Raw genomic sequence first — 72089 nt, 5'->3', positions numbered from 1 at the left:
TATCATCATAGATGTGGTGGGTTCCTACTTCTATGACAAAAAATCATGACAGAAAATGGGCTTTTCATCCTGGGCGGGCCGGAGACGCAGCTGCATGACATTCTTTGGGCCGTCCATGACGGAAAAAACCGTGGTAGAAGCGAGGGCGAGGAAAATTTCGGCGAGTTCCCAGTTATGGTGGGTGGTAAGGGGCCGAGCGATGCGCGTTTCTCTCGTACATGTACGCGCGTGTGTGCGAGGCGTTGGCTCTAACTGAACCCGAGTGAGGCGTTGGGCTCTAACAAAACCCGAGCGATTGCACTGCAGGCTACGCGTTATTGAACCCGACCGATCGATCGATGGCTGTTAACTGAACCCGATTGAGTTATTCCTTCACTACTACTGCTAACTGAAGTTGATCGATGCTGCCTCTGGATGAACATTGAGCGTTGCGGGGGGGGGGGGATGAACAGTGAGCGGTGGGAGTGGATGAACAGGACCCCGTGGTGTTGCCTCTAGATGAACAGGACCTCGATCTATCGAGCCGGTTGTGGCTGGATGAACAGGACCCCGTGGAGGGCTGGATGAACAGGACGACCCCGTGGAGGCTGGATGAACAGTAGAGGGTGGAGGGGTGGATGAACAGTAGACCGTGGAGGAGTGGTTGAACAGGAGCCCGCGGAGAGGGGTGGTTGAACAGGAGCCCGTGGAGTAGCGCGCGGTGGAGGCTGGATGAACAGGAGCTCGTGGATGAATAGTCGTAGGTGGAGGCTGGAGGATGTCGACGGTGCATGAACAGTAGCCCGTGGAGGCTGGAGGAGGTCGACGGTGGAGATGAATAGTATCCCGTGGAGTCCCATTTTGTGGTACGCCACACCCTTCCCGATGAACATGACCCCCGTTTCGACCGTAGCACTCCAACACAAGTCTGTTTCCTTTGTTTTGCGGTACGCCACACCCCTCTCGATCAATAGGACCCTGTTTCGACCGTAGGAGGTCCAACACAAGTCCGTTTCATCTGTTTTGCGGTACGCCAGACCCCTCCCGATGAATAGGATCCCGTTTCGAACGTGGCCGGTCAAACACAAGGTCGTTTCCTCCATTATGCGGTACACCAGGCCTCGTTTCCATCGCCTGTTCCATCCAAGCCCTCCCGATAAACACGACGACACATTCCGTGCCGACCCAGCTGGTTCGCTCCCCATGAACACGATGATGACGCTGTTTCTCCTTTCCGACCCATCCATGTACACGAGCCCTGGCCGTACGTATGCACGAGTAGGCGTTCGAGACCCCGCCCGTATGTACGTACGAGGCCCTATTTACTTTCTTGCACCCTGGCCGTTGTATGTAGTAAGTGTACATGCTACGTGCACGCCTCTACTACGACACATGCAACATCGACCAGTATGTACGTACACGTTCGCGACAAGAATGACAACACTACGTATGCTTCAACCAGGTGGGTCCCGACTGTCAGGCACTTCCTTGTGTGCGAACATGTAGATGGTGGGTCCCAGCAGTCAGGGGGACGAATCGTTTTTTTGCCCGGACGCACTTCCTTGCGGGCGAAGATGTAGCTGGTCGGTCCCAGTAGTCAGGGGGGCGAATCCTTTTTTTTGGACGCACTTCCTTGCATGCGAAGATTTAGCTGGCGGGTCCCAGCAGTCAGGGGTAAATGTTTTTTTCACGAAATAAGGTGGCCCATCTGGTGGGTCCCTGCTGTCAGGTGGAGGAATAATTATTTTGCATGTAATAAGGAGGCACTTCCTTGCGGCCGCCGTGGACCCAGCTGTCAGCCTCTCCACGTATAGTACTCTTCCGATGGAAGTCGTTCCTTGACCACGTTGACCACGCCGCACTGAGAGCACCAGGGCGGTGGACGACGGCGAGACCTAGGAAGGGGACGACACGGAGCCAGGGAAGACGCGGCAGTGGATGCCCACGCGTAGAGGAGTATGAGGATTCACTCGTTTGGTTGCGGTGTGAGGCTGCCGTTGCCGCAGAATAACATGGGTTGTGGGTGAGTAGAGGGATGGCCTGGCCAGCGGTGGGAGTAGTAGGAGGCAGTGAGGCCTCCACGGCATCACAGCCGGCCACGGGAGGCAGGAGCACGCAGCACGACCGGCGATGGTTTGGGCGGCTCGAGCAAGAAGACCAGAGGTTGTAGAAGCACTACGGCCGTTGGATGGACATCGTACGGCCACTGGAGCTAGAATTGTTCATATTGACTAAGTTGACAAAGCCCTCCATCCCTGTTAACTTAGTAGGCCCACAAGTCAGCCTCCCACCAAGGTGGGTCCCAGCTAGTAGGGGGAGTATTCATTTTTTTCTGCGTAATAAGGAGGCACTTCAGGTGGGTCCAAGCTGACAACGGGGGGGGGGGACATTTTGTTTCGCGAAATACGGTGGCCCGTCAGGTGGGTCTCAACAGTCAGGGGGAACATTTTTTTCGCGAATTACGGTGGCCCGTCAGGTGGGTCCCAACAGTCAGGGGGGAAACATTTTTTTCGCAAAATACGGTGGCCCGTCCAGTGGGTCCCTGCTGTCAAGTGGAGGAATCATTATTTTCTGCGTCATAAGGAGGCACTTCCTTGCTGCGGCCATGGACCCAACTGTCAGCCTCTCCATGTACAGTACACTTCCGATGGAAGTCGTTACTTGACCACGTTGACCACGCCGCGTTCCGTTGCATGCATGCGTCCATGGGCGTGGTGCGTCCCCACTGTCAGCCTCTCACGTACAGCCATCTTCCGATGACTCTCAATTGTTGGCCACGTTGACCACACCGTGTCGAGCGCACCAAGGCCAGTGGACAACGGCGAGGCCCCAGACTGGAATGACCTGGAGATGGGGAAGACGGGGTGGTGGAGTCGCAGATGGAGAGGAGTGGGAAACTTGACTGGTTCGGGTGCGCGGCAGCACAACCGGGGTGCCGCCCATGGGAGACAGGAGCAAGAATAGAGGTTGAAGAAGCAGCACGGCTATTGGATTAACATCCGACGGTCCTGCTACTAGAATCATTTGTTGATTAAGTTGACAAAGCCCTGTGTACACGTCCGCTTAGTAGGCCCACAAGTCAGCCACCAAATCTGATGGGTCCCATCTCTCAACGGGAGGAATAATGTTTTTCACATAACAAGGAGGCACTTCCTTCCGTGCAAAGATACAGCCGGTGGGTCCCAGCTGTTAGGTGGAGGAAACATTTTTTTCAGCTTAATAAGGAGGAACTTTCCTTGCGTGCGACCATGGACCTCGTGGGTCCCAGCCGTTAGGCTCTCCGCATACAGTCCTCTTCCGATGACTCTTGTTTGTTGACCACGCTGCACCGAGCGCAGCGAGGCGGTGGATGACGGCGAGGCCCTGGACGGGAATGACTTGGAGATGGGAAGACGCGGCAGTGGAGTCATTGATTGAGAGGAGGAGAAGGGTTATAACTGGTTCTGGTGCAGCGTCGGGCTGCAGTCTGTGGAGAATAACAGGAGGTGTGGAGGGGTGGAGGGATAGCCTGGCCGGCGGTGGGGTAGCGCTTTGCGGCGATGCATGCTAAGCAGAGCCGCTAGCCGCCGGAGGCCAGACCAGGCGGTCTCGGTGATGCTGGAGGAAGAAGACGAGAGATTGAAGGTGCATACCGGCCGTTGGATATAAATCCAATGGTTGTGGATGTCATAATCATTTTTTGACCAAGTTGATAACGCCCTGCGTAGGCTTCAACCTATTGGCCCACATGTCAGCCTGCAAAAATGTGGCATATATTTAACCCATGTTTTCTAGAATGTACATTCCATTTGCTGGGCTGGGTGGACAAATAATTTCGCGTCAATCAGGCCCATTTATATTTTCTAAGAAATCCCAGCCCATTTGCACTTCCTTGAAATACATGAATTAGCTAGGCTCGTTATATATATAATGTTATGTTAGAAGGAGCAATTAATATCAAAAAATAAACCGGAGAGGCACATTATATATATATATATAATTAACAAATTAGCGAGTTATTGCTCAAAATAAAAATGAGTGCGTTCTTATTAAATTGGTCCTTAAAATCTTCGCAAGCTTTTGTACGCAATCACTAGGATTTTCCTTGCCTGTGAGTAAAAAACAACCAGGATTTTCCTTGCCAACTTTTGTTAAACATTTACTTTTATAAGTTAATAACATGTGGGATGTTTTTATAATGTATATATAAGTCTCTATAAAATATACGGTAATGGTAATAATATAAATATATATAATGTGGTTAGAAGGGAAAACATAAATTGGACACAACATTATTATTCTTATATATAGATAAATAGAACAGAGACCTGCATTTTATTAAAAAAATACATTAGGTTGCCGGTCTTTAAGAAAAAGCCCATAGGCCGGTATGGACCTCAAAAAATAAGTTGAAACCACTGTGTCCGTATGTTGTGGGCTATGCATGTTAAAATATCAAACCTAGGCCTAGCTGATACTTGTTCACCCTCTGGAAAAAAATGATACCAGATCCCCGAGCGAACTGGATTAAAGAGGGGGCTGACGGCACGACTGAAGAAGCACATTAGGAGCGATTTTTTTCTTTAGTGGATGGCTCTCAATAGCGTTTTTACTTGCCTCTGCACCATACACCTTGTATTTTTAGCCTCCCAGTCCATCATGGTGGACCAGCAACCCATTTGCTGGGCGGGCCAACCTACAGAAAACAACCCTCAATTTTTCATCAAGCCCCAAAAACAACGCAGTACTATGTTTGTTTTGAGGCCGAAAACATTACAGTAGGGGTTGAATGGGGGAGAGGGGAAGACAGAGTAATAAAAAGATTAAGAAGAGCTGATGCGCTGTTGCTACCCTAACAAAGCAGGTGCATATCTTCTCGGGAAGAAGGTGTGCCGTTGACACCCACACGTCACATACCCCACAGTAGGCATACTAACAAGTTCACACACAAGTACAACAGAAAAGGTAAACATTTGTATCAAACTCAAGTTCATAGGACACGTTCATATTCATAGCCAACATTCACTATCAATAACTCAAAAGATTCATATATACACAAGTTCAGCATATTTATGCATCCAAATGATTGATAGACCACACAACAATATTCTTACATAATTCACAAAAAGATTCAGATATACACATGTTCAGTATGTTTATGCGTCCAAATGACTGAGATCATAGCCAATATGATCCATGGACGAACTTTAATTACCTAGGGTACAGACTGGTAAATGGTGTTCAGTCATAGGTACTTCTTGCAAAAATTAATTCACGAGTAAAATTTTGAGTACATAAGAGGCGGCATAGACAATCTGAACTTTGCTTGTACATTTATCCTCAAATAATGGCCTCGTGCCGAGGGAGGTTTGAGCAACTTGGCCAATACTTTCATCAAACTAGTTTACTAGCTCATCTTGGTCCTGTAGCTCGCCAAAATTCTACATTGCAGACGAGAAAGGAGGCGGTTGAGAAAATGAACCACCCAAATTTTTTGTGCAGTTCAACTGAAATGGAGCATCCCTGGCGTGCAGACTGATTAAGTGCCAGATGAATATACGCGTCAACCAACTTGTCTGGAATCTTTAGACTCCATGCCATACGGCTTGCTACCATATCTTCCGATAACCAAAAGGCACAAGTTGGGACCAAAGACTGGACTGTGTTCTTCTGGGCTATGCGCCAAGCAATATTTTTGACGTTCACTCTCCTAATACTTGGAGTTTGACAACTGGTTGACGCCGGTTGATACTCGAATGAATATAGGCACTTCTTGTCATCATAGATGCTTGTTTGAGTGAACTTTGGAGTACATAGCAGCATCATAAGTATCTGTCCATCTGATCATTTTGTGCAGTTCTACTGAAATCACCCCATGCAATGATTTGCCTGCGAGTTCAGGCTCCAAGTTACTCCTTCATAAAATCGGCAAATAGTAGCACAATACCAAATTACCAATACATGACAAGCACAATAATCAGGATAAAGACCAGTACCAACCTGTGTGGTAGCATATCAATTACTATTTCCTTTAACTGGAAGCCGAGATAAGTGAAGTGACTGACAGCAAAGGAAGAAAGCAGGCCGAGATTAGCGACTGACAGGAAAGGACGAAAGCTGTCGAGGCAATGAAGCACCCAAAGTTTTGTGCAGTTCCATCAAAATCGAGCATCCCTGTTGGCACATATATTGAGAGAGTGGGATTACTGTAATAGTGGGACTAGTTGATGAAACATACACTAACAAATAGAAGCACCCTCATTATCTTAATGGGTAAAGTTAGCAACATAGTAGTCTTGCTTAAAGAGAGGTATTAGTTTATTTAATCAGTGCCAGTTAGCTCAACACTCAAAGCATTGCCATTTATCATAGCTTGCAAAACTTTAACGTGCAAAGATAAAGGAGTTTCTCATGACAGTAGCACGATACAAATAGAGATGACAACGAACTAATATGGATGAAGGCCTTTGGCCCGTACCAACCTGAGAAAAAAAGCTTATTCTTGTAGTCCCATAAGAGATGATAAAGCGCTCACTGGAATCACTCAATAGTATATATTTTTGTGCACTTCAAATGTATGGTTGAAATCACTCTTGTTTACCAGTGCTGAGATTATATCAAAAGATTATCAAGAACTTCCAGCAGAGTTAAAGCACTCACTGGGATACAGTTCATTGTATTTTATTGTGTAGTTCCACTAAAATGTATGATTGGCACAACATGATCCCTGTTTGCACAAGTAGGAACAAGGTGAAACCTTCATTAGCTTAGTGAGAAAGGATAGGAAGACATTAGCATATTAGTCTAACAGTAGCATCAAATTCATGATAGACAATACACAAAAGATTTCCTCATTGAACCAATGGCAATAAATTGACATGCAAAACAATAGCACTATTATGTCATGACACTAATAATATTCCCTCCCTGCTCCACCATATGATTCACCTCCATATACAAACGTACACACGTACATGATTCAGCATAGGGTCCTTGTCGGTGTCAAAACCGACAGATCTCGGGTAGGGGGTCCCGAACTGTGCGCCTAGGCGGATGGTAACAGGAGATAAGGGACACAATGTTTTACCCAGGTTCGGGCCCTCTTGATGGAGGTAAAACCCTATGTCCTGCTTGATTGATATTGATGATGTGGGTATTACAAGAGTAGATCTACCACGAGATCAAGGAGGCTAAACCCTAGAAGCTAGCCTATGGTATGATTGTTGTTCGTCCTACGGACTAAAGCCATCCAGTTTATATAGACACCGAAGAGGGCTAGGGTTACACAGACTTGGTTACAATGGTAGGAGATCTACATATCCGTATTGCCAAGCTTGCCTTCCACGCCAAGCAAAGTCCCATCCGGACACAGGACGAAGTCTTCAATCTTGTATCTTCATAGTCCTGGAGTCCGGCCGATGATGATAGTTCGGCTATCCGGACACCCCCTAGTCCAGGACTCCCTCAGTAGCCCCTGAACCAGGCTTCAATGACGACGAGTCTAGCGCGCATATTGTCTTCGGCATTGCAAGGCGGGTTCCTCCTCCGAATAATTTATAGAAGATTGTGAACACCAGGATAGTGTCCGGCTCTGCAAAATAAATTCCACATACCATCGTAGAGAGAATAATATTTACACAAGTTCAATCTGCTGACGTATTTTGTGGCGTGACGTCACACCACAACCAAGCCTTTACTCGAATCGTTTTTATTATACCACCTCCGCGCGTCTAGCGAAGCGGTTTCCTTGGCACGTCTTGTCGAAGCAGAGATCATGTTCCCCTTATCCCGGGATTCTCATCAATATGGACGTGGGTAACCCAACCGTGCCATTGATTGCGGCGCTTGGGAGATAAGCAAGTTTCATCAGGCTGGTGGGGACGCATGGTTTCGTCCGCCCATACAAGGGGATAAAGATCTACCCTTTTACCTACGCCTTCTTCCTCCTTTGCCTATCCATCTCCGCGAACTCGAGCTCCAGCGCCCAAGTCCGCACATCTCACCTCAACCTTCTCCAACTATGCCCGGAGCGGGAGGCAAGTGGATGGCCTCCTCCGTTACGGAGGGGCACATCCAGAAGCTGCGCAGCGCCGGATACCTGTCCAGCGACATTGCGCACCGGCTCCCCGACGAGGGGGAGCTCATCCCCACCCCCAGGCCCCATGAGAGGGTAGTATTTCTTTCCCATTTCCTCCGCGGACTGGGCTTACCACTCCATCCCTTTGTCTGGGGGCTCATTTTCTACTACGGCCTGGATTTCCATGATCTGGCCCCGAATTCCATCCTCAACATCTCGGCGTTTATCATCGTGTGTGAGGCCTTTCTCTGCATTAAGCCCCACTTCGGCTTGTGGCTCAAGACCTTCAGTGTCAAGCTGAAGGTTGTGAAGGGCAGCCAAGCAGAGTGCGGAGGCGCCATGGTGGGCAAGATGCCCAACGTTACTTGGCTTGAGGGCACCTTCGTGGAAACCATTAAGGGGTGGCAATCGGGGTGGTTCTACATCACCGAGCCGCATGACCCTGAATGGGCAGCGGCCCCCGAATTCAGATCTGGCATCCCCATACGGCTCACCTCCTAGAAGGAGAGTGGCCGGATATGGGGCGATTCGGAATAGCTGACCGGACTTCAAGCCTGCATCCAAAAGCTAGTGAAAAGGAAGCTCAAGCTAGTCAAAGTAGTCCAGGTCATGCTCATCCGCCGGATTCTCCCGTGCCAACAACGGGACTTCAATATGTGCGAGTTCGATCTAGCGCATCACCAGACTTTGAGCGGGCTCTTCGACACTACATACAAAGAGGCCTGGAGGGTGCTGTTTAAGGGCGCCAAGGCTCCCGCATCCGCCACCGAAGATCGCGGATTCAGCTCGCAGCGTCCGGCTAGCGAGGTAAGCGATTTTGTCCTTTACGGGACGCTTGTTTTCCATAGTTTGACTCTATGCGGGATCTAAACTCCCTCTCCTTTGACAGAACTAGATGAAGAAGGCCGAGCAGACTATTTGTCCAGCCCCTTTGCCAGAAGACCCAGCGGATGCCCGCTTAATGGGGCTGCTGGCTCCGGCACCCCATGTCGTGCCGGAGAAAAAGGCCAAGAAGAAGGCCACGGGCACTTGAAAGAGTTCCTGTTTTCAGGTGTCATCGGATGATGACACCGAGGCGGACTCCTCCCACGAAGGCGAGGAGGAGAAGAAAGAGGCCTCTCCCCCAGCAGGGGGAGGGAAAAAAAGGAAGGCCTCCCCAACGAGGGAGGCCGAAGGGTCCAAGAAGGGAAGGACTCTTCCCCCGGACTGCTCTGCCCACGCCAGCGACGACGACGAGGATTGGCCTCCAAGGGCCAAGCCCTGGTGAGATCGTAAGTATCCGGACTTCTGAATAACTTCATGATTTTTATTTTCGCCACATGGAGTCTTTCTAATGCCGCATACTACCCTGCAGTCCGCCCAAGGAGGATCTTCCCGCTTCGTCGAGCGGGTCCTTGGGTGCGTCGGATATGGATTCCCTTCCGACCGCCTCCTCCCCTCGTGATGCGGATGATGCCGAGGTGGGATCCCGGGAAGGGACCCGCCAGGAGGAGGAGGCCCAGGAGGTGCCGCAGGGCAACCTCCCGGACTTTGCACCGGACTCCGCACCGGAACCTGTAGTGGCTCCGGAGTCCAGCGGGCGGCCCCTTCGTAAGAAGGGCAAGACCATGACGCCGGTGGCCTCCGTCCAACCGGAGGCGCTGGATAGCTTGCTGGAGGCGCTCAACGGTGCTTCCATTGAAGAGGAACACCGCACCGTCATGGGTGCGGTGATTCAGAAGGTTCAGGTCGCCAAGAGCGGGCTGACCGAAGCCTGCAGCAGCCTTCTAACAGGCTTTGAGGTAAGAATTGTGATATGTGTAAAATAGTACTGCATAGACATTAGCCCCTGATGCTCGGTTCGGTGTTTGGAAAGAAAAACCAGACTAAGGATCTAAAAAGATATACGTAGGAGTCATAAAAATTATGTCAATATGGGATTGCAGGCTTTGCTGCTGACCTCTGCCGCACTGACTGCGGAGGTCAATACTTTGAAGCAAAGCCTCGAGCGGTCCGAGAACGAACTTGGCTGCGGCAAGAAGCAGCTCGAGGACAAGGAAGGTGAGTAACACCTTATTAAAATTGTACCTTACAGAAAAGGATTTGGTTGCAAGAAAAATGACAAGGATAACGTGGGTATTGCAGGGGCCACAAACGAGGTGGCGACCCTGAAGGAGGCGGTGTCCGTGGCCAAACGTATTGCGGCGGCGGGTGGATGCGTGTCCATGGGTTGAAGTCATCAAGCACTCCGCCTGCATTGAAGGTGCCCGTCGGGCCCTTGCCCGCGCTAAGGTGCACTGGGGCAAGGTGTATGCTCAGAAGTTTGTGATGGACGCGCCACCGCTAGGCAAGGAGTATCGCATGCCCGAGATGTATTATAAGAGTGTCCTGAAGGGTGCCCGCATTATTGCGGGTGAGTGCTCCAAAGATGTAATATTTGAGTAGACTCGCATTTTGTTATCCTGTGCGCTGAAAACTTTGTTCATATGCGCTAAGCAACGCTTGTTAATTTAAAATATTACCTTCTGTGCGGCTGTTTATCAAATCTGAGAGATGGCAAGTCGTCGGCTTCAGCCCCCATGCCACGAGTGCTGGGGTGTTCGGGATAAATTTGAGCACTCTTGTTCCCATTTTTGGGTCCATCTAGGGAGGCGCTCAACACAACGAACAAGGCAACCGGACTTATAATGCTTGAACACTCTCACTTAGCCATAGAATTCTATAATTTTAAATTTCGGCGAAGCCCCTAGTGTTCGGAAGGCCGAATTTGGGGCGCTATCCACGCCTGGGACAGACAAAGCCGGCTCCTCGCTCCAAGCGACATAAGTCTTTAGGGACTCACAAAAAACCTCTCGAACTGCGACCGGCTCTCGCCTCATCATGACGGTCAGTTTTAGCTTTCTCCACTGAGGCTCTCGCCTAGATCAACTGGGGCGCAATCGCAGTGGTTCTCCCAGTGCTACCTTAGCCGATACAACGGAACATAAGGTACCAAAACATGGGAGCCGGGCAAACCCAACTATTGACCCAAGACATGATTCGGAGCCGATGGATATAATGCTATAAGTTTGGGGTGCCGCACTGGTGAAAGTGTTCGGACTTGTCACACCATGATGCGGGAAACATAAGCCCCTGGTGTATTTAGTTGTACCAAAGTGTACGGATGCAACATGTCATAAATGAACATATGTATAAGAAAGAAATGCAACTGTAAGCAAAAAGGGCTGCATTGTTTATTCAAGAGATACTGCTGTGAATGCAGAACGATACAAATAGTGCGATAAGCAAGGGATGGGACTATTAAACATGTCCCCCTCCAGGGGTAGGCTGCGGAATGGTGTATAAAACAGATTTAATGCTCGTAATGGAGACCACCTGGATATTCGTCGTAGCCTTTCTCCTTCCCTGGCTGTTGCATCGTGAGTTCGATAAGTCTGCTGCCGGACAGGGCCTCTGATGAACGGAGTCCTGTAAAAATAAGAAAAAAAAGAAAGAAAAAAAGAACGACACACTTGAGAGCCCCTGGTGTGGTTAAGCCACATTTTGGGCCTATCATGGTCGTGCCCCTCCCCCAATGCCCATGGTATCTCCTGAGCGTAATGATGTACGCGAAGGACCTGTCTTGAAATTTTGCAGGGGATGGGGTTGGGGCCGCACTGCTACACGTGCTCGGAATGTGCCAGGTGGTCTTGTTGTAGGTTACTCCGGGCGCGTTTAGCCGTGTCCGGTCGCTTAACGGCCGGACTCGAGAATTGCCTTAAGAGGCTGCACTGTACTTCTGGCGTGAGAGCCGCTGTATGTTCCTCCGTTCCGAGAGAGCGTTCTGTGTTTCCGTTGACCATGATGAATCCTCGAGGGCCTCGCATATTGAGCTTGAGGTATGCGTCCTGCGGCACCGCATTGAACTTCGCAAACGCGGTACGTCCGAGCAGAGAATGATAGCCGCTACGGAATGGAACTATGTCGAAGATTAACTCCTCGCTTCAGAAGTTATCCGGGGATCCGAAGACCACTTCCAGTGTAACTGAGCCTGTACAATTGGCCTCTACACCTGGTATGACGCCTTTAAAGGTCGTCTTTGTGGGTTTAATCCTTGAGGGGTCTATGCCCATTTTGCGCACTGTATCCTGATAAAGCAGGTTCAGGCTGCTGCCGCTGTCCATCAGGACTCTGGTGAGGTGAAATCCATCGATGATTGGGTCTAGCACCAATGTGGTGAATCCGCCATGGCGGATGCTGGTGGGGTGGTCCCTTCGATCAAAGGTGATGGGGCAAGAGGACCATGGGTTGAACTTCGGGGCGACTGGCTCCATCGCGTATACATCCCTAAGTGCACGCTTCCGCTCCCTCTTGGGTATGTGGGTTGCGTATATCATGTTCACCGCCCGCACTTGTGGGGGGGAAACCCTTCTGTCCTCTATTGTTCGGCGGTCGGGTCTCTTCCTCGTCATCGCTATGCATCCCCTTGTCGTTGTTTTCAGCAATTAACTTGCCTGCCTGCTTGAATACCCAATAGTCCCTGTTGGTGTGGTTAGCTGGCTTGTCGGGGGTGCCGTGTATCTGGCATGAGCGATCGAGTATTTGGTCCAAATTGGACGGACCCGGAGTAGTTCTTTTGAATGGCTTTTTCCGCTGACCAGATTTAGAGCCTGTGAATCCGACATTGACTGCCATATCCTCGTTATTGTCGCTGTTAATGCGGCGTTTGTTCTTGTTGCGACGCGACCTGCCATTGTGGTCCTTGATATCCGGACTGCCAGAATTTTTGCTGAGGTTGTTGCTGCGGGCTAGCCAGCTGTCTTCTCCCGTGCAGAAGCGGGTCATGAGTGATGTGAGGGCTGCCATGGATTTCGGCTTTTCCTGCCCTAGGTGCCGGGCAAGCCACTCGTCACGGATGTTATGTTTCAAGGCCGCGAGGGCCTCTGCATCCGGACAGTCGACGATTTGATTTTTCTTAGTTAAGAACCGTGTCCAGAATTGTCTGGCCGATTCGTCTGGCTGCTGAATTATGTGGCTTAGGTCGTCAGCATCTGGTGGTCGCACATACGTGCCCTGGAAGTTATCAAGGAATGCGGCTTCCAGGTCCTCCCAGCTCCTAATTGATTCTGCTGGTAAGCTGTTAAGCCAATGCCGAGCTGGTCCTTTAAGCTTGAGTGGGAGGTATTGGATGGCGTGGAGATCATCACCGCGGGCCATGTGGATATGAAGGAGATAGTCTTCGATCCAAACCGCGGGGTCCGTTGTGCCATCATAATATTCAATATTCACGGGTTTAAACCCTTCGGGGATTTGATGATCCATTACTTCATCTGTGAAGCATAGTGGGTGTGCGGCACCTCTGTATTGGGCTATATCACGACGAAGCTCAAAAGTGCTTTGTCTACTGTGTTCGGCCCGGCCGGACTTGTTGTGTCCGGCGCGACGGTTGTCGTCACGTATCATGGGGCGCCCTCGCGATCCATAGATCGATCTTGATTGTCTTGCCTTATCCTCCAATATGTCTCGCAAGTCCGGAGCGTTCCCCTGTGGTCTTGTGCTTTCCGAGCGACGCCGGGGTACAGTTCTAATGGAGGGCCTAGAGGCCTCTCTGTCGTGGCCACGGGGTGGCCGGTCAGCCGTATCGTGCTCTGGTGATGCGGGTTTATATGCCTCCTCCTCTAATCGGGGTAGCAGCTTGCGTTTGGGGTAGCTTTTGGAGGGGCGTTCGAGCTCATGCTCTTCGGCCGCAAGGACTTCAGTCCATCTGTCGGCTAGCAGATCTTGATCAGCTCTAAGCTGCTGCTGCTTTTTCTTGAGGCTGTTGACCGTGGCCATAAGCCTGCGTTTAAAACGCTCTTGTTCGGCGGGATCCTCAGGCACGACAAATTCGTCGTCGCCGAGGCTTTCCTCGTCTCCGGAGGGAGGCATGTAATTATCATCCTCTACCTCTTCGTCTGCCACTCTCTCGTGAGGGCTGGCGTCTCCGTCCTCCTGTGCTGAATCTTGCTGCAGGGGGTTGTCTTCGGCACTGTCTGGGGTGTTATTATCTCCGGTGCCGGAATCTCCATTCTTGCTTTGGCGGGATTTAGAGCAGCGCCGCTGACGCCGGCGTTTGGGCTGTTTCTTGGAGGGGTCATCCTCCTCTGTTCCTCCGCCATTCCCATCCTTTGGGATATCCACCATGTATATGTCATATGATGAGGTGGCTTTCCAGTGCCCTGTAGGCGCTGGTTCTTGGTTGTCTCCGGCATCGTCGTCCATACCGTCGATGTCTTCGGAGTCTAAGTCTAGCATGTCGGTTAGATCGTCGACAGTGGCTACTAAGTGGGTGGTGGGTGGGCTTTGAATTTCTTCGTCGTCCACATCCCAACCGTCCTGACCGCAGTCCGGCCAGGGCTCTCCTGATAACGAGAGATACTTTAGCAAACTCAAGATGTCGCTGTAAAGTGAGTGTTGAAAGATGTCTGTAGCAGTGAAGTCCATGATCGGTGCCCAATTGGATTCCATTGGAGGGGGCGCGAGAGGTTCGGAGTCCGGCACCTCGGAGTCACGAGCTTCATGAGGGACAAGGTCAGTGTTCGGCTCTATCGCCGTAGAGGTTGCAGCCCCCGAGGCGGTGTCTAGCCACCCGTCCTCGATCTGCGCAGCCGGCTCCAAATTGAAGATCGAAGCGGACTCATGTGCGGCCTCCAGGGTACTGTCCGGCTGCAGAGCTAAATCATGCCCGTCGTGATAGTGCGGCGCGCTCGGCTGTGGCTCGAATCCATCGAAGATCAAGTCCCCGCGGATGTTAGCCGTGAAGTTCAAACTTCCAAATCTGACCTGACGGCCAGGGGCGTAGCTTTCGATCTGCTCCAGATGGCCAAGCGAATTGGCCCACAGTGCAAAGCCGCCGAATACGAAGATCTGTCCGGGGAGAAAGGTCTCACCCTGGACTGCGTCGTTGTTGATGATCGAAGAATCCATCGAACCTATCGGTGACGACACAGAGGAACTCTCAATGAAAACACCAATGTAAGTGTCAAAACCGGCGGATCTCGGGTAGGGGGTCCCGAACTGTCCGTCTAGGCGGATGGTAACAGGAGATAAGGGACACAATGTTTTACCCAGGTTTGGGCCCTCTTGATGGAGGTAAAACCCTATGTCCTGCTTGTTGATATTGATGATGTGGGTATTACAAGAGTAGATCTACCACGAGATCAAGGAGGCTAAACCCTAGAAGCTAGCCTATGGTATGATTGTTGTTCGTCCTACGGACTAAAGCCATCCGGTTTATGTAGACACCGGAGAGGGCTAGGGTTACACAGAGTCGGTTACAATGGTAGGAGATCTACATATCCGTATTGCCAAGCTTGCCTTCCACACCAAGGAAAGTCCCATCCGGACACGGGACGAAGTCTTCAATCTTGTATCTTCATAGTCTTGGAGTCCGGCCGATGATGATAGTTCGGCTATCCGGACACCCCCTAGTCCAGGACTCCCTCGGTCCTACTAAAGATTTGTTTAACTCTGACAGGAAAATTAGGCAGCAATAAATTAGTGGTACTTAAGTACTCCTAATTAATTAAGTGAGACAGCAGAAGTGGAAGGGCTCCTTGGAGGATCGTCTCACATGTAAGTTAGTCATTGCCGGAGCCCTTGAATGGCCTCGACTGAGGCCTCTGGCTTCAGCAAGATCACCTTGGCACATTTTATTCTTCTTCTTCTTCCTCTTCATGCTCTGTTTCTCTTTCTCCTCACCAGTTGGTGAAACCAAGTACATGATTGGCCTTCTATTTTAGAATTGGTTTTGTCAGTGAGGGATTACAAGTGTACTAGTAAAAAATAGCATTATTTTCTCATGGCAATCGGAAAATAGAGATGAACACATGCATTAAATATCATTCTTACCTAAAGGAAGGTTATGGCGCCAATATGGATGATGAGGATTGGAACACAGATCTCCCTTTGTGCAGTTCCACCGAAATGAACCAACTGTTCCATTCTGACATTCCAGTTAAACATCACAAAAGTCACTTCTTTTAAGAAGAGTTTTGTGCAGTGCACCAAAAGGTCACAACAACAACCAGGTGAATTGGATATCCCTGTTTGCACAAAAAGCTACAAAGGAAACAGTCAGAGTCTCAAACAATTACAGGCAAAAACATTTGGCTAAACTTGTCATGGCTTATAACAGTGGCATGGCTTCATTTTTACCAGGGATATTAGATTAAGAACAACTAAATATTTGGTATAAGGGCATGGGACAGTGGGTGCACCAGCAGTCGAGCACTATGTACGTAAACAAGGGCATAAAGTGGTGACTCATAGTTTGTTGCCCCGAGAAACAAACATCCAAGAAACATATCTGGGTTGGTCCCATTTTTGTTCACTCTAGCCACCTACTCCTATGTGCGGATAGCAAATCTAGTCCTGGTCATACCACTGTGTATAGTGTTACCCCTATATTTCCCTTTTCAACCAAGAGTCCGGTTGGATGGCCAGTCTGTACTACTTTCACCCCCTTTCCTTCTCGTTTGTACCAAGTACGATGTACATACTAAATTCCCCCACCCCCACTTTATTTCTTGTTTGAACCAAGTACTCCCTCCGTCCGGAATTACTTGTCATCAAAATGGATGTGTCTAGAACTAAAATACATCTAGATACATCCATTTCAATGACAAGTATTTCCGGACGGAGGGAGTACAAGATTCGACTCCATGAAGTAGCTTTACCTCGAACAATAGAAGAAAAAAATAGGTGATGTTGGACCATCCGATCAAGAGGGGCTGAGAGGTAGAAAATGATGCACATGCAGCAACGTAGCAAGCTGGGGAAGTAGAGATACGTCGGTTTCGATCGAAGATATACCAGAAGCTCGTCGGGATGTGGATAGGTGGCCGGAGGGAGGCCGGATCTGCCCACAGGCAATGACGAAGGATCCGAGGACCTCCCGCGCCTGCGCTCGGCCAGATATAACAGTGCGGCCGGCAGTGGGTCTCCTCCATCGCTATCTACGACGGCCTAAATGTTGCCCCTCCTCCCCTTCACCGGCGGAGGGGGATATGTCCGGATCTGTAACCAACGGTGAGGATAGAAAGACAGTGTTTTCTAAAGGGAGAAAGACAGTGTTACTACCCCTATCTTGTTTAGATCTGGAGAGGATGAGAGTGTGTGAATAGAGCAACTGTAGAAAGCAAGCATGAAGGCTCCGGCCTATATATACGTAGTGGGGGTAGTTTTCCTTTTTCACTCCATCAAGACAATAGTTTAAAATTGTGTACTACGTGCCAGGTCGCGGTTTTTTTAGTTGTTGATTGTTTTTTGAGATAGCTACCCGCTTGTTCCAAGTGGTGTTACAGTGTGCCAGGTTGCACTTTGTATCGTTCAAGTCTGGTACAAGTCCCTCCATTAAATGAACAACCATCCCCTCATAAAAATTGTGAACAAGCCCACGGCTAAAATTAGCAGAAATGCGGGTTGCCCCAACATGCATTATTATTTATATTTTCTACTCCCTCCGTTCCTAAATATAAGTCTTTTTTGTTAGCCACACCTAAGACAAGAATTTTTTTATTAGCAGTGAACCCACATGTCATAGACACAAAAGGAGTGGCAAGATTCCCTTAGGCAAGCCAAAGTGTGTCTAATAATTTGAGCAACTCAAGTTAGGCAAGTGTGGTAAGTGTGGGAAAAATAATGTGGCAACATAAGAGAAACATAGTTACAATCCAAACAGCCCCATATTTTTTGTGACATGCATGAAAATTTGGTTAGTTAAATTTGTAGTGAAAATTTGGCAAGGTGCATCAAATCAACACATGCAAGTATCAAAAGGAAAGTCATGTCATGCATGCATGCGTTGTACTCCCTCTGTTTCCAAACATAAGTCTTTTTAGAGATTGCAAGAAGTGACTACATACGAAGCAAAATATGTCTACATACATACGTATGTTGTAGTCCATTTGAAATGTGTAAAAAGACTTATATCGAGTGTGGTGCTTTGATGTGTCGTGTCAACTCGTACAAGACCGAGAAGTTTGATTACTACAACGCCCTATCCCTCGCGGACTGAGCTCCGGTGCCTTAACTGCACCTGCCTTTGGCTGCATGATAGGTGGGCCAACCACTTGTTGGGCCCACCTGTCATAGACGCAAAGGCGGGAGCAGTATGTCAATGAAGCTGCGTCCCTCCCTCGCGCATGAGCGTGGTGGCTGCCAGGACTAGTAGAAGCTTTCGCTACATGCTATCCCTCCCGCACGAGGTGGACGGACATGCAACAGTGGATTCGATACTGTAGAAGTAGGAGTAACATCATTGTTCGTCTTCTCGAAGAGGCGAAGAGCCAAGCGCAACCCGAACGTGGCAGTTGCGAATGCTCATGTTGCAGTCTTTATGTAGGAGTGGGGCGTGGTGTGGTGCCTTGGAGCATGCATATAGCCAGGCTCTTGCATGAGACAAAATTGCTATTTGAGCCCACTATTGTAGTACTAGTACTAGTACTTGCTAGTACAAACCGGAAAGGAGTATTTGCCTTTCTAGAGATTTCAACAAGTGACTAGACTACACCGCGTGCAGTACTCCCTCCCTTGCGGTTTATAGGGCTCAAATCTCAAATCTCATCAACCAAGGCATTTTGCGATTGGAGGAATGTATCTCGTACTTTACAAAACTACCCTAATTAAACTCATGCATTAATTATGTAGTTCTCTCGTTTTCCTCTCCGCCTTGGTCGCGATGCACAATATTGAGTACTCCTATATGACTAGCCGCTCTATCTACATGCGGGACATCAAGCATCCGAGCCCGCATGCCATCCACCAAATCACAGCGAGGTGCTACAGTCGAGACTCACTGGTCACCCCGGTGTGGCCGTCATGACCCGTCATATCACAAAACCAACACCTTTACCAACAGTGGTAAAGTGACCTCGAGGTTGGACTGGACGAAGCAACAATCATTTCACTAGAATGCTTGTTGAAGCCCTTTCTTGAAGAAAACCTCACTCCAGGCTACTCACTTCTGCCATTCTTCTTCTGTACCGACGAAGGAAAGGTGGGCGAATCAGTGATGCTGCTATATTTTCATTCCAAGAATCTTCTTTTTGCGAAGCACCGACCGATTCTCACAGCCTATTCTTTTCCCGTTTTCATTCAAATTGTGGTTTCCTTTCGATTGCTTTTTGTTTGTCAGTTCATTGATGGATCCTGGAGCACTAGGCAAAGAGTTGCCGACGGACAACCCACTCAAGAGAGCTATCTCCAGGAAGCGAGCACCGACCAATGAGTTGACCATGTTGGCGGGCCAACCCATGGAGACGAAGAACTCTAGGAAACGAACACTGGCCAAATAGTTGATGACGTTGGCGGACGAACTCCTCAAAGAAAGTTGGAAGAACAGCAAGGGCCCCACCGTGCCTACCCCAGAAAATCTGATGGCCACCTTTGTGAGGCTCAAGGCCGAGTTTGAGGAGATAGTCGCCATTGAGAAGCAGTATTCCCCTGGCAAGGTGATGGCCCCCATCGAGGACGAGGAGATGGCCCCGGAGGGATGGGATCCCTCGGTGAGCTGCACAAGGTAAAAAATAATGGCTTATTACCATAGTTGTGGTTTTTGATTATTTCCAATGTGCTTGCTAATATGTTAGGGTTGTGCAGGTGCCGGTGGACGTCCTTGATGATTCCGATGTCGCGGCCCATCCTGTGGACAACGCCCTAGAGATCGTTTTCGATGTCTCCATCCGTCCTATTGGCATCGCCTCAGAGATCGATTCCGATGCCACTGTCCATCCTGTGGACATCCCCCCAGAGATCGATTCCAATGTCGTGGTCAGTCCTATGGACATCGCCCTAGAGATCGATTCCCATGCCGCTGTCCGTGCTGTGGTCATTGCCCGAGAGATCGATGATAAGAAATAGTTGGTCGCGCTAATCCTTTAGGATAGTTTGCATTGCCCTGTGTTTAATTACCATAATGATGTGTGTTATCAAACAATCTTAGGGCTAGTGCACTGTCTCGTGTGGGCGGTACTTGCTACTTTTGTTTGATAGTGAATCATGCGAACCCTCTCCAAGTTATGGAAACAGATGTATCCTCACCAGCTTTTGATGTAATATATGACATGCTGAGATGTAAGTTTGAACTGTTTATCATATCAACAGGGCTTGTTTGATGATTCTTGGTGTTAGTAGGCTAGCTACTGTGCAAGCTATAGTACTTGCAAAACACTCACCAAAGAGAAACGTTAGGGCTGATGACCTCATGGTACGCTTATACTTGTAGGCTTAGGGGACACGGATACATTCAGGCCTCATTTCTATACCCCTATATAGTGTGTGAATAACTTTGAAAGTTGGTCGTTGGATGAAGCCAATCCGACGGTACAAATATGGAAAATCCAAGCACTACTGGTCGTTGGATATGATCTACATTCCACCAGATTTTGCCACATGTAGAATCTAGAAGACTCCACATGTAGAAGCATAATGCACAAACCACCAGAATCTCATGCGTGCAATGCATGTGTACCATACTAGTGGTTCATAGGGTAGGAAAATCGTAGCAAAAGTATAGAGACGTAGAACACAAAATCATAGAAGTATAGAGATGTACTCCCTCCGTTCCAAAATAGATGACCTATATGCGGGCTAGTTTGGCCTAGTGGGTTTCAGTGATATGACGTGGTACAGTGCTGTCCAGTCTTCGCGTTGGTAGCAGTATTGCGGGTACAGTAAGTTTTCTTGAAGAAGCGGAATTCAACGAAGTCATGTTGGTTCCTTCATCCGACCAACTTATAGTGGGAAAGGTGGGCCTGCGATACGACCGGGGTAGACCAGGATAATTTTGTGCATGGCAGGTGGACCAGGATGGTCGACGTCCCACATGTCAGCGAATGAAAGTATTCTTTCCGATATAGAGGACGAGCAACGAGTATTCATTTTTTATTTTTGATCAAAGCTATTGTCTCCACTGTTACTCCTTGACTTTGTCAATGCCTCTGTCTCCTCCACATAAGCTGGTACTACTTGTTATGCATACGAGTCGAAAGTGTGCCGCCTTTTCCTTTAGAACTTGCAAAGCGTAACATTTTCGCGCGATCGATCGATAGAAATCCAGAACAAAATGACGAGGGCGATGATTTCCCGCTTGTTAGGCGGCTAGTTTGAGTGATATGACGTGCTACAGTCCCGTCCACTTGCCCCATTTTTATGTAAGCAAGAGTTTACACTCATACATGCGAGGAGTGCGAAACACTACAGATCTAATTTTGATCGAGGGATAACTATTCCCTGCCAAATAATGGAGCATTGTTAGTGATTATAGCATGATAGTTAGGGTATCTCCAGCGCTGGCCCACAAATTTACACCGGCATCTGTCCGAGGACACTGATGGATGCCATCTGATGCTGCCCGCATACCTTTTGACAACTATATGAACTACCCGGACGAAATTCATGCAAACAAAGCAAATTTCAAATTAATTGGATGAAATTCATTACATTTGGAAAACATTTCCTACAAACCGGGCGAAATTCATTACATATTTCGCACAAACCATACTAAAACCAACTGTAAAGCTAATCTAAACGATCATCGACACCCGACCACCATGTTCGGCCATAAACCCGAGAAAGCCGGCCATTGCCTTTGCCTCATCCTCTTGCTCCGGAGCACAAGGTTCTGAAGATTTCCGCCTCCATGTCGCCGTCAAGTGGCTAATAGGCCGCTGATGTTTACCCCACCAAGCTTGGCGTCGACTAAGTGGAGTAGCGGTGGCCTTCCTGGGACCAGAGCAGCGGCGACGTACTGTGTACTACTCTTCCTCGCTGCCGGCTGCGCCCGCGCACGCGCATCGGCTTCATGGTCGTGGCGGCGGAGGGCGGCCGAGGGGTTCCGGCAACCTCCTTTGTCTGCTCCTGTGATAGTACGTCGAAGAAAGCTTTGGAGCGTGCCTGGAGCGGAGCCACCGATGTCCCTTGTGTGCTCCTGTGACAGTATGTCCAAGAGAGCTTCGGAGCGCCAGGAGGCCATGGTTGGAGTGGTGCCGATAGAAGTACGGGACCAGAGGAGAATTTGTGTGGGTCTTTGGCTATGGCTGGGAGCTGGGGCTCAAGTTAATATAGCGGGCGAATGGCAATGAGCCGCGGCAGACGGATGGACGGCTGGCGCCGGAGTAGGTTCATCACGTGAATGCGGACGCTGCTTCAGTGACTTAACTGCAGGTGCGTTGGGTTACTGACATGTGGGCCCAATGAGCATCTGGCCCGCATGTCAGTGACACACCAACTGCACCTGCAGTTAAGTCCGGTGAATGCGGCATTGATGTTCTGGACAGACAGTGACCATTTCAGGCAGGAAGCGCGCGCTAGCGATGGAAGGGGTTTCGGTAGGCCAGGGCGGTCAGATGCTGGCGTGGTGGTAAAGTGTGAACTCATGGATGACGAGGCTTTGAAGCATATGCGGCACGTATTGACAACTAGGCGTCCATGCAACTGTTCTTGTTGCCAGCTAGCCTTCGACGACCACCATTAGACACCACACAACCATGCATAACTTGCGAATAATGGACGAATCGATCAGACACACACTCGGGTGCAGTGACACTAAGATCGGTCGCACACGATAGTACATACTCCATACCATAGTACCCTCTCTAGCTAGGATGTTTTATAGATTGCCGTTATGATGGATGATATACATGAGCAAGGCGCTCCGAGTATGACCATTGGTGTTGAGCCAGGTGAATACATGATCGACATTCGTGTAGGCCTCCATGAAACGTCTAAACATTAATGTCAGGCACCGCCGGGGCGTGCAGGTGATAGGCTCTCTGTTTGCGTTGCGCGATGATCATGACTTTGATTGATAGGGCGACGTGCATGCATTAGCATGCTTTGACAGTGTGAGCGTGAGTGTCTGACACAAAGTATTTCATTTTCATTTGGCTGACGAGTGTGCGTTGCAGCGACGAGTCTGTGGTTTGATTCCCCACATACGCATAATTTTGGTTTTTATTTCTTTCTCCAATGACAAGTAGGCCCGCGTAGATAGATAAAGAACCCGAGCTGATGAGCGCATGCGGACTATTTGACTGGTCAACCAGACAAATACGGAGCTATACGCTGAGCTAGTGACCGTATAATCACCATATCTCGTATACAATGATCAAAGTGCTATCACGACAAGTTCGATGACCGCCAATGCATTTTACTTGGTAATAAATGACCAGGATTGAAGGGGAATCCACATTTCCTTCGTCTTTTGTCCTTGAGCTGTTGACAAACCAATGCACTATACGGTTGTCCGGTCACTCCACCCCAAAGCTCTCACCAAGCGTCGTTCATGCCACCGCACCGCACACCAAGAAAAAAAATTGCTTTCACTTACGAATTTGACTATATGCTTTGAGCAACTTGCATGTCCTATACTACTCCTGTTTGGATACTCTAACTTAGCTAGAGGTTAGACTAACTCATGACTAACTCTGAACTAACTATAGCCAAAGAGGTGTTTGGGTGACAGGGTTAATTAACAATAAATGCACTTGATGGAGAGAGAAAAGTGATTTTTCAGTGGTCCCAATGAGAACTATCTCCAGTTAGCACCTCTTGGGTGGGATAGTTTTTTTCGTGGGTTCGGTGCAACTTGCTCCAATTTAAACCCTCATGCTTGGATACTTTAGGGCTATTTGAACCCCAACTAGCTCGAACTAACTCTAAGACTAGCGACAATGGTGAGTAACATACACTAGTAACATACACATATCTCTAGACTATGTTACTACCTTCATAGTGGGTAGTAATATAAGTAGGGTTACATGCAAAGCTTCATTTATTAGGTTATAGACTCATATTGCATTGGGACATGTGATGTTACAGTAATTAGCTAAGTAACTATAACTACCTCTCAACTCATTAACTCATTGGCACATAAGCAAATTTGCTGAGTTGGACTCGATGTTATTGCTGAAGTTACTCCCATTGTGGCTAGTCTAACCCATGGATCCAAACAGGGCCTATGGCCAGCCTCGACGCGGAGCAGTCGCGTGCACCGGCAAGTGGCACTCTCTCGATCGCCGCGCCGCTTCAAAGTCGGCGCCGGTGATGCACGCAGCGACAATAAATGCACCAAGAGGTCGCCTCCGCTCTAGTCGGGCATTAATGCAGCACTGACGCTCCAGGGCGACACTGACCGTTTTACGCGGGAAGCGCGCGCTGGCAAGGGAGTATATGTTTTGAACCGTTTCAGGTGTAGTACTGGTAGTTTGCAAAACTACTCAATTATTGCACTCAGTTTCCTAAGAAATTGTGGTAAAAAAACGTTACTCCACAGCCCGCTTCCCTTATCCTTCCTCTTCCACCACCCGCGCACGTCCACGGGAAGCGACCGGTCAACCCTTATATAGGAGTGCAAGCAAAAAAAGATGCATGCATGACCACTAAAATTTCTAGATTAAAGCGCCGCTCCGGCAGGAGTATGGCGTATGTTGTTACCAGTTACCTTCGGCCGGGCCAAGGCTACCGGGCGACGGCGACCAGAGAAGAGGCGGCGGGAGGGGAATGAATGCAGCTAATGTTTGGGTTCGCCGTCCGGCTTAAATAAATGCGCAGCATCACGTGTACCCGCGGGTGCACAAATTGTAGCATACGTGTCTGCTTAAGTGGGCGTCCCGTAACTGGTGTGTGTGTGTGTGTGTGTGAGAGAGAGAGAGAGAGAGATTCTGAGAGACAGAGTGCGTGTGTGCGACTCTACTCTTTGGACATGTACTCAACCTTTTGCATCGGGATATAAGTATAATGGTATTTACTTTAGCTAGTGATTTACGCGGCCATGTTAACATGGTTGTGTAAAAAAATGTCACTTCCTGCTCGTGATTTGCGCTATATAATTACAAGCAAGATGCTTGCATTGCATAGAACATGATATGTCTCCAACGTATCTATAATTTTTGATTGTTCCATGCTATTATATTACCCATTTTGGATGTCTATGGGCTTTACTTTACACTTTTATATCATTTTTGGGACTAACCTACTTACCGGAGGCCCATCCCAAATTGCTGTTTTTTTGCCTATTTAAGTGTTCCGAAGAAAAGGAATATCAAATGGAGTCCAAACAGAATGAAACCTTCGGGAGCGGTCTTTTTGGAACAAACGTGATCCAGAGGACTTGGAGGGGAAGTCAATAAACAAGCGAGGTGACCACGAAGGTGCCCAGCGCGCCCCCTACAGGTGGGCACGCTCCCCACCCTCATGGGCCCCTCGATCGTCCACCAACGTACTTATTCCTCCTACATATACCCATGTACCCCGAAAACATCAGAAGCAACAACAAAAAACTATTTCCACTGTTGTAACCTTCTTGGAGCCTTCGTTGGTGCTCCACCGGAGGGGGAACCAATCATGGAGGGCCTCTACATCATCTCCAAGGCCTCTCCGATGAGTTGTGAGTACTTTACCACAGACCTTCGGGTCCATAGTTATTATCTAGATGGCTTCTTCTCTCTGTTTGAATCTATATACAAAGTTCTCCTTGATCTTCTTAGAGATCTATTCGATGTACTCTTTTTGCGGTGTGTTTGTCGAGATCCGATGAATTGTGGGTTTATGATCAAGTTTATCTATGAGAAATATTTGAATCTCCTTTGAATTCTTTTATGTGTGACTAAGTTATCTTTGCAAGTCTCTTCAAATTATCAGTTTGGTTTGGCCTACTAGATTGATCTTTCTTGCAATGGGAGAAGTGCTTAGTGTCGGTGTCAAAACCGGCGGATCTCGGGTAGGGGGTCCCGAACTGTGCGTCTAGGCGGATGGTAACAGGAGACAAGGGACACGATGTTTTTACCCAGGTTCGGGCCCTCTTGACTAATATTGATGGTATGGGTAGTACAAGAGTTGATCTACCACGAGATCAGAGAGGCTAAACCCTAGAAGCTAGCCTATGGTATGATTGTTGTTCGTCCTACGGACTAAAACTCTCTGGTTTATATAGACACCGGAGAGGGCTAGGGTTACACAGAGTCAGTTACAATGGGAGGAGATCTTCATATCATATTGCCAAGCTTGCCTTCCACGCCAAGGAAAGTCCCATCCGGACACGAGACGAAGTCTTCAATCTTGTATCTTCATAGTCCGGGAGTTCGGCCAAAGGTCATAGTCCGGCCATCCGGACACCCCCTAATCCAGGACTCCCTCAGTAGCCCCTGAACCAGGCTTCAATGACGACGAGTCCGGCGTGCAAGTTGTCTTCGGCATTGCAAGGCAGGTTCCTCCTCCGAATACTTCATAGAAGATGTTGAACACAAGGATAGTGTCCGGTTCTGCAAAAATAAGTTCCACATACCGCCGTAGAGAGAATAATTTCTGCACAAATCTAATCTGCTGATGTATTCCGCAGCGTGACATCACGCCACGGTCAAGCCTTTATTCGAATCGTTTTACTGTTCCACCTCAGTGTGTTTAGCGAGGCGGTTTCCTTGGCACGTCTTGTCAAAGCAGAGATCGTGTCCCCTTATTCCGGGATTCTCATCAATACGGGCGTGGGTAACCCAACCGCACCATTAACCATGGCGCTTGGGGGATAAGCGAGTTTTATTAGGCCGGTGGGGGCTCGTAGTTTTGGCCGCCCATATAAGGGGATAAGATTCTACCCTTTCGATTTACGCCTTCTTCCTTCTTTTCCTATCCGTCCCTGCGCACTCGAGCTCCAACGCCCAAGCCCACACTTCCCACCTCAACCTTCTCCAATCATGTCCGGAGCGGGAGGTAGATGGATGGCCTCCTCCGTCACGGAGGGGCAAATCAAAAAACTAAGGAAGGCCGGATACTTGTCTGATGACATCGCGCACCGGCTTCCAGATGTGGGGCAGCTCATACCCACCCCCAGGCCTCATGAGATGGTTGTTTTTATTCCCCATTTCCTCCACGGACTGGGTTTTCCTCTTCACCCGTTCGTCCGGGGGCTCATGTTCTACTATGGCCTGGACTTCCACGATCTGGCCCCGAACTTCATCCTCAACATCTCGACATTCATTGTCGTGTGCGAGGTCTTCCTCCGTATCCAGCCTCATTTTGGCCTATGGCTGAAGATCTTCAGCGGCAAGCCGAAGGTCATAGGCGGCCGCCAAGCGGAATGCGGAGGCGCCATGGTGGGCAAGATAGCCAACGTAACATGGCTCGAAGGCGCCTTCGTAGAGACCATCAAAGGGTGGCAATCGGGGTGGTTCTATATCACCGAGCCGCGTGATCCCGAGTGGGCAGCGGTCCCCGAATTCCGATCCGGCATCCCCACATGGCTCACATCTTGGAAAGAGATGGGCCTGTTGTGGGGTAATTCGGCAGAAGTAATCGGACTTCAAACCTGCATCAAGGACCTGATCGGCAGGAAGGTTAAACTTGTCACCGTGGTCCAGGTCATGCTCTTTCGCCGGATTCTCCCGTGTCAACGACGGGCTTTCAACTTATGGGAGTTCGACCCAGCCCAGCACCAGACTCTGTCCCGGCTCTTCGACGCAAAGCACGAGGATGCTTGGAAGGTGCTATTCAAGAGCTCCGAGGTCTCCCCTCCCGTCACCGAGGATCACGGATTCTGCGCCAAGCGCCAAGCCAGCGCGGTGAGCTTAATTTTCCCATTACGGGGTACCTTGTTTTTCATAGATTGACTCCATGCGGGATCTAAACTCCCTTACCTTTGACAGGACTGGCTGGAGAAGTCCGAGTGGGTTAGCTGTCCGGCTCCCTTACCAGAAGACCCAGCGGACGCCCGATTGACGGGGCTGCTGGTTCTGGCACCTCACGTGGTGCCAGAGAAGAAGGCCAAGAAGAAGGCCACGGGGACTCGAAAGAGCTCCCGGCGCTTGGTGGTGTCAGATTCATCGCCCGACAACCCCGAAGCGCCCTCCGCCTCTGAAGATGAGGAGGAGGAAGAAGAAGAAACCTCTCCCCCTCCAACGGGGGGAGGAAAGAAAAGGAAGGCCGCCCCAACTGCGGAGGCTGGAGGGTCCAAGAAGGGGAAGACCCTTCTGCCGGACTACGCCTCCGATGCTGAAGACGGCGGGGAGGAATGGCCATCCAGGGTCAAGCCCCTAGCAAAATCGTAAGTGTCCGGTTACCTGAACGACTTATGGTGCTCCTCTATTATTTGGTAGTTTCTGACGCCGAATTTAATTATGCAGTCCGCCCAGAGCTCAGCTTGGCGATTCGTCGAGCGGCTCCCTGAATTCGTTGGATGTGAACAGTGCTTCACTTCCGACGGCCTCCTCCCCTCTCCCCGTGGACGGCGCTGAGGTGGAGTCCCAAAAGGGACCGAACCAGGAGGAGGTGGTCCTGGAGGCGCCTCAAGGAGACCTCCCAGACTCCAGGACCAAAGGGGATAAAGCCCTAGAGGGATCTAAGTCCGGCCCTGGGACGGACACTGCCCCAGAACCATCAATGGTTCCAGAGTTCGACATGCGGCTCCTTCATAAGAAGGGAAAGCCTATGATGCCGGCGACCTCCGTCCATCCAGAGGCGCCGGACAATTTGCTAGAGGTGCTTAATGGCGCCTCCATCGACGAGGAACACCGCACTGTTATGAGTGCGGTGATTCAGAAGGTTCAGTCCGCCAAGAGCAGGCTGACAGAATCCTGTACAAGTCTGTTAACAGGCTTTGAGGTATGTGTTCAAAAACATATAAAAATGTTACCGCATAGACAGTACCCCAGATGCTCAGTTCGGCGTTCGGAAAGAAAAGCCGAGCTGAGGATCTAAAAAGATATACGCATGAGTCTAATAAAAATATGTCAATACGGGAATGCAGGTTGCGCTGCTGACCTCTGCCGCACTGACTGCGGAGGTCAATGCATTGACGGAAAGCCTCGAGCGGTCCGAGAGCGAGCTCGGCTGTGCCAAGAAGCAGCTCGAGGAAAAAGAGGGTACGTAGTACCGCATGTAAATTTATATAGAAATACTTGGTTACAAATAATGACAGGACCAACGTAAATGTTGCAGGGGCCACGGCCGAGGTGGCGACCCTGAAGGAGGCGGTCTCCAAGGCCGAAAATAGTGCAGCCTTGGAGCGCACCAAGCGAGAGAAGCAGGAGGCGCGGGTGGCGGAGGTGCAGCAAGAGCTCCAGGCTCTCGTGGAAAAACATGAGAGTTTGGAGCGTGACTCAAAGACTTGAGAGTCTGAGCTCGCCTTGGCTCTTGAGAGTGCCAAAACCGCTAAGGCCGAAGCCCAGAAGGCCCTCCAGGAGATCGAGGCGATGAAGAAGATAGCAGCGGGTAAGGCATTCTTTATGCAAAGCAAGAATATAAAAGTAAATTATCTGTTACTTACCCGGATCCGGAGCTCTCCAGGAGCGTTTGCCGATCTGCCTTGTAGTGTGTCTGATGCTGCGGCGTTCTACCGAGCCGAGGAGGGGAGCTCGATGGAAAAGGTGTTCCTGAGGCCGAACATCCGGTGCCCCTGAGCGACCAGCTGAAGCAGCTGGTCGAGCTCCACAAGGTGGCCGAACAGGCCATGAAGGGCCTTATAGTTTGGCTGTGGGCTGGAGAGGCCATGCCTGGGAGCTACTTCGGTCTGGTGCGGCGGCTGGTGGACGCGTGTCCGTGGATTGAAGTCATCAAGCACTCCGTCTGTATTGAAGGTGCCCGTCGGGGCCTTGCCCATGCTAAAGTGCACTGGGCAAGCTGGACGCGGAGAAGCTTTTGATGGACGCGCCGCCGCCGGGCAAGGAGTATCGCACGCCCGAGATGTATTATAAGGGCATCCTGAAGGGTGCCCGCCTTATAGCGGATGAGTGCTCCAAAGATGTAATTTTTGAGTAGACTCGCATTTGTTATCCTGTACGCTAAAAACTTTGTTCATGTGCGTTAAGCAATGCTTGTTAATTTAAAATATTACCTTTTGTGCGGCCGTTTATCAAATCTGAGAGATGCAAGTCGTCGGCTTCTACCCCCATGCCACGAGTGCTGGGGTGTTCGGGATAAACCTGAGCGCTCTTGTTCCCATTCTTGCGTCCATCTAGGGAGGCGTTCAGCACAACGAACCAGGCCATCAGACTTATAATGCTTTATCACTCTCACTTAGCCATAGAATTCTATAATTTTAAATTTCGGTGAAGCCCCTACTATTCAGAAGACCGAGTTCGGGGCGCTATCCACGCCTTGGCCAGATAAATCCGGCTCCTCGCTCTAAGCGGCATAAGTCTTTAAGGACTCGAAAAACCTCGCGAACAGCGACCAGTCTCTCACACTATCATGACGGTCAGTTTTACCTTTCTCTAATGAGTTGTTAACCCAGCTCAACTGGGGCACAATCGCAGTAGTTCTCCCAGCGCTACCTTAGCCAACATTTCGGAACGTAAGGTACCAAAACATGGGAGCCGGGCAAACCCAACTATTGACCCAAGACATGATTCGTTCAGAGCCGATGCATATAGTGCTATAAGTTCCAGGTGCCGCACTCGTGAGAGTGTTCGGTCTTCTCACTCCATGTTATGGGGTGCTTAAACCCCTGGTGTATTGGTCGTACCAAAGTGTACGGTTGCATAATGTCATGACTGAACATATATATATATATAAAGGAATACAATAATAGATAAGAGCTATGTATTGTTTATTAAAAAAGGGCTGCTATGAAAGCAGAACGATACAAATAGTGCGATAAGCAAGAGATGGGATTATTTGACATGTCCCCCTCCAGGGGCAAGCTGCGGGTATTTAAGTAAAAACAGGTATTTAACTCGTTATAGAGGCCACCTGGACATTCGACGCGGCTTGTTCTCGCCCTGGCTGTTGCATCGTGTGTTCGGCGAGTGTATTGCTGGACAGGCCTTCCGAGTAGTTGGGTCCTGAAAGTATAAAAAAGAAAAAAGAAAACGGCGGAATAGGTAGCCCCTAAGTGCGGTTGAGCCCCATTCTGGGCGTGCCATAGTTGTGCCCCTCCCCTTATGCCCATGGTATTTGCAAAGCGTAATTATGTACGCGTGGTACTGATAGCACCAACTGGCGAGGGCTGGGGTTGGGGCCGCACTGCTATGCTTGCTCGGATCGTGCCAGCCAGCTCTGTTGTAGGTTGCTTCGAGCGTGCTTGACGTTGTCCGGACGTTTAACACCCGGATTGGAGAGTTTCCTTGAGAGGCTGCTCTGTACTTCCGCCGCCAGGGCCGCTGTGTGCTCCTCCATTCGGAGAGAGCGCTCGGTGTTTCCATTTACCGTGATGACTCCACGAGGGCCTGGCATCTTGAGCTTGAGATATGCATAGTGCGGCACCGCATTGAATTTTGCAAATGCGGTTCGTCCGAGCAGGGTGTGATAGCCACTACGGAATGGGACTATGTCGAGTGTAACCGAGCCTGTACAGCTGGCTTTTACACCTGGTATGACGCCTTTAAAGGTTGTCTTTGTGGGTTTAATCCTTGAGGGATCTATACCCATTTTTCGCACTGTATCCTGATAAAGCAGGTTCAGGCTGCTGCCGCCGTCCATGAGGACTCTAGTGAGGTGAAATCCGTCAATGATTGGGTCTAGGACCAATGCGGGATGCTAGTGGTGTGGTCCTTTCGATCGAGGGTGATCGGGCAGGAGGACCATGGGTTGAACTTTGGGGCGACTGGCTCCAACGCATAGACGTCTTTTGAGAGCATGCTTTCGCTCCCTTTTGGGGATGTGGGTTGCGTATATCATGTTCACCGTCCACACTTGTGGGGGGAATCCCTTCTCTCCTCTGTTGTTCGGAGGCCGGGGCTCCTCCTCGTCATCGCTACGCAACCCCTTGTCTCTGGTTTTGGCACTTAGCTTGCCTGCCTGCTTGAAACCCAACAATCCCTGTTGGTGTGGTTGGCTGGTTGTTCGGGTGTGCTGTGTATCTGGCACGAGCGATCGAGTATCCGGTCTAGGCTGGATGGGCCCGGAGGGTTTCTTTTGAATGGCTTCTTCTGCTGACCGGGTTTAGAGCCTCTGAATCCGGCATTGACTGCCGTATCCTCAGCATTGTCACCGTTAATGCGGCGCTTGTGCTTGTTGCGGCGTGACCTGCCATTGTTGTCCTTGGTATCCGAATTGCCAGGGCTCTTGGTTATGTTATTGCTACGAGCTAGCCAGCTATCTTCGCTCGCGCAAAAGCGGGTCATGAGTGTCGTGGGGGCTGCCATAGATTTTGGCTTTTCCTGTCCTAGGTGCCGGGCAAGCCATTCGTCTCGGATGTTGTTCCTGAAGGCTGCAAGGGCCTCGACGTCCGTACAATCGACTATTTGATTTTTCTTGGTTAGGAACCGTGTCCAGAATTGCCTGGCTGATTCCTCTGGCTGCTGGATTATGTGGCTTAGGTCATCGGCGCCTGGTGGCCGCACGTAAGTGCCCTGGAAGTTGTCAAGGAATGCGGATTCCGGGTCCTCGCAGCAACTAACTGACTCTGCTGGGAGGCTGTTAAGCCAATGTCGAGCTGGTCCTTTAAGCTTGAGCGGGAGGTATTTGATGGCGTGTAGATCATCACCACGGGCCATGTGGATATGAAGGAGATAATCCTCGATCCATACCGCGGGATCAGTTGTGCCATCGTATGATTTGATGTTTACGGTCTTAAAACCCTCTGGGATTTGATGATCCATTACTTCGTCTGTGAAGCATAGTGGGTGTGCGGCGCCCCTGTACTGGGCTATATCGCGACGCAGCTCGGATGAGCTTGGTTTGTTGTATTCGGCCTGGCCGTATTTATCATATCCGGTGTGACGGTTATCGTCACGTGATGTGGGGTTCCCACGCGATCCGTAGATCGATCTTGTTTGCCTTGCCTTATCCTCCAATATGTCTTGCAAGTCTATTGCGTTTCCTCGTGCTCAGGTACTCTTAGAGCGGCACCGGGGTGCGGCTTGGATTGAGGGCCGGAGGGCCTCTCTGTCGCGGCCACAGGGTGGCCGATCGGGCGCATCGTACGCTGGTGATGTAGGTTTAGTTGCTTCCTCCTCTAGTTGGGGTAGCAGCCTGCGCTTTGGGTAACTCTTGGAGGGGCGTTCGAGTTTATACTCTTCGGTCGCCAGGACTTCAGTCCATCTGTCGGCTAGCAGGGCTTGGTCAGCTCTAAGCTGCTGCTATTTTTTCTGGAGGCTGCTTGCCTTGGCCATAAGCCTGCGTTTGAAATGCTCTTGTTTGGCGGGATCCTCTGGCACGACGAATTCATTGTCGTCGAGGCTTGCCTCGTCTTCGGAGGGAGGCATATAATTGTCGTCCTCGACCTCTCTGTCTACCGCTCTCTCATGAGGGCTGGCTCCTTCGTCCTCCCGCGCCGAATCTTGCTGGAGGGGGTTGTCTTTGGCACTGTCCGGGGTGTTGACGTCTCCGGCGCCGGATTCACCATTCTTGCTTTGGCAGGATTTAGAGCGGCGCCGCTGACATTGGCGCTTGGGTTGCTTCTTGGAGGGGTCATCCTCCGCTTTTTCATTGTCATCCCCTGCTTTGGGGGTGTCCACCATGTATATGTCATATGACGAGGTGGCCTTCCAGTGCCTTATGGGTGCTGGTTCTTGGTCGTCTCCTTCATCGGCGTCCATACCGTCGATGTCTTTGGAGTCAAAGTCGAGCATGTCGGTTAGATCGTCGACAGTGGCTACAAAGTGGGTCGTGGGTGGGTTTCGAATTTCTTCGTCGTCCGCATCCCAACCCTGCTAACCATAGTCCGGCCAGGGCTCTCCTAATAAGAGAGAGACTTTACCAATTCCAGGATCTTGCCAAAGGGCGAGTGCTGAAAGACGTTCGCGGCGGTGAACTCCATGATCGGAGCCCAATCGGGTTCGATCGGAAGGGGTGCAGAATATTTAGAGTCCGGAACAGAGTCCAGCACCTTTGAGTCACGGGCCTTGCAAAGGACTAGGCTAGTATTTGGCTCTATTGCCGTAGAGATCGCAGAGCCTGGGGCGGTGTCCAACCGTCTGTCCCGACTAGCACAGTCGGCTCCGAGCTAATGGTCGGAGCGGACACCTGAGCGGCACTCTTGGCGTTGTCCGGCGGCAGAGCTAGGTCATGCCCATCGAGACAGTGCGGCGCGCTCGGCCGTGGCTCGAATCCGTCGAAGATCAAGTCCCCGCGGATGTTGGCCGTGTAGCTTAAGCTTCCAAACCTGACCTGATGGCCAGGGGCGTAGCTTTCGATCTCCTCCAGATGGCCAAGCGAGTTGGACCGCAGTGCGAAGCCGCCGAATACGAAGATCTGTCCGGGGAGAAAAGTCTCACCCTGGACCGCGTCGTGGTTGATGATCGAAGAAGCCATCGGACCTAAAGGCGACGACACAGAGGAACTCTCAATGAAAGCACCAATGTCGGTGTCAAAACCGGCGGATCTTAGGTAGGGGGTCCTGAACTATGCGTCTAGGCGGATGGTAACAGGAGACAAGGGACACGATGTTTTTACCCAGGTTCGGGCCCTCTCGGTGGAGGTAAAACCCTACTCCTGCTTGATTAATATTGATGGTATGGGTAGTACAAGAGTTGATCTACCACGAGATCAGAGAGGCTAAACCCTAGAAGCTAGCCTATGGTATGATTGTTGTTCGTCCTACGGACTAAAACTCTCCGGTTTATATAGACACCGGAGAGGGCTAGGGTTACACAGAGTCGGTTACAATGGGAGGAGATCTTCATATCGTATCGCCAAGCTTGCCTTCCATGCCAAGGAAAGTCCTATCCGGACACGGGATGAAGTCTTCAATCTTATATCTTCATTGTCCGGGAGTCTGGCCAAAGGTCATAGTCCGGCCATCCGGACACCCCCTAATCCAGGACTCCTCACTTAGCTTTGGGTTCAATCTTGCGGTGTCCTTTCCAGTGACAGCAGGGGGAGCAAGGCACGTATTGTATTGGTGCCATCGAGGATAAAAAGATGGGTATCATATTGCATGAGTTTATCCCTCTACATCATGTCATCTTGCTTAATGCGTTACTCTGTTCTTTATGAACTTAATACTCTAGATGCATGCTGGGTAGCGGTCGATGTGTGGAGTAATAGTAGTAGATGCAGAATCGTTTCGATCTACTTGTCACGGACGTGATGCCTATATACATGATCATGCCTAGATAATCTCATAATTATTTGCTTTTCTATCAATTGCTCGACTGTAATTTGTTCACCCACCATAATAATTATGCTATCTTGAGAGAAGCCACTAGTGAAACCTATTGCCCCCGGGTTTATCTCTTATCATATAAGCTTTCAATATACTTTTATTTGCATCTTTACTTTTTCAATCTATATTATAAAGTACCAAAAATATAGTTATCTTATCATATTATCTCTATCAGATCTCACTTTCGCAAGTGCCCGTGAAGGGATTGACAACCCCTTTATTGCGTTGGTTGTGAGTTCTTGTTTTTTTGTGTAGGTGCGTGGGACTTTGGAGGAGCCTCCTACTGAATTGATACCTTGGTTCTCAAAAATTGAGGGAAATACTTACGCTACTATTGCTGCATCACCCTTTCCTCTTCAAGGAAAACCAACGCAAGGTCAAGACGTAGCAAGAAGGATTTCTAGCGCCTTGCCGGGGAGGTCTTCGCTCAAGCCAAGACATACCAAGTACCCATCACAAACTCATCTCCCTCGCATTACATTATTTGCCATTTGCCTCTCGTTTTCCTCTCCCTCACTTTACCCTTGCCGTTTTATTCGCCCCTCTTCCGTTCGATCTTGTGTATCCATGTACCTTCTTTTTGCTTGCATCTTCGCTTGCTAAAAGTTTATGGATCCTCATCCACTTGCTAATCTCTTTAAGAGATCCAGTTATGTTGAACCTATTGCTAGTGAGTTGAGTGCACTAGATTATCTTTATGAGGTTTTGCTTGAAATTCGTGAATCTGAAAATTGTGATGAAGTATTTTATGAAGCAATTCACGATAGATATTTGAATAAAAAGCACGATTGCAATGATTTTATTATAAATTCTATTGATGTCAATTGTGCTAATAATATGCAAAACCCTAAGCTTGGGGATGCTAATTTTGCTATGTCTACTACTTGTTGCAATGATCATGATTGGGATGATTCTTCTTATGATCTTGAAAATTTATTTAAGCCCCATGATGAATATGAGATTGATAATAGTGTTTTTGAAAGTGATTTTGGAAGAGTTTCAACTTTAGATCCCACATATTTGGAGAATGTTCAATCTTATGAAATTTTTGATAAAAGTGGGTTTGGAGAGGTCATGACTTTAGTTAATGTTAATCCCACTATTTTGGAAGAGTGTCAACTTTGCATGCATGTGGATCATGTTGAAAATATTTTATGTGATAACTATTTTGTTGAATTTGCTTATGATCCCACATGTAATTATTATGAGACAGGAAAATATGATTGTAGAAATTTTCATGTTACTAAATTACCTCTCGTTATGTTGAGATTGCTATTGTTTCTTTCCGCTTACTTGCATATGCTAGTTTTTGCTTGCTATGATAATTTGTTTGCCTATAAGATGCCTATTCATAGGAAGTATGTTAGACTTAGATGTGTTTTTCACGTGCTTTATGATGCTCTCTTTATGTTTCAATTCTTATCTTTTATGTGAGCATCAATGAAACCATCATGCCTAGCTTAGGGCCTTAAACTATAGCGCTTGTTGGGAGGCAACCCAATTTTATTTTTGTTTCTTGCTTTTTGCTTCTGTTTAGTAATAAATATTTCATCTAGCTTCTGTTTAGATGTGTTTTCATGTTTTAATTAGTGTTTGTGCCAAGTAAAACCTGTAGGATAACCTATGGAAATAGTTAATTTGATTCTGCTGAATAATAGAAACTTTGCGTTCACGAGAAAACATTCAATAAATCACAGAAACATGATTTTGCATTGATTCTTTTTTCTGTAGATCCATAGAAAAATTTCCTAGGACATCCTATTTTGGTAGGATTTTTAGAGTTGGAGAAGTATTCGAAAGTTACAGATTGCTACAGACTGTTCTGTTTTTGACAGATTCTGCTTTTTGTGTGTTATTTGCTTATTTTGATGCATCTATGGCTAGTATGTAGGGGTATGAACCATAGAGAAGTTGGAATACAGTAGGTTTAACACCAATATAAATAAATAATGAGTTCATTACAGTACCTTATGTGGTGGTTTTTCTTTCTTGCACTAACGGAGCTTATGAGATTTCCTATTGAGTTTTGTGTTCTGAAGTTTTCAAGTTTTGGGTAAAGATTTGATGGACTATGGAATAAGGAGTGGCAAGAGCCTAAGATTTGGGATGCCCATGGCACCCCAATATATTCAAGGATAACCAAAAGCCTAATCTTGGGGATGCCCCGGAAGGCATCCCCTCTTTCGTCTTCGTCTATCGGTAACTTACTTGGAGCTATATTTTTATTCGCCACATGATATGTGTTTTGCTTGGAGCGTCTTATATGATATTAGTCTTTGCTTTTTAGTTTACCACAATCATCCTTGCTGTACACACCTTTTGAGAGAAACCCACTTGATTAGAATTTATTAGAATACTCTATGTGCTTCACTTATATCTTTTGAGCTAGATAGTTTGCTTTATGTGCTTCACTTATATTTTTTAGAGGACGGTGGTGGATTTATTTTGAAGAAATTGTTGATATCTCATGCTTCACTTATATCATTTTGAGAGTTCTTTAGAACAGCATGGTATTTGCTATGGTTATAAATTTGGTCCTAGAATGATGAGCATCCAAGTTGGGTATAATAAAAACTATCATAGAAAGTGCATTAAAAACTATGACCAATTTGATGCTTGATAAATAATTTGAGATATAAAGGTGGTAATGCTAGAGTCATGCTAGTTGGGTAATTATGAAATTGAGAAATACTTGTGTTGAAGTTGGCGAGTCCCGTAGCATGGACGTATGGTAAAAGTTGTGTGACAAATTTGTTGCATTGGGTGCTCTTTTGATTGTCTTCCTTATGAGTGGCAGTCAGGGCCGAGCGATGGTCTTTTCCTACCAATCTATCCCTCTAGGGGCATGCATAGTAGTACTTTGCTTCGAGGGCTAATAAACTTTTGCAATAAGTATATGAGTTCTTTATGACTAATGTGAGTCCATGGATATACGCACACTTACCCTTCCACTTTGCTTGCCTTTATTATGTCGCGCAACTTTTGCCGGTATCTTGCACCCATTATCTACCTTCCTCAAAACAGCCACCATACCTACCTATTATGGCATTTCCATAGACATTCCGAGATATATTTTCATGCAACTTTCCACCGTTCCATTTATTATGACACACTCCATCATTGTCATATTGCTCTTTGCATGATCATGTAGTTGACATTGTATTTGTGGCAAGGCCACCTTCATAATTTTTCATACATGTCACTCTTGATTCATTGCATATCCCAGTACACCGCCAGAGGCGTTCACATAGAGTCATATTTTGTTCTAAGTATTGAGTTGTAATTCTTGAGTTGTAAATCAATAAAAGTGTGTTGATCTTCATTATTAGAGCATTGTCCCAAGTGAGGAAAGGATGATGAAGACTATGATTCCCCCACAAGTCGGGATGAGATTTCAGACTTTATAAAAATAAAAGAGGCCAACGGAGCCCATAAAAAAGAGGCCAAAGAAGTCCACCAAATAAAAAAAATGAAAAGAGAGAAAATAGAGAAGGGACAATGCTACTATCTCTTTTCCACACTTGTGCTTCAAAGCAGTACCATGATCTTCATGATAGAGAGTCTCCTATGTTGTCACTTTCATATACTAGTGGGATTTTTTCATTATAGAACTTGGCTTGTATATTCCAATGATGGGGTTCCTCAAAAACGCCCTAGGTCTTCGTGAGCAAGCTAGTTGGATGCACACCCACTTAGTTTCTTTTGTTGAGCTTTCATATATTTATAGCTCTAGTGCATCCATTGCATGGCAATCCCTACTCACTCACATTGACATCAATTAATGGACATCTCCATAGCCCGTTGATACGCCTAGTTGATGTGAGACTATCTTCTCCCTTTTTGTCTTCACAACCACCACCATATACCACCATAGTGCTATGTCCATGGCTTGCGCTCATGTATTGCGTAAGAGTTGAAAAGGCTGAAGCGTGTTAAAAAGTATGACCCAATTGCTCGGCTCGTCATCGGGGTTGTGCGTGATGGGAGTATTTTGTGTAATGAAAATGAAGCATGGCCTAACTATATGATTTTGTAGGGATAAGCTTTCTTTGGCTATGCTATTTTGATAAGACATGATTATTTGTTAGTATGCTTCAAGTATTATTATTTTTATGTTTTATAAGCTTTTATCTTGAATCATTTGGATCTGAACAATCATGCCACAATAAAGAAAATTACATTGAGAATTATGCTAGGTAGCATTCCACATCAAAAATTCTGTTTTTATCATTTACCTACTCAAGGACGAGCAGGAATTAAGCTTGGGGATGCTTGATACCTCTCCAAAGTATCTATAATTTTTTATTGTTCCATGCTATTATATTACCCGTTTTGGATGTCTATGGGCTTTACTTTACACTTTTATATCATTTTTTGGGACTAACCTACAAACTGGAGGCCCAGCCCGAATTGCTATTTTTTTTGCCTATTTCAGTGTTTCGAAGAAAAGGAATATCAAACAGAGTCCAAATGGAATGAAACCTTTGGGAGCGATCTTTTTGGAACAAACGTGATCAAGAGGACTTGGAGTGGAAGTCAGGAAACAAGCGAGGTGGCCACGAGGGTGCCCGGTGTGCCCCTACAGGTGGGTGCGCCCCCACCCTCGTGGGCCCCTTGATCGTCCACCGACGTACTTCTTCCTCCTACATATACCCATGTTCTCCGAAAACATCAGAAGCGACCACAAAAAACTATACCCACCGCCGTAACCTTCTGTATTCGCGAGATCCCATCTTGGAGCCTTCACCGGCGCTCCACCGGAGAGGGAATCGATCATGGAGGGCCTCTACATCATCTCTAAGGCCTCTCTGATGAGTTGTGAGTACTTTACCACAGACCTTCGGGTCCATAGTTATTAGCTAGATGGCTTCTTCTCTCCCTTTGAATCTCAATACAAAGTTCTCCTTGATCTTCTTGGAGATCTATTCGATGTAACTCTTTTTGCGGTATGTTTGTCGAGACCCGATGAATTGTGGGGTTATGATCAAGTTTATCTATGAGAAATATTTGAATCTCCTATCAATTGTTTTATGTGTGATTAAGTTATCTTTGCAGGTCTTTCCGAATTACCAGTTTGCTTTGGTCTACTAGATTGATCTTTCTTGCAATGGGAGAAGGGCTTAGCTTTGGGTTCAATCTTGCGGTGTCCTTTCCTAGTGACAACAGGGGCAGCAAGGCACGTATTGTATTGTTGCCATCGAGGATAAAAGATGGGGTTTATATCATATTGCATGAGTTTATCCCTCTACATCATGTCATCTTGCTTAATGCGTTACTCTGTTATTCATGAACTTAATACTCTAGATGCATGCTGGATAGCGGTAGATGTGTGGAGTAATAGTAGTAGATGCAGAATCGTTTCATTCTACTTGTCACGGACGTGATGCCTATATACATGATCATGCCTAGATAATCTCATAATTATTCGCTTTTCTATCAATTGCTCGACAGTAATTTGTTCACCCACCGTAATAATTATGCTATCTTGAGAGAAGCCACTAGTGAAACCTATGGCCCCCGGGTCTATCTCTTATCATATAAGCTTTCAATATACTTTTATTTGCATCTTTACTTTTTCAATCTATATTATAAAATACCAAAAATATATTTATCTTATCATATTATCTCTATCTGATCTCACTTTTGCAAGTGGTCGTGAAGGGATTGACAACCGCTTTATTGCGTTGGTTGAGAGTTCTTGTTTGTTTGTGTAGGTGCGTGGGACTTTTGAGGAGCCTCCTACTGGATTGATACCTTGGTTCTCAAAAACTGAGGGAAATACTTACGCTACAATTGCTGCATCACCCTTTCCTCTTCAAGGTAAACCAATGCAAGCTCAAGACGTAGCAGAACATCAATATGCATTTTTTTACAAAACACCTGTTGTGATTGACCCAAGCAGGAGTAATCCCATGTGTAACAACTAATGATATCTCGAGAATTTTATCGGAAAACTGGTATCTCGAGAATGTCATCGAAAAATTGAAAGATGATAGATAAGGTGAGGAGGAGTGGAGCATGGTGGTCGGAATGGGCTGAGGCATGGGGATGGACGACGCCGGCAGGCGGCAGCGACCACCATGCTAGATTGTTCAACAGACTTCCTTTTTTAATTGCTCAGCAATGAGGTTGTGGGAGATAAGGATGTGGAGAGAGGTGCGGGTATATTTTGTAAAATTATCATGGTTTGCTTCCTATCCATCAGATATAGATCAGACGATCTATATTACAAGATGGCAGGCACACCATCATCGCCAACTCAGTTTTTTATAACGGTACAGATGATAAGTTTGCTAACTACTAAAGTAAAGTGGAATTTGTCCATGTTATACAAGTAAATTAAGGTGATTGTTTATCATAAGGGTAAGGTTGGATGAAGGGTGGTAGGAACAAATGCTCCGCCTAGAGCATGTGTGTGTGAGATGGAGTCTTAGTGTGTGTGTGTGTTTGTGTGTTTGTGTTTGTGTGTGTGTGTGTTTGTGTGTGTGTGAGAGAGATAGATTGAGTCTCTGTGTGTGTGTGATGGAGTCTTAGTGTGTGTGTGTGTGTTTGTGTGTGTGGGGGGGTGCGTGCGTGCGTGTGTGTGTCTGTGTTTGTGTGTGTGTGTGTGTGTCGCGCGGTCCTCGGTGGCAGATGTAATTTATGTGTGCATGGCTTCATCATAGAGAGGTGATGTGTATGGCAGAGGCCACCAACGATGGGGTGCGAGAGAGAAAATGCCCGTAGAGAGGGAAGAGAAGGTGTCTCCGCGTGAGAGGAGTTAACATCGAGAGAACATGTTTGTTCGAGAGACACCGAGGAAGACTACTATATATCGATGGTGCATGTAGGCGGGAATTAAATGAAGGGATGGTCTTAATTGTTTCAGGGATATAGGGGAAGAGTGAGAGGGGTAGCTAGAAGGAGATTGTTAAGTGTGAGTGTGTGTTTTACCCATCCAGGCAGAAGTTATGTGCACACAAGAAGAGAATGATTCGATGTGGCATTAGAGTTGAGGGTAATTAACTACGTATGGAGACATAGAGACCTTGAACGTGCATGTGTGAGAGGTATACATGTATACGTGGGATGTGTGTGTGTGTGCGCGCGCATGATCGAGATAAAAGAAAGAATACATAAGTCATAAGATCAACGACATGGGAGAGACAGATCAGTATGAAAATATGCATGCATGTGAGAATGCATGGAAGAAATCCTGACAATTGAGCATGTGTTTTTGTCTTTAAGAGATAGTGGCGTGGGCTGGAGCATGCATCTATGGCGAGCAGATGGAGTGAGGCACAACGATTGTGCAAAAGAGATCAACCTATAAATGCATATGTATGGAGAGACATATATAGTGTGGGTGATAGGAAGCAAGACTGCGTGTGAGAAAGAAATGTTGATGGAGAAACTACAAATAGATACAGAGCTCGAGATGCTAGCTAGAGGGACATCTGCTAGTTTGAGTGTTGGAGATGACCGTCGGGTGGTTCAGAGGGTGAAGTTATGTGTGTGTGAGACAAAGACAAAAGGAGGGCACTTGACTACATGTAGAGACAAACATATGTAGTGTGCATGATAGGAAGCAAGAGTGAGAGAGAGAAAGAAGGTTGATGGAGAAACAGATAAATAGAAAGATAAAGATGCTAGCTAGTGTGCGTTAGAGATAGGAGTCGAGTGGATCAGAAGGCTGAGTTATGTGTGTGGGTGTGAGAGAGATAGAGAGAGGGTGCATGTGAGTCACATACAAACAAATATCAGAGAGAAATGAAATCCCGAGAGATGGAGTTTTGGGTCTGCGAGAGAGAGATATATGAGGGAATGCAAGATATCTCTAGGGAGAGAGAGTGTGTGTCAGCACATACAAGAGAACAATGGAGAAATATGAGACCCTAGGAGATAGAGTTTGTGTATGTGTGTGAGAAAGAGATATTCAAGAGGAAGAGTCGTAGGTTCTGATACCTAAGGAGCGAAAGGCATCTCTGTATGAGGGGTGTGCGAGTGGAACACAAGGGAATAGTTGAAATGAGACCCCGGAAGACAAAGTTTTGTGTTTGTGTGAAAGAAAGAGATTCCACATGGAGAATCATAGTTAGAGACACAAATCATGGAGCGAGATATACTTAGAGAGATAGATAGAGTGATGAAGGTCGAGGGAGAGAGTACTGTCAGTGTGTTACAAAGATAAAAGATCATTGTCGACATACACATAGCACGAGAGATACCCGAGAGACGATGAATGCGTATAGGCCTAGAGAGATAGTCCTATATAAGCATGAGTGATAGCTATATGAGACGAATATCTGGATTAAAGGGGATTCAAATATTTAAAGTGGAGATCACGACATCGATAATATCATAACGCAAATTGGTGTATGAAGCATGCATATTCATTTGAATTTGGAGACACGTGTAATGTTATATAGTTTATCAATATTTGTGATCCATAGATTCTTTAATTAGAAACAATGTATGGTTTATGTGCAATTAATGTCTAAACAGGATCACACTATATGTTGCGTGTGTGAGACACATTATACATGTTTGAGAAGTAAAAAAACCTGTATGAAACACACATTAATTGGAGACAGTTAGCGAGGAATGCATACATTAGATTTAAACATAAAGTGGTTTCAAATATTTGAAAATCCAAATTGATCGATACAACATTATGAATCTTAGATCATTTCATTTGTAAACCATATTTATGTATAAAGGGTGTTGTGCTTTTGAAAGTATATATAAAAAATGTTGTATATAGAATTTTATTCCAATCAAAAATGGATCCCGCCCAAAAAAATAGAATACAAACGGGATTCAAATTGAGTTGGCATGGTAAACATGCACTCTCCAAAATTTGAACGAAGCGGGGAAAGTCGCAGTAACCGCCCGAAACCAAAATCTACGAGATGGAAATTACTACTGCCTATCCCTGCCACGCAAAGCCTATCTGCTCGATTTCTATAGGTTTCAATAGGGGTTGGTTTGTAATTTCACTCAAACGTGACATAACCGCCTGTCACCCGGATTCATACACGGTGGGCGCCAAAACATAGTGTGTCCTCGGCCGAAATCAATTCCCTCCCCGATTCATACATGGTGGGCGCCAAAAACAAACTCTCATCGGCAAATATTTGGTGTATGTGAGATTACCGTCCTACCCCTAACCGACTAATATTGCTGTGATGTAGGAAATTTGAGACGGGGGCTAAGTTTGTAAATTTCCTCGCATTTGACACAAGCGCGCCCTGAAGACATGGTTCCCCCCTTCCTCTCTACCTCCATTTCTCCATTCGTACTCCGTGGGCGCCAAAACACCCTCTCCACCCCAGCCTCCTCTGTCTGCCACCCCCATCCACCACCGTCCTCCTCCACCATGCCAGAGCTGATACCCCGATGTGACCGTCCATTACAAGAGATCGACCTATCTCATCCACGGCTTCGGACCGGGATCCTTGCATCCCGTCCTCTCGCTTCATCCTCGCCGTTGTCCACCTTGCTAGCGCCGCTCCTATGACTGTCTTGTCCACCGTGCCCTGCCGCCACCGTCTACCCTCCTAGATCTGCTTCCACGCCACCGACAACCATCGCTACCGTAGCACCGTCAAATTCTCAGCAGGTGCATACACGGCGCCGCACCAAAGGCGATACTCTTCCGTATCTGCTCAAATTATTTGTCGCAGCAAGAAAATAGATCGCCACTGCTTTACTCTGATATCTTGTCCATCACTTACTTGCTAGTTGAAAGCAAACATTGGTTGTGAAGTTGCCTTTGTCAGGTTTGCACCTTCAGATCCGCCATGGCACGCTCAACACTATACTCCCAATGCTTATGATTTTCCCCTTTTATATTCCACACTAGTTAAATCACAGTAGCTAAATTTCAAAATTGGGTCAATCGATTTTTCAGAGCTCGCCGGAGTTCACCTGTGCGAAGGAAAGGGCTCGGGTGGGGATGGTGGTTGTGGGGGGGTGGTGGGGCCTTGCCGAATGAAGAAAACTCGACGCGGGTGGCGGCGGGGGTGGGGGTGGGGGTGGCGGAGGAACACAGGTGGTGGGGGCCGGTGGTCCGACCGGTGGCTCGTGCGGTGTTCTGTATGGGTAGAATCGGAGACGAGGAAGAAGAAGGGTTAGGATACATAGGATCTTCATCCAACCGCCTGAAATGGTCGAGAGACAGCAGGGAGTTGCATTTTTAATGCGCTCTGGTTCATCCTGTGTTGGCACTGCACAACGAACATTTTATTATCCAAAATCTGCTTGCCCTTCTTTAGCATGTTCCTCTTCCATTCTTCTTTAATAAGTGCTCTCTCCGTTTCTAAATACAAGTCTTTGTATAGGTTCCACCATGGACTACATATGGAGCAAAATGAGTGAATCTACACTCTAAAATGTATCTAGATACATCTGTATGTGATCCATAGTGGAAATCTCTACCAAGACTTATATTTTCAAACGGAGGGAGTATGATAGTAGTATAGTATGTTCCTTGTAGTGAAGATGAGAAGGGACATTTGCAGTGTAGAGGTCTATATGGTCGGTTGTGATGGACACTTTGAACTCTTCGGGCCTCTTTGATTCGTAGGATTTTTTAAACATGGGAATATGATTTGTAGTGGCCTTCCCACTTGAATTCTATAAGAATAGCAAGGAAATGCAGGGAGCTGTGTCGCCTTTGAGAGTTACACTGATATTAACAATACATCACCTTCAGTTGAAGAGAGCTGGTATCCGAAGCCTTTCTAGCCGTACCGGCAATACTAGCAGATATATTCCAGCAAGTTCCACTTTGCTGATTTTACTCTGATGCTTAAGGTTTTCCCATTATATCTACACTATGATCTATGTAGCTGCTTTGTGCCGCACTAGCAGCAGTTCACTCTTGAAGCTAAACACTGCAATGACTTACAAAATTGGCACCAAGGAATTGAGTGCCATTCTGGATGCAATGAAACTCATACGCTCCCCACCTGTTTACTCTTGTCCAGAATATGATCCTAATGACTCTTGTTCAAAATTGCCACATATAGAGAGACAACATGGAATTGCATTTCTAATCGGTTGAAAGTGCAGTGGAATATTTTGTCCAAACTATGTATGTCGTGTTCTCCACAGGGACTAGGCGACGGCAACAATGCTCGGCTAAAGCTAGGTGACACGATATTTGGTGACGAAAACAGAAAATAAAACCTAAACTAAACAAGGTAGTTCCCGAAGGTCCTCGCCAAAGAGAATGCAAAATAAGCAAAGATACATTTAGATTATACTCTCTCTTTTTGGTATTTTTATTAGGCTTGAGGAATTAAAACACTAACACAGACAAACATCAATGATGAAAGGGAATGAACAAGACATGAACACATATAACCATCAAACATATAACAGTGGGATGAATCACGACTATATGTCTGAATATAAATGTTTCACAACACAAACTCACACACAAATTTTTGTATCACAAGTACTTAGTAAACACATAAACTACAAACTAGAACAAGTTCACAGGGTTAGGTACACATATATGGTGATGGATAAACCACAGATACACAACAAGAACAATTCAACTAGTGAGAACACACAATATGTGATACAATATTTATAAGTACGAAACTGAACCATTCACGGATTGCAAGCATTCATAGAATCTGAACATTACAGGGCATTACACATCTCCTATTACAGAAATTCAGAGAATATAGAGAGGGAAAAAGAGAGATAGCAGCAGTTTATGGTTAAGATTAGGAGCAGCGGGGCGTTTGAGAGAAGGTGCAGCAAGAAAGAGGAGCAACGACAGTTCTGGGGAGAGGTAATAGCAGCCAGCAGTTGGTTCAGAGAAGGAGCAGCAGCTTGGGATTTTGAGAAGAGAGCAGCAGCAGCAAGGTTTGGGAATAAGGAGCAGGGGCGCAAGGGGAGATGGGACAGCAGCAAAGGAAAGTAGTAGCAGTAGTGTGGAGGCGCAGGGGAGAAGAGAGCAGCAGCAGTTTGAGATGAGGGAAGAAGAAGCAGCACTAGGAGAGGGAGGAGTCAGGGGAAGGAGAAGGCAGCGGCGCTGATGGAGAGGGCACAGTGGAGCGGATAGTGGAGATGGATGGTGGTGCTGGTGATGTGCGACGGCGAAGTGGAGGGATGGCGCTCTTGGAGCTGGTGGCATGCCCCACGCTGACCTGGCTGTGGCGGCGGCCAAAGGTGGAGAAGGAGGGGATGAGGAAGAGAGAGATATGTCAGGCCCGATCGGATCCCTCCAGCGCCTAGGGATTTTGTTCCCCTCCTCTCATCTGCACTTTGTGATTTGGCCCTCTTTCTTCTCTTCTTTCTTCACAAGAAGGTCCTCCCACTTCTTTATCTAGCCCCCTGGTTACTTCTCTTCATCTCACACAAGCCTCTTCTTCCTTCTCTTCTCTTCTTCACTCTTCTCGATAGCCACATAGACGGAATCTTGATGATTATTAGTGCCTTTGCGCACATTTCTGCAAGATAGACCAAAGACTACTAAATGATCCTTTTTGATGATTATCAAGCAATATTAAATCAATCATGGCAAGAATGGACGAATATGTCACAATAGATGCTATATTTGAGTACCAAAATTATATATGTGAAATATACTTATCAATTTCTTTGGGCGCTGTGATTCATCATGAGTGGGCAACCAACATTGTATGCAATGAAGCAAAACCTCAAGAATATGCTTCCTCTTCTGTTCTTTAACATGTTCCTCTTTGTTTATTCTCCATTTAGTATGTACAGTATGCTCCTTGTCAGGTAGGGGAGCAGGGACATTTGCAGTCAACAACTGATAGAGTTGGCCTGTACGTGATCGATAGGCTTTCAATTACTAGCGGCAATACAACACCGTATTTTCAAGCCAGTTCCACTTTCTCGATTTATATATCGTGGTTATGGTGTACCCCTTTTATGTACACTATGATCTGCTTAGTTGTTGTGTGCTCTTGTTATCATGGTTTGGCAATAAACTCTATATACTGTATATTATGAACCTATCATCTGCCAACTATCCTTACTTCTGGAGCCTATTTTTGTGTGTACTTGTGCCAGATTATATAAATGCAGGCACCATATTACAGCACACATGAACTCTCTCATCAGAATCCAGTGATGCGCGATTTATCGTCATGGAAGTGGACACTTCTGTGATGATAATTTTGGTAATGTCATGGAACACTTCTATGACAGCACAGGTATGATTATCTTGATTCTATCATAAAATCGTCATGGATGTACATGCATGACAGAAAACATGACCTACTGTGACAAACACGTATCATCACGGAAGTGGATTTTTTGTACTGATATCATCAAAACATCGAACACATATCAAATTCACATGATTACTTGCAACATGACTTCTCCCATGACCTCAAGAACAAGGGTAATTACTCACAAATAATATTCATGGTCAATATCAGAGCGGTATTAAATAGCATAATGGATCTGAACATATAATCTTCCACCAAATAAACCATCTAGCATCAACTACAAGATGTAATCAACACTACTAGTCACCCACAAGTGCCAATCTGAGTTTCCGGTACAAAGATTGAACACAAGATATGAACTAGGGTTTGAGATGAGAAGGTGATGTTGAAGATGTTGATGAAGTTTGGCCTCCCAAAGATGAGAGGGTTGTTCATGATGATGATGGCTTCGATTTTCCCCTCCATGAGGGAAGTTCCCCCGACGGAATCGCTCCCTCGGAGGGCAAAACTGCTCCTGCCCAAGTTCCGCCTCAAGACGGCGGTGCTCCATCTCGAAAGTCCTCCTTTTATTTTATTTTCTAGGTCAAAATACCTTATATACTAGAAGATGGGCACCAGAGGTGGGCTGGCCTGCCCACCACCCACCAGGGCGAGCCTGGAGGGGCTGGCGCGCCCTGGTGTCTTGTGGGCACCTGGCTGCCCCCCTCTGGTAGTTCTTTTCTCCAATATTTATTATATATTACAAAATAATTCTCCTTAAAATTTCAACTCATTTGGGGATGTGCAGAATAGGTATCTCTGACATAGCCTTTTGAAGTCCAGAATTCCAGCTGCCGGTATTCTCACTCTTTGTGTAAACCTTGCATATTATGAGAGAAAGGGCGTTAGAGTTACTCCATAAAATTTTATTATGCGTAAAATCATTATAAATAACAGTAGGAAATCATGATGCAAAATGGACATATCACTCGACGACTCTGGCTTCGTGTTTCTCATTGGCGGTCTTCACCGTCTTTAGTTCAGTTGCCGCTCGTTTGGCTGCCGCCTCTACTCTGTAGCTTCCTGCTAAGCCTTTTGCAGCTCGGCCTTGAGGTTCTCAACCCCCATGGCGACAGCTGTAGTAATTATAGGCATATGCTGCTTAGGGTTAACCTCGAAACAACTGCATTAGTGAAGGGCAGTATTAAACAGTCCAATCCGGACTCACCTTGTGCTTCGTCGAATCGCTTATTGACGAGATTGAGCTCATCATCAAAGCTCTTGAACTTCAGATTTAGATCGGCAAATTCTGCGGCGTTGGCAGCCATCGATGCAGACGAGGCCTTCACAATATATCATGCTCATCAGGTCCCTGAAGTATCGATTTTCAATCCTCTATCAGGTTTCCTTTATCCAGCCAGAGTCTCGGGGGTTGTGGCTCATTCTTTACAATCATCTGCATTTTAAAATTATTCGACCCCCGCACAAGTTTTTTAAACTCATCCAGGTCCCCGGGGCTACTATATATGCGGGTACATGATCATTTATGTAACCTTTTCTAAAGAAAAAAGGGCATTACATGGTTTACCTTGAAGCCCGTCAGAAGGCCGGTGAAAGCCTCCTTCAGTCCTTTGTCCACGGACCGAAGACTTTGCAAAACCGCGCCCATCAGGTTGCAGTGTTCTTTGGCAATAGAGGAGTTATTTACAGCCTCCTCCATTGTGTCTGGCCACCTCGACAAGACCTGCCCCACAGCAGGTGGGGGCCGCGGCGGCACCTCGGATCCTCCTGCGGTGGAGGCCGGGATGGTGGGCTCCTGGCGCCTTATTGGGTCCGAAGGCATCTTTGGGGAGAGCTCGGGCTGACTGGGCACCGCCTCCTTGTTCACCAGAGGAGTTCTCTCCTCTGGGTCTTCAACGGCCGGGGTGTTCACCTCGGCTAACGTCACCTCCTCCCCCCATGTTCGGCTCAGGAGGGGTCCTCTGACAAGACCTCCCCAGTCTCCTCGACGATCGAAGGAGGAGTGGTGTGTGATGCAGTCCTGCTCTCCGCCAGCTCAACTGGCAGAGAATCCCCCTCTAAAACTTGATCTGTGAGGAAGTCACGCGGCAGGCTGTGGTATTAAAAACAGCCATATGGTTAATAACAAACTTAGTTTGGACACACTGGAGTGTCTTCGGATATATACCTCTGGGCTAGGGGCTTGACCCTGGGGTTCCTTCAAGGAACCTCTTCGTAATCCTCGGACTCCTCGGCAGAGTCCGAGTTGTCGTCAGATAGGGCCACCTTCGGACCAGGAGGATCCTCCTTGGCATCATCTGATGCTGCCCTCTTCCTAGTTTGAGACGAGTCACTCTCCTCCTTGTCCTCTCCCTACTCTCCATCATGAGCGAAGGGGGCTTGGGTTTCCCTAGACTTAGTGTCTGGGGGTCCACTAGGGAAAAGGCCCTCTCAGGCCTCCCTCTTCTCGCCCTTCTTCTTATCCTTCTTCTCTGGCACCTTGTACGGCACCACGGCCAACATTACTGTCAGCAAGGCTGTCGGTGTCAAAATTGGCAGACCTCGGGGTAGGGGGTCCCGAGCTATGGATCTGGGATAGATGGGGAACAAGGGACGACAAACACAATGTTCACCCAGGTCCAGGCCCTCTCTAAGAGGTGATACCCTACGTCCTGCTTAATAATATTGGATGTACAATACCTCCAGATGAGCATGAGCTAAACCCTAAGGTGATGAGGTGATGAATAAAGCTCCCACCCTAAATATTACAACCCTCGGTTTATATAGTCACTGATAGGGTTAGGGTTACCGGAGATAGATTACAATAAGAGGGAAAGAGATCTCGTCCACCCTTGACTTGGAGGACACACCACGGCTTCATAGATCTTCCGTACTTATGCGGCTTCACTAGTGATATGTCTCCAACGTATCTATAATTTTTGATTGTTCCATGCTATTATATTATCTGTTTTGGATGTTTAATAGGCATTTATATGTTATTTTATATTATTTTGGGGACTAACCTATTAACTGAGGGCCCAGTGCTAGTTTCTATTTTTTTTGCCTATTTAGAGTTTCGTAGAAAAGGAATACCAAACAGAGTCCAAACAGAATGAAACCTTTGCGATGATCTTTCTTGGACCGAAAGAAAACCAGAAGACTTGGAGATGAAGTTAGAGACGTAACGAGGCGGCCACGAGGCAGGAGGGCGCGCCCAGAGGGTAGGGCATGCCCCCCACCCTCGTGGGCCCCTTGTAGCTCCCCTGATCTAGTTCCTTCGCCTATATATACTCTTATACCCTGAAAACATCCGAGGGAGCCACGAAACCACTTTTCCACTGCCGCAACCTTCTGTACCCGTGAGATCCCATCTAGGGACCTTTTTCGGCGTCCTGCCGGAGGGGGATTCGATCATGGAGGGCTTCTATATCAACACCATAACCTCTCCGATGAAGCGTGAGTAGTTTACCACAGACCTTCGGGTCCATAGTTATTAGCTAGATGGCTTCTTCTCTCTCTTTTGATTCTCAATACCATGTTCTCCTTGATGTTCTTGGAGATCTATTCGATGTAATATTCTTTTGCAGTGTGTTTGCCGAGATCCAATGAATTGTGGATTTATGATCAAGATTAACTATGAATATTATTTGGTTCTTCTGTGAATTCTTATATGCATGATTTGATATCTTTGCAAGTCTCTTCAATTTATCAGTTTAGTTTGGCCTACTAGATTGATCTTTTTTGCAATGGGAGAAGTGCTTAGCTTTGTGTTCAATCTTGCATTGTCCTTTCCCAATGACAGTAGGGGCATCATGGCAGCTATTGTATTGTTGCCATCGAGGATAAAAAGATGGGGTTTTCATCATATTGCTTGAGTTAATTCCTCTACATCATGTCATCTTACTTAATGCGTTACTCCGTTCTTTATGAACTTAATACTCTAGATGCATGCTGGATAGAGGTCGATGTTTGGAGTAATAGTAGTAGATGCAGGTAGGAGTCGGTCTGCTTGACACAGATGTGATGCCTATGTTCATGATCATTGCTTTAGATGTCATCATAACTATGCGCTTTTCTATCAATTGCTCAGCAGTAATTTGTTCACCCACCGTAATATTTGCTATCTTGAGAGAAGCCACTAGTGAAATCAATGGGCCCTGAGTCTCTTTTCCATTATATTGAATGTTATTTACATCTTGCTAGTTTCCGATCTACTATTTTGCAATCTTTTACTTTCCTATCTATAAACCAAAAATAGCAAAAATATTTACCTTTACAATTTATCTATCTCTATCAGATATCATTTTTGCATGTGACCATGAAGGGATTGACAACCCCTTTATCGCATTGGGTGCAAGTTGTTGATTGTTTGTGCAGGTATTCGGTGACTTGTGCATTGTCTCCTACTGGATTGATACCTTGGTTCTGAAAACTGAGGGAAATACTTACGCTACTTTGCTGTATCACCCTTTCCTCTTCAAGGGAAAACCAATGCAAGCTCAAGAGGTGGCAAGAAGGATATCTGGCGCTGTTTCCGGGAGATCTACGTCAAGTCAAGCCGTACCAAGTACCCATCATAAACTCTTCTCCCTTGCATTACATTATTTGCCATTCGCCTCTCGTTTTCCCTCCCCCCCACTTCTAAAATGATTTAAAAAAATATTTACCTTTTCTTCGCCTTCTTCCCGTACGTCTTTTTGTTTGTGTTTCCATGTGCCTTTTATTTGCTTGCATCTTTGCTTGCTAAAAATCTATTGATATGGATCCACTTAAAGTGTTCTACCGGGATCATCTTCGATCTATATGTGCTCGTGCTGAAACCCCAACTAGTTTAGTTGAGGGAAAATCTTTAGATGAGCATGCTCATTTTTTGCATCATCGTTTTTCTGAAAAAGGGAAGCTCTTATGGAATCAAATAAATAGTTTGTTGTGCTATGCTTGGAATATTTTTGAAATTTATGATTTTACTTGTTGCTCTAAGAACCCTAAAAAACACCTTCCTTACATATGTGAGTTTAATGATAATGAAATCCTATCTTCTTATGAAAAGGGTGTTTATAGTTACTATATATCGAACAAATTGAAGAATTTGTTGCTTTTAAGGGTGCTTATGAAGTTGCTTATTTGATCAAAAAGTATGATATTACTCTCTACAAATCTGAAAATTTTGACATACTTAAATATTGCTATGAAAACTATGCTCATAATGTCTATGTCAAAGAATTTATTGAGATAATGACCATTGCTTTGGAAGAAAATAATGATATGCATCAATCTATAAACAATTATGATTCCGGTGATTTGATTGAAATATCCCTTGATGAACATGATGCTTGCTATTCTTGTGGCCATGATGCCAATATTTATGGAGATGAATTTGCTATTGTGCCTTATGTTAAACATGAGATTGTTGCTATTACACCCATACTTGATAGTTCCTTCGATGAAAAGCATGATTGCAATGATGTTATTATAAATTCTATTAATTTCAAATGTGATAGTAATATGCAAAACCTGAAGCTTTGGGATGCTAGTTTTGCTATGTGTACTATTTGTTGCAATGATCATGATTGGGGTGATTCTTTTTATGATCTTGAAAATTTATGTAAGTCCCATCATGAATATGAGATTGATAATAGTGTTTGCAATATTATTGAAAGTGGGTTTGGAAGAGTGTCAACTTTATATCCCACATATTTGAAGAATGTTCAATCTTATGAAATTTTTGATAAAAGTGGGTTTGGAGAGGTCATGACTTTAGTTAATATTAATCCCACTATTTTGGAAGAGTGTCAACTTCGCATGCGTGTGGATCGTGTTGAAATTATTTTATGTGATAGATATTTTGTTGAATTTGCTTATTACCCACATGTAATTATTATGAGAGAGGAAAATATGGTTGTAGAAATTTTCATGTTACTAAATTACCTCTCGTTATGTTGAGATTGCTATTTTTTTCTTTCCGCTTCCTTGCATGTGCTAGAATTTGCTTGTCTTGATAATTTGTTTTCTTATAAAATACCTATGCATAGGAAGTATGTTAGACTTAAGTGTGTTTGTCACATGTTTTATGATGCTCTCTTTGTGCTTCAATTCTTGTCTTTCATGTGAGCATCATTGAAATCTCAATGCCTAGCTAGGGGCGTTAAGCGATAGTGCTTGTTGGGAGGCAACCCAATTTTATTTTTGTTCTTTACTTTTTGCTCCTATTTAGTAATAAATAATTCATATATCCTCTGGTTAGATGTGGTTTTAAGTTTTAATTAGTGTTTGTGCCAAGTAGAACCTTTGGGAAGACTTGGGTGAAAGTTGATTTGATCTTGCTTAAAAACAGAAACTTTTGCGCTAACGAGATTATTTATCATTTTTAACAGAAGAGTGATTATGAGTTAATTCTTTTTGCAGAAGATTAATAGATAATTACTCACGTCCACCAATTTATTTCAGAATTTTTGGAGTTACAAAAGTATTCAAGAGTTACAAATTACTATAGACTTTTCTGGTTTTGACATATTCTATTTTTCGCGTGTTGTTTGCTTATTTTGATGAATCTATGGGTAGTATCGGGGGGTATGAACCATGGAAAAGTTGGAATACAGTATATATTACACCAATATAAATAAAGAATGAGTTTGCAACAGTACCTTAAAGTGGTGATTTATTTTCTTATACTAACAGAGCTCATGAGATTTTCTGTTGAGTTTTGTGTTGTGAAGTTTTCATGTTTTGGGTAAGGATTTGATGGACTATGGAATAAAGAGTGGAAAGATCCTAAGCTTGGGGATGCCCAAGGCACCCCAAGGTAATATTCAAGGACAATCAAAAGCCTAAGCTTGGGGATGCCCCGGAAGGCATCCCCTCTTTCGTCTTCGTCTATCGGTAACTTTACTTGAGACTATATTTTTATTCACCACATGATATGTTTTTTGCTTGGAGCGTCTTGTATGATTTGAGTCTTTTCTTTTTATTTTACCACAATCATCCTTGATGTAAACACCTATTTGGAGAGACAGGCATGAATCATGATTTATTAGAATACTCTATGTGCTTCACTTATATCTTTTGAGCTAGGCAATATTGCTCTAGTGCTTCACTTATTTAGGAACATTATAACTGTGCACTTTTCCAGCCCTCTCAGACCATTAGCGCTCATAGCCGTTGGATCATCATGTTCAGGCGTTTTCGGCCATCAGATTAGCGCTCAATCCCACCTCCGTTCGAACCGATCACTAGGAACGTGTGCAAACGGTGCGGGGCCGCTACTCTGATGACAATTTCGGCCATCTGGTGTAAATTGGGCCCAGTGGGCTTTCTGTTGTACCAATCTCCTGTGTTATAGTGGGTTGCTCCTCCTTTCCCCCCCAAACAAAGGTGATCCGTTCCCAAAAAACAAGGTGTTGCTCCTCCATCCTTTCGTGAGAAAACCCTAGCGTGGCGGCTCCTGACCTATCGTCTCTCCACGGCAGGCTGCGGCGTCACAACCTCCCGTCGACCATCCAGCGTCTCTTTGGTTGGATCTGGAAGATGAGGGTCGAGACTCAGGACTGAGACGAGGGAAGAGAGTGGGGCGATGGGAAAGAGGTGAAGAAGGCAGTGTCGTGCTCGATCAATGATGCGAGGAACATCTCTTTGCGTCTCAGGGATGGGGTGGGAGCCGCTGGACTCGATCTTCCAGTTCCACACGACTCAATGGTTTTTTAGGCTTGTTAATTCGATTCACCACCACGATTTGTTTCTCCAATCTAATCAGTTTGGATCCTCTTCTCTATTTTTCTTCAGCGCGTCCAACTCCCCCTTTTAACCCTAGGCGCCCTTCAAAGGAATGGAAGCGTGAATGGTGAGATTATAGGCTGTGTCACCAGGTAAATCTCACTCTTCAAATGTTATATTCTCTTATATCGTTCTGATGTTGTCAGTTAACACAGATTCTGGAAGAGGGACACCATTTTTATATGCTACTCTCCAAGTGTAGCAAACACATGAATCATCGCAAGCTATGACGTGAGAATATCTAAGATGTTTGCACTGCTAATATGTTATGCATTTTGTGGTGAGATGTTTGTCTATCTGCAATCCTTTTCTTTTTGGCCAAATAAAATATGAACTCAGACATGTTGTCTGATGCCTGACCATTCATTACCCTACAACCCTTTCTATTACAAAATGTGAATGACACTATGCAAGCTAACTCTAAATTTCATTTATGCTGGTGAGGAACAACAGATGCTATTGCTGAGGATTTGACCTTATGAGTTATGATACATTAATGCAAATGATCCTGATTTTTCTTCCTTCCCGTGCTATTTATATACTTTTGTTCTTGTAGTTTCCCATCTAGGTAACACCTCACACATCATGTGTTTTTGGAATGAGCATATTTCCATGGCTTCCTACAGAAGCATGGTAAATTCTATGACTGAATAAGACATGGTAATCTTAGGTAATGTACAAGCGAAATTCATTAATTTGCATCTGTCCCAGTTGTGCCAAAACATATTTGGTTATTGTTTCCTGTAACTTCTTAGGGTTCACAATGATTCTACGAAAGAAGTGTCATAAGCTTCTGAGATCCCGGTAAAAAAGAGCTTCTGTGTCACATCAGCACTCTTTGTATTTGGATTTGTTTATCATGCTATATACTCATGCAAGGGAGAACTTTTGTGATGTAGTAAAGGATATCAAGGTGGACTCTGAACTCTGATCAAACAACATTCTTTTTATATTTCTCATTATGTGAACGGAAGCTATGCTTAGCTAAGCTTTTTAGACGTAGCCAAGGAATGCGTTATACATTTCTATCATTTGAGGCTTCATGGTTGCATTGATTATGTTATTTGAAACTCTATATGTTTATATACACCAGTTTTTTTGTTTGATCAGTTTTTTTGCCTTTCTCTATGGTCAGGTATTGTTCACTTACAACTGAAATATCATGGTTGTTGCTTTGTGGAGAGGATAATGCTATTTGTTTGACTAGCGAGGGTCTGTATAGACTCGGGTGATCAATGATTTTTATCATAGCAGGTATCCCAGGACCTTACACAACATTTTTGCCCATGTCCATAAGTTCATGATATTTATCAATCGGAGCCGGCTGACCAAAAGGACCTTACACAACATTTTTGCCCTTTCTGCCATCAATTTATTCAGTTTTCCACATCCTACACTTGTTGGCTTCACCTCAAAAGTTTCTTCATGTTTGCAGGAAAGTAAGAACACTTCGCAACAAGGCTTGTTGAAACAGGAATAAGAGTAGGCAGAGAAGCTGCAAGCCAAAACATCAAGATCTGACATTTACATGATTGAAGGTTCCATATGATCCTACTCATGATCACTTTATTTATTGCTCACTTACAAAAACTATGGCAGTTTCTCTTGGTTCTTTTTTTTCAAAACCACATGTTTAATGTGGTGATCACTTACTGTAATTTTTTGGCATGTCTCAAGGCAAGTGGCTAAATGCGGAAAGGTACCATACTTTATCATGGGCACGTATAAGCATGTCATGAGAGTGGATCTATATTTTATTTCCCAACTTGAAAAAAATTCAGTAAGGCTGTTCCATAGCCAGATTAGATTTCTAAATTTTGATTAGGTATGTATGGTAGGTGATGTTGTCTTAAGTATATTAAAATATATGCTATCTGAATAGCGATGCTATTGTATGCTACATCAATATACACCATAATATTATTGCTTACATTATGTTGTTGCTTTATTTTGATCGACTGATTTTTTTACTTGTGATACTACTTAACAACCTACAATCACTTGATTGAGCGCTTTGGAGGTGATTTTTACCTCAATAAAACATTTCTTATTGTACATCATATGAAATTCTTCAACCAGAGGACCTCCTCAATGAGTAAGCCTACATTCAGTCATCTATGTTGACGCAACAAAGACACATTCAAACAAAAGGAAGGAATGGTTAGTGAGAAATGATATCTGTGTTCCAACATTTTCTAAGAAAAGACTGTAATTTTCATCTCTATTCTATGAATAAGTCTGACATGTTTTTTGACAAATGATTCTTTTCACCATCCAGATTTTAGTGTTATATGGACTTCGATTAGTCCATATTTTAATGCGTTGCATGTGTATGCCCAAATGCAAATGTTGTTGAAATTCAAGAACACAAATGAGCAGAAGCGTTAGAATCATTTCTTACTCTCCACCTATGTTTCAGTTTTCTCATGAACTATAGAAGTGATGAGAAGTAAGAGTAACACTACTTTCCGATTATGCCTTGGGTTGTTAAATGCATTTCTAGAAATTCCATCAATAAGTGCAAAAAGTTACTAAAATTTTCTATCATAATAGACGGGCGCAGCAACGCGCACCATTATGCTCTAGTATCTTTTTAGAGCACGGCGGTGGCTTTATTTTATAGAAATTGTTGAACTCTCATGCTTCACTTATATTATTTTGAGAGTCTCTTAGAACAACATGGTAATTTGCTTTGGTTATAAAACTAGTCCTAATATGATGGGCATCTGTAACAGCCTGATTTTTGGCCCTTTCTTTTACTTTTGTTTTTCCGAGGTTTTTGCCTAAGTTTTGTTTTTCCGTGGCTTTGTGGTCTGGAAACTGAAGAAGATGCCCTCTTCTTTCTTTCCAGAGTGGCTTGTCCTACCCAAATCCTTCCCTAGACCTTTCCATTTCCACCTTGGACCAAATCCCAATATTCTTTTTATTGAGAATATTCCTTTTCTATTAAAGGAATAACTCAATTTGCCCTAGGTTGTCAAGCAACCTATATCTCCATCACTCATAAAATTCCCAAATAATTCTCATAAATTGTTTTTGTCATACCTTCATCAAATATCGCAAAACTTTTCATTGTCATGATCAAAAATAATCCTCAAGTAATTCGTTTCCTATTCTGCCCTAAATGGCAAATTGTGAAGCAAGTGCTATTTTCCTTTGCCCAATTGACCTCAAACTACTTGGACATCTTTTCATGTCATATCATTGCCAGATGCCAAAATGCAACATCATTTGCCTAGTAATTATTTATTAATGATTTTCCAAAGTTCCTGTCCAGAAGTAAGCTTTGTGAAGGAGGTACAAGCTAGGCATATCCAAATGAGTTGCAATTTTGCATGGTCCCCAATATCATCATATCATAGCCCTCCACCAAAGTTGAGCTCATGTCATCCCTCCATGTGACGTCATCTTCAGTTCTTAGTTTCTAGTCAATTTTTTAGTTTGTGAAGCAACTATATGTTATATTGCTTCAGTTGTGCTGCCAATTTACCAGGACAATCTATTACCCATATTAGCACCCTACACCAAGTTGTGGATCAATCCATTACTCCATTTGCCCTGTGGAAATTTTTCGAGTTTCTGGCCAGAATAAAGCTCTGTGAAGCAAGTGCCACTTTGGTTCATCCAAATGGCCTGAAACCTTTTTGAGCATCTTCATATCTTCAAATCATCGGGCCATGCTCAAATTCAGCTCAATACAATCATGTATGTGAGTACATCATCCAAATATCTAAACTTTCTACAACAACCCCTCTCTAAACTCCTCCTCTTAATCTGATTCTTGGTAATCAGGATCACCTTAGTGCTTGATCAAGTTGTGCCAAAGATCAAAGTCTAACTCCACACGTGTGAGCCACAGCAAGTGACAAACACCTTGCTGTTGCAATCTTTTGTTGCTAGGTGTGAATCTCTTCTTTGCCCTGGACTAAATTTATCTCCCCATTTAGACTAAGGGAACTAGCTTCAATCCAGTAGACATGGTCAGCTTGGCCAAAACCTAGATTTTGCTCCAGTGTGCATGGTGATCATGCTGATATCATGCAAATTGCGTGCTGTGGAGTCTTCTTGCCCCTGTTCCCGTCATTTCCCTCATCGTCTCGACCTCCATTCATGTCATGGAGCTCCCCCGTGCTGCCCTGCGTTGCCCTACGTTGATGCCTCATCGTGGTTCTCCATAAATGCATCGCAAACGGCATGCCCGTGCCATGCCCAGCCTCTATCCTCCAATAGTGCACTAGTTGAGGTCGCTTGTGATGATCTAGAGCCTTCCCCTGGCCTATATAAGGGTGCCCCGACCTCTCCCGCAGCTCCCAAGCTCCTCATTTGCCTCCCTAGTCCACAGGAGTCCTCGGCCCCCTCCTCTTTTCGCTAGAGTTCACCTTGGCCGCCGTAGTTCCTCCTTGGTTCCGGCGAGCTCGAGCCTGTCAGATTAAGGGATCCGCAAACCCTTGAGAGGTTCGAACTCTGGGGTGCATGCGGGGATCCCAACCTACCCAGCCTGCCTACTCGCAATCCTCCTAAGCCTAGCGCGTCAAGCTCAAAGGGACACAAAGACACAGCAGTTTGCTCCTGGTTTGGGCCACCTTGCGGTGTAATACCCTACTCGAGCGTTTTGGTGGATTGCCTCGAAGGGCTGAGGATGAACTAGTAAATTGGATGAACTGGCCTCAGGAGGTGAGGTGTTCTTGAGCTGGTGTGGTGTGAGCTAGTTCTACTTGCTCTTATCAGATTGTCCATCCGTCGTCTATTTGTTTTCTTCTCCCGTCCTATGGTGGTGGATAGTCCTATTTATAGTGGCCTTGGTCCTTGTCCCAAATATGATCGGGAAGGGATCCCACAACAGTCGGATTTGAAAGGGGACAAGTAGTACAACTTATCCTGACAAAAGCGGTCATCGCCTATGAAAAGCCTCTGGTCGTGATGCTGCGGTGGGCTCGTCGATGACCTCCGTCCTGCCGCCCTGGCGGTCTTGGTCTCTTTGCACCTAAATGGGAACCTTTGGCTGATTCCTCGGGACTCCGCGCCTATGGCTTGCCTCCTTTGCACCGAAGAGGAAATCTGCACTCTGCGCCCGCTTGGCGCCTGCTTGGCGCCCTCCTGGCCTTGGTCGTCATGGCTCACGTCAGCTGAGCCTTGTGAGGTACCTTGCATAGAACTCTCCGCCCCTCAGGAGCCAGCCTGAGGAGGCCGATTCCCTCGGAGGTCTTGGTGTCATCCGCCTCGCGAGGGTCTTGTGTTGTTGATGCTGAAGCAGGGTCATACCAGGCCATTGATGGAGCCATGTGGTGGGCCGCAAGCAGGCCAGGCTGGATACCCCCAAATCCAGGATGCTGACAGTAGCCCCTGGGCCCAAGGCACGCTCGGACTTGGCTTCCAGGCGAAGCCAAAGGGCAAGTGCGGAGCGCCATGGGCCCCAACCGCCTGCGGCCATGATGACGCATGGCAATTGACTGGACGTGGGCGTCTCCACTTCCCCATGCTGCCTCGGCAACCGTTTGGCTTGACAACTGCATGCTGCATGCAGGGAGAATCATCATTATTAGAGATCGTGTGAGGCTGACGATTTACCTTCTTTTGGCTATAAATGTGTGAGCGGGCGGAGCCCCTGCCCATCTCTCCTTCGTCTTGCTCCCGTCTGCTTCCTCTCTTCATCCTCTTGTGCGCCCATCAGGAGGTATTCCGCACCCAAGAAGGGGAAGGCCCCTAGGGAGGGGCCCAATCCACTCCCGCCGAAGTAGCGGCTCCACGTCCCTTACAACACCAGTGCGGGGCGAGAGGTCACTAGACCTTGGCAGTCGAGGCCTTCGCCTGGCTTCCCCCTCCCCTATACCCCCGGGCTCAAGACGAAGGAGTGCGCTGTCGAGTGGTGCCTGATGAAGGTGGCAGGGCCGCCATTGCGCTGCCGTTTGCACCACAGTCCCATGCCGAGTGTAGCTCTCGCGAGTTTGTGGTGTGGGTGGCATTTCCCCTCGATACCTAGATCCGACTCCCGTGGTTCTTCGCAAGCGAGATGCCTCCGAGGGGGCCGGTCGAGCTGTGGTTGCAGCATGCTGATACGTCTCCAACGTATCTACTTTTCCAAACACTTTTTCCCTTGTTTTGGACTCTAACTTGCATGATTTGAATGAAACTAACCCAGACTAACACTGTTTTCAGCAGAACTACCATGGTGTTGTTTATTGTGCAGAAAACAAAAGTTCTCGGAATGATCTGAAAAATCCGCGGAGATAACTTTTGAAAAATATAAAAAATACTGGCAAAAGATCAAGGCCAGGGGGCCCACACCCTGTCCACGAGGGTGGGGGGCGCGCCCCCTCCCCCTAGGCGCGCCCCCTGTCTCGTGGGCCCCCTAATGCTCCACCGACCTCAACTCCAACTCCATATATTCAGTTTTGCTGAGAGACAAATCAGAGAGGAAGTTTCATCGCATTTTACGATACGGAGCCGCCGCCAAGCCCTAATCTCTCTCGGGAGGGCTGATCTGGAGTCCGTTCGGGGCTCCGGAGAGGGGGATTCGTCGCCGTCATCATCATCAACCATCCTCCATAACCAATTTCATGATGCTCACCGCCATGCGTAAGTAATTCCATCATAGGCTTGCTAGACGGTGATGGGTAGGATGAGATTTACCATGTAATCGAGTTAGTTTGTTAGGGTTTGATCCCTAGTATCCACTATGTTCTGAGATTGATGTTGCTATGACTTTGCTATGCTTAGTGCTAGTCACTAGGGCCCGAGTGCCATGATTTCAGATCTGAACCTATTATGTTTTCATGAATATATGTGAGTTCTTGATCCTATCTTGCAAGTCTATAGTCACCTATTATGTGTTATGATCCGACAACCCCGAAGTGACAATAATCGGGATACTTCTCGGTGATGACCGTAGTTTGAGGAGTTCATGTATTCACTATGTGTTAATGCTTTGGTCTGGTACTCTACTAAAAGGAGGCCTTAATATCCCTTAGTTTCCACTAGGACCCCGCTGCAAACGGGAGGGTAGGACAAAAGATGTCATGCAAGTTCTTTTCCATAAGCACATATGACTATATTCGGAATACATGCCTACATTACATTGACGAATTGGAGCTAGTTCTGTGTCACCCTATGTTATAACTATTACATGAGGAATCACATCCGACATAATTATCCACCACTGATCCAATGCCTACGAGCTTTTCACATATTGTGCTTCGCCTATTTACTTTTCCGTTGTTACTGTTACAATCACTACAATACTGCTATCTTTACTTTTGCCACTGTTACCGTTACTATCATACTACTTTGCTACTAAATACTTTGCTGCAGATACTAGGTTATCCAGGTGTAGTTGAATTGACAACTCAACTGCTAATACTTGAGAATATCCTTTGGCTCCCCTTGTGTCGAATCAATAAATTTGGGTTGAATACTCTACCCTCAAAAGTTGTTGCGATCCCCTATACTTGTGGGTTATCAAGACTAATTTCTGGCGCCGTTGCCGGGGAGCATAGCTCTGTTCTTTTGGTCACTTGGGATTTATATCTGCTGATCCCTATGAAGAACTTGAAAGACGCAAGAACTAAGATTTTTCCCTCAACTACGAGGGGAGGTAAAGAACTGCCATCTAGCTATGCACTAGATTCTTCTTCTGTTATGAGTAAGCTTGCGACACCTACACCTGCTACTGCTATGAATTCTGATATGTCGCATGTTATTGATGATGCCACTTCTGCTATGCATGATACTTATGATGAAACTACTTCTATGCTTGATACTACTGTGCCATTAGGTGAATATCTTGATGAACAACTTGCTAGGGTTAGAGGGAATGAAATTATTGAGATTTAAATTATTGATGATAGTGATGATGAAGGTTCTCCCCCTAATTATGAATTTCCTGTTAACCCTGAGGGTTATGTTATGGATGAAGAAGCTGCTAGAGCTATTTTTGCATGCAATGGTAGATATGATCTTAAGAAGTTATTAGCCAAATGGAAGCAACAATCCCTTAATGCTAGAATGAAACCTGGCCCTGCTTTTGCTACTTCACCTATATGTGTTACTGATAAGGATTATGAATTCTCTGTTGATCCTGAGATAATTACTTTGGTTGAATCTGATCCTTTTTATGGCAATGAATCTGCAATTGTTGTGGCACATCTTACCAAGTTGAATGATATAGCCACCTTGTTTACTAATGATGAGAAGTATCGCTATTATTATATCCTTAAGATATTTCCGTTCTCATTAAAGGGTGATGCTAAAACTTGGTTTAATTCTCTTGATACTGGTTGTGTGCGTAGTCCCCAGGATATGATTTATTACTTCTCTGCTAAATATTTCCCTGCTCATAAGAAACAAGCTGCCTTGTGGGAAATATATAATTTTGTGCAAATCGAAGAAGAGAGTCTCCCACAAGCTTGGGGGAGACTTCTCCGATTACTTAATGCTTTCCCTGATCATCCTCTTAAGAAAAATGAAATACTTGGTATTTTTTATAATGGACTTGATACATCCATTTTGCATCATGCTTTTATATCAATATTTATTGCATTATGGGCTGTTATTATACATTATATATCAGTACTTATGGCTATTCTCTCTTATATTATAAGGTTTACCATGAAGAGGGGGAATGCCGGCAGCTGGAATTCTGGTTGGAAAAGGAGCAAACATTGGAAACATATTCTACACTGCTCCAAAAATCCTAAAACTCCACAAAACTTATTTTTGGAATTAATAAGAATTATTGAGCGGAAGAAACACCTCAGGGGGCCCACACCCTGGCCAGGAGGGTGGGGGCGCGCCCATCCCTACTGGGCGCGCCCCCTGTCTCCTGGGCCCCCTGGTGGCCCTCCGGTGTCCATCTTCTTCTATATGAAGGCTTTTACCCTGGAAAAAATCATGGGCAAGCTTACGGGAGAAACTCCGCCGCCATGAGGCGGAACGTTGGTGGAACCAATCTAGAGCTCCAGCAGAGCTGTTCTGCCAGGGACACTTCCCTCCGGGAGGGGGAAATCATCACCATCGTCATCACCAACGATCCTCCCATCGGGAGAGGGTCAATGTCCACCAACATCATCACCAGCGCCATCTCCTCTCAAAACCCTAGTTCATCTCTTGTATCCAATCTTGTATCCAAACCACAAATAGGTACTTGTGGGTTGCTAGTAGTGTTGATTGCTCCATGTAGTTGATGCTAATTGGTTTACTCGGTGGAAGATCATATGTTCAGATCCTTAATGCATATTATTACTCCTCTGATTATGAACATGAATATGCTTTGTGAGTAGTTACGTTTGTTCCTGAGGACATGGGTGAAGTCTTGCTATTAGTAGTCATGTGAATTTGGTATTCGTTCAATATTTTGATGAGATGTATATTGTCTTTCCTCTAGTGGTGTTATGTGAATGTTGACTACATGACACTTGAACATTATTTGGGCCTAGAGGGAGGCATTGGGAAGTAATAAGTAGATGATGGGTTGCTAGAGTGACAGAAGCTTAAACCCTAGTTTATGCGTTGCTTCGTAAGGGGCTAATTTGGATCCATATGTTTAATGTTGTGGTTAGGTTTACCTTAATACTTCTTTTGTAGTTGCGGATGCTTGCAATAGGGGTTAATCATAAGTGGGATGCTTGTACAAGTAAGGGCAGTACCCAAGCACCGGTCCAACCACATATCAAATTATCAAAGTACCAAACGCGAATCATATGAGCGTGATGAAAACTAGCTTGACGATAATTCCCATGTGTCCTCGGGAGCTCTTTTCTCATTATAAGAAATTGTCCAAGCTTATCCTTTGCTACAAAAAGGATTGGTCCACCTTGCCGCACTTTATTTACTTTCATTGCTTGTTACTCGTTACAATTTATCTTATCACAAAACTATCTGTTACCTACAATTTCAATGCTTGCAGAGAAAACCTTACTGAAAACCGCTTATCATTTCCTTCTGCTCCTCGTTGGGTTCGACACTCTTACTTATCGAAAGGACTATGATAGATCCCCTACACTTGTGGGTCATCAATACTCTTTTCTGGCGCTGTTGCCGGTGAGTGTAGCACTTTTGGTGAGTGGAATTTGGTAAGGAAACATTTATATAGTGTGCTGAAATTTTTTGTTACTTGTCAAACTAATCCTTTGAGGGGCTTGTTCGGGGTATCTTCACCCCGACCAGAAGAGCAAAGAGTTGCTCCTCAACCTACTGAACTTATTGAAAATATTTACTTTGACATTCCTTCGGGTATGATAGAGAAACTGCTAGCTAATCTATTTGCAGGAGATGGAACATTGCATCCCGATTTACACCTTATCTTTGTGGATGAAGTTTGTGGATTATTTAAGCTTGCAGGTATTCCCGATGATGTAGTCAAAAGGAAGGTCTTCCCTTTATATTTGAAGGGATATGCATTGACATGGTATAGGTTATGTGATGATACGGGATCTTGGAATTTTAAACGACTGAAGTTGGAATTTCACCAGAAGTTCTATCCTATGCATCTTGTTCATCGTGATCGTAATTACATATATAATTTCTAGCCTCGCGAAGGAGAAAGCATCACTCAAGCTTGGGGGAGGCTTAATTCAATGTTATATTCATGCCCCAATCATGAGCTCTCCAGAGAAATGATTATTCAGAAATTTTATGCTCGTCTTTCTCTCAATGATCGCAACATGCTCGATACTTCCTGTGCTGGTTCTTATATGCTGAATACTATTGAATTCAAATGGGACTTATTGGAAAGAATTAAACGCAACTCTAAAGATTGGGGTTCCGACGATGGTAAGGAGTCAGGTATGACACCTAAGTTTGATTGTGTTAAATCTTTTATGGATACCGATGCTTTTCAGGGATTTAGTGCTAAATATGGACTTGACTCTGAGATAATAGCTTCTTTCTGTGCATATTTTGCTACTCATGTTGATCTCCCTAAGGAGAAGTGGTTTAAATATAATCCCCCCATTGAAGTAAAAGTAGTTGCACCTATTACAGTTGAAGAAAATTTTGTCACCTATAGTTATCCTATTGTTCCTACTACTTATGTTGAGAAACCCCCTTTTCCTGTTAGGATAAAGGATCATGCTAAAACTTTGAATGTTGTTCGTAAGAGTAATACTAGTACTTATACACCTCCTAGGCAAATCAAAGTTGAACCTAGTATTGCTATGGTTAAAGATCTCTTGGATGATGATTTAGATAGGCATGTTATTTATTTCCGTGGTGAGACTGCTAATATTGTTAGACCAGATACTAAGATACATAGACCTGTGGTAGGCATGCCTGTTATTTCTGTTAAAATAGGAGATCATTGTTATCATGGCTTATGTGATATGGTTGCTAGTGCTAGTGCAATACCCTATGATTTATATAAAGAAATTATGCACGACATTGCACCCGTTGAATTGGAAGGTATTGATATTACTATCAAGCTTTCCAATAGAGATACTATTTCACTAGTTATGATTGTTAGAGATGTTGAAGTCTTGTGTGGGAAGGTTAAATATCCCGCTGATTTTCTTGTTCTTAGTTCCCCACAAGATGACTTTTGTCCCATTATTTTTGGTAGACCCTTCTTGAATACTGTTAATGCTAAGATTGACTGTGAAAAGGATACTGTCACAATTGGCTTAGAGGGTATGTCTCACGAGTTTAATTTTGCTAAGTTTCGTAGACAACCTTGTGATAGAGAATCACCTAGTAAGGATGAGATTATTGGTCTTGCTTATATTGTCGTGCCTCCTACTGATCCGTTAGAATAGTATTTTCTAGACCATGAAAATGATATGTTTATGAAAGAAAGAAGGGAAATAGATGAAGTGTTCCTTAAACAGGAACCTATTCTGAAACATAATCTTCCCGTTGAAATTCTAGGGGATCCCCCTCCACCCAAGGGTGATCCCGTGTTTGAACTCAAAAAATTACCTGATAATCTTAAGTATGCTTATCTTGATGAAAAGAAAATATATCCTGTTATTATTAGTGCTAACCTTTCAGAACAAGAAGAAGAAAGATTATTGAAAACTCTGAAGAAGCACCGTGCTGCTATCGGATATACTCTGGATGATCTTAAGGGCATTAGTCCCACGTTATGCCAACACCAAATTAATTTGGAGGAAGGTGCCAAACCAGTTAGAGATCCTCAACAACGAGTGAATTCCAAGATGAAAGAAGTGGTAAGAAAGGAGATACTAAAGCTCCTTGAGGTAGGTATAATTTATCCCGTTGCTGATAGTGATTGGGTAAGCCCTATCCATTGTGTTCCTAAAAAGGGAGGTATTACTGTCATTCCTAATGATAAAGATGAATTGATAATGCAAAGGATTATTACAGGTTATAGGATGGTAATTGATTTCCGTAAATTAAATAAAGCTACTAAGAAAGATCATTACCCTTTACCTTTTATTGATCAAATGCTAGAAAGACTATCCAAACACACACATTTCTGCTTTCTAGATGGTTATTCTGGTTTCTCTGAAATACCTGTGTCAGCAGGGGATCAATAAAAAACTACTTTTACTTACCCTTTCAGTACTTTTGCTTATAGACGTATGACTTTTGGTTTATGTAATGCACCTGCTACCTTTCAAAGATGCATGATGTCTACATTCTCTGACTTTTGTGAAAAGATTTGTGAGGTATTCATGGATGATTTCTCCGTTTATGGATCCTCCTTTGATGATTGCTTGAGCAACCTTGATCGAGTTTTGCAGAGATGCGAAGACACTAGTCTCGTCTTGAATTGGGAGAAGTGCCACTTTATTGTTAATGAAGGCATTGTCTTGGGGCACAAAATCTTCGAGAGAGGTATTGAAGTTGATAAAGCTAAAGTTGATGCTATTGAAAAGATGCCATGTCCCAAGGAAATAAAAGGTATAAGAAGTTTCCTTGGTCATGAAGTTTATAGGAGGTTCATTAAGGACTTTTCTAAAATCTACAGGCCTCTGACTAATTTATTACAAAAAGATATTCATTTTGTCTTTGATGATGATTGCGTAGAAGCATTTGAAATACTTAAGAAAGCTTTGATCACTGCACCTATTGTTCAGCCACCTGATTGGAATTTACCTTTGGAAATTATGTGTGATGCTAGTGATTATGTTGTAGGTGTTGTTCTAGGGCAAAGAGTTGATAAGAAATTGAATGTTATCCAGTATGCTAGTAAGACTCTTGATACTGCCCATAGGAATTATGCTACTACTGAAAAAGAATTCTTAGCAGTTGTGTTTGCATGTGATAAGTTTAGACCTTATATTGTTGGTTCCAAAGTTATTATTCACACTGATCATGCTGCTATTAAATATCTTTTGGAAAAGAAAGATGCTAAGCCTAGACTCATTAGATGGTTTCTCTTGCTCCAAGAATTTGATTTGCATATTATTGATAGAAAGGGAGCTGAGAACCCCGTTGCAGACAACTTGTCTAGGTTAGAGAATGTTCTTGATGACCCACTGCCTATTGATGATAGCTTTCCTGATGAACAATTAGCGGTCATTAATGCTTCTCATACTGCTCCTTGGTATGCTGATTATGCTAATTACATTGTTGCTAAATTTATACCACCTAGTTTCACATACCAGCAAAAGAAAAAGTTCTTTTATGATTTAAGACATTACTTCTGGGATGACCCACACCTTTATAAAGAAGGAGTAGATGGTGTTATTAGACATTGTGTACCCGAGCATGAACAGGAACAGATCCTACGCAAGTGTCACTCTGAATCATATGGAGGACACCACGCTGGGATAGAACTGCACATAAGGCATTGCAATCCGGTTTTTATTGGCCTACTCTCTTCAAAGATGATTGTAAGTTTGTCTTGTCTTGTGATGAATGTCAAAGAATTGATAACATTAGTAGACGTCAAGAAATGCCTATGAATTATTCTCTTGTTATTGAACTGTTTGATGTTTGGGGCTTTGATTATATGGGACCTTTTCCTGCCTCTAATGGTTACACACATATTTTAGTTGTTGTTGATTACGTTACTAAGTGGGTAGAAGCTATTCCAACTAGTAGTGCCGATCATAACACTTCTATTAAAATGCTTAAAGAAGTTATTTTTCCGAGGTTTGGAGTTTTTAGATATCTTATGACTGATGGTGGCTCACATTTTATTCATGGTGATTTCCGTAAAATGCTTGCTAAGTATGATGTTAATAATAGAATTGCATCTCCTTATCACCCACAGTCTATTGGTCAAGTTGAGTTGAGCAATAGAGAGCTCAAATTAATTTTGCAAAAGACTGTTAATAGATCCAGAAAGAATTGGTCCAAGAAACTTGATGATGCACTATGGGCCTATAGAACTGCTTATAAAAATCCTATGGGCATGTCTCCATATAATATGGTTTATGGAAAAGCTTGTCATTTACCTCTAGAACTTGAACATAAAGCATATTGGGCTATCAAAGAGCTCAACTATGACTTCAAACTTGCCGGTGAGAAGAGGTTGTTTGATATTAGCTCACTTGATGAATGGAGAACCCAAGCCTATGAGAATGCCAAGCTATTCAAAGAAAAACTCAAACGCTGGCATGACAGAAGGATACAAAAGCGTGAGTTTAACATAGGTGATTATGTGTTATTATTCAACTCTCGTTTAAGACTTTTTGCAGGAAAACTTCTCTCTAAATGGGAAGGTCCTTACATTATCAAGGAGGTCTATCGTTTGGGTGCCATAAAAATCAACAACTTCGAAGGCACAAGTCCGAGGGTGGTGAACGGTCAGAGGATTAAACATTATATCTCAGGAAATCCTATCAATGTTGAAACTAATATTATTAAAACCGTAACCCCGGAGGAATACATAAGGGACACTTTCCAGAACGTTCCAGACTCCAAAAAGGAATAGGTATGTGGTACGGTAAGTAAACTGACTCCAAAACAATTCTAGTGGCAATTTTTATCAGTTTTGGAATATTTGTGAATTTTAGGAAGAAAGAAGTAGTCCAGGGAGGACACGAGGTCTCCACGAGGGTGGAGGGCGCGCCCACCCTTACTGGGTGCGCCCCCCTATCTCGTGGCCACCTCGTGTGCCCCCCGGACTCCGTTTTCTTGCATGTTATGTATTTTGGTTGGTAAAAATTCATTATATAAACTCCCGAAGGTTTTAACCACCGTATCACGCAAATATCCTCTGTTTTCATTTCGAGTTGTTCCTGTTGCAGTTTAAGAGCAAGATGTCTTCTCAAGAGTCAGTCGGGGAGAGTCGGGTGTCTCACCCGACACCAGGTCCAGGAGCAAATAGCGATGCTTATCACTTTGGACCATCAACGGAGGATGAGATGGAGGCCGACTTGAAAAGGATAGATGCCATGGAGGAAGATCAAGAAGTCACCTCTCGTCTCCAAGCAGAATTCATGATGGGGGAACTACATAACTCGGCTATTCCAAATTCAGCATCCCTTTCAACTTTAGATTTCTTTCTTATGTAAATATGAAAAAGAGGGTCACTTGTTCTCCAGAAGCTATGCAGCATCCTTGGGTAAAGGGAGCTTTAGCCGTTACGGGCACGCTCCGCAAAGAAATTATGGACCTCAAACAACAAGTCAATAAGTTCAAGGAGGAGAATCGTATCCTGAGGGGCATCATTGCCAAGAAGATCATAACACCAACCGTGAAGAAACAAGCATAATTACATGGGTATGGGCACTCCCCTTGGCAACTGCCAAGCTTGGGGGAGGTGCCTCAGTATCGTATCACCATCACACTCTTATCTTTACCGTTTTATTTAGTTTGATCCTTTTAGTAGTATCTTGATCTAGTAGATTGAAGTTTTGACATCAAGTAGTTTTGAGTTTTTCTTTGTGATCCCTTTATGTAATCGAGTCCGTGAGCTATCTATAATAAAGATTAGTGTTGATTCAAGGGCTTTGTTATGTTGCTATGATCTTGAGAAAGTAGAAAGAATAAAAGAGTTCATATTGATCTTATGGATAGTAATGACTTCACGCATAGAAAGTATGAGGCATAAAAGTTGTTGAGAGTTGATAAACGTAGTTTTGGTCATTGTTGCAATTAATAAGAAGTAATAAGGAAAGAGAGGTTTCACATACAAATATATTATCTTGGACATCTTTTATGA

This window comes from Triticum aestivum, chromosome 6B (genome assembly GCF_018294505.1).
Source record: "Triticum aestivum cultivar Chinese Spring chromosome 6B, IWGSC CS RefSeq v2.1, whole genome shotgun sequence".
NCBI classification, from domain to species: Eukaryota; Viridiplantae; Streptophyta; class Magnoliopsida; order Poales; family Poaceae; genus Triticum; species Triticum aestivum.
Note: the sequence above shows the minus strand (reverse complement) of the source record.